Source organism: Rattus norvegicus, chromosome 8 (assembly GCF_036323735.1).
Source record: "Rattus norvegicus strain BN/NHsdMcwi chromosome 8, GRCr8, whole genome shotgun sequence".
Taxonomy (NCBI): domain Eukaryota; kingdom Metazoa; phylum Chordata; class Mammalia; order Rodentia; family Muridae; genus Rattus; species Rattus norvegicus.
Window position 1 is genome coordinate 45,382,200 of NC_086026.1, and position 69,045 is coordinate 45,451,244.

At 45.2% G+C, this 69,045-nt stretch overlaps 4 protein-coding genes and 1 long non-coding RNA gene across 11 annotated transcripts in view; 3 read left to right on the forward strand and 2 right to left on the reverse strand.

Moving 5' to 3' along the window:
* The first annotated feature begins 7,415 nt into the window (after positions 1 to 7,415).
* Positions 7,416 to 41,253, forward strand: Msantd2 (Myb/SANT DNA binding domain containing 2). Of its 5 annotated transcripts, none has more exons than XM_056984514.2 (4): positions 7,454 to 8,287; positions 34,202 to 34,301; positions 35,628 to 35,688; positions 39,766 to 41,252. In XM_056984514.2, the coding sequence occupies exons 1-4, from the start codon at positions 7,514 to 7,516 to the stop codon at positions 40,601 to 40,603; spliced, it is 1,773 nt and encodes a 590-aa protein (XP_056840494.1). In that variant the 5' UTR covers positions 7,454 to 7,513; the 3' UTR covers positions 40,604 to 41,252. The 5 variants fall into 5 exon arrangements, 4 of the variants coding, with proteins under 4 accessions (XP_063122033.1, XP_056840497.1, XP_056840494.1 ...); NM_001427012.1 differs by having other exon boundaries at positions 7,754 to 8,287; positions 34,046 to 34,301; positions 39,766 to 41,253; XR_001839312.3 differs by lacking the exons at positions 34,202 to 34,301; positions 35,628 to 35,688; positions 39,766 to 41,252 and adding exons at positions 9,944 to 10,057; positions 30,445 to 33,057 and having other exon boundaries at positions 7,419 to 8,287.
* Positions 16,161 to 39,772, reverse strand: LOC102549473 (uncharacterized). The gene is made up of 2 exons (XR_593824.3): positions 36,643 to 39,772; positions 16,161 to 36,548 (listed from the first exon to the last, which is right to left on the reverse strand). It is a non-coding gene; the product is annotated as an uncharacterized LOC102549473 (long non-coding RNA).
* Positions 41,254 to 44,785: 3,532 nt separating the features above from the next.
* Esam (endothelial cell adhesion molecule) lies at positions 44,786 to 55,777 on the forward strand. 3 transcript variants are annotated; one of them, NM_001004245.1, is made up of 7 exons: positions 44,848 to 45,004; positions 48,210 to 48,397; positions 50,951 to 51,152; positions 51,531 to 51,686; positions 54,141 to 54,263; positions 54,552 to 54,678; positions 54,924 to 55,777. In NM_001004245.1, exons 1-7 carry the CDS (start codon positions 44,935 to 44,937, stop codon positions 55,240 to 55,242), a joined length of 1,185 nt encoding a protein of 394 aa, NP_001004245.1. In that variant the 5' UTR covers positions 44,848 to 44,934; the 3' UTR covers positions 55,243 to 55,777. The 3 variants fall into 3 exon arrangements, with proteins under 3 accessions (XP_063121145.1, NP_001004245.1, XP_063121144.1); XM_063265074.1 differs by lacking the exon at positions 44,848 to 45,004 and adding an exon at positions 46,409 to 47,841 and having other exon boundaries at positions 54,924 to 55,770; XM_063265075.1 differs by lacking the exon at positions 54,924 to 55,777 and having other exon boundaries at positions 44,786 to 45,004; positions 54,141 to 54,274; positions 54,552 to 54,679.
* An 888-nt stretch (positions 55,778 to 56,665) lies between these two features.
* Vsig2 (V-set and immunoglobulin domain containing 2) lies at positions 56,666 to 61,709 on the forward strand. Its single transcript, NM_001106812.1, has 7 exons — positions 56,666 to 56,855; positions 57,293 to 57,450; positions 57,713 to 57,920; positions 58,814 to 58,972; positions 59,842 to 59,961; positions 60,075 to 60,219; positions 61,515 to 61,709. Exons 1-7 carry the CDS (start codon positions 56,792 to 56,794, stop codon positions 61,645 to 61,647), a joined length of 987 nt encoding a protein of 328 aa, NP_001100282.1. The 5' UTR covers positions 56,666 to 56,791; the 3' UTR covers positions 61,648 to 61,709.
* A 314-nt stretch (positions 61,710 to 62,023) lies between these two features.
* The window catches only part of Nrgn (neurogranin), an 8,195-nt gene continuing 1,173 nt past the window's right edge, over positions 62,024 to 69,045 (reverse strand). The window contains exons 2-4 of the mRNA NM_024140.3: positions 63,484 to 63,710; positions 63,265 to 63,282; positions 62,024 to 62,887 (exon numbers count right to left, since the gene is read on the reverse strand). Of these exons, the coding sequence (NP_077054.1) occupies positions 63,489 to 63,710 (222 nt within the window). The 3' untranslated portion in view covers positions 62,024 to 62,887; positions 63,265 to 63,282; positions 63,484 to 63,488. The remainder of the gene's footprint in view (positions 62,888 to 63,264; positions 63,283 to 63,483; positions 63,711 to 69,045) is intronic.

The window sequence follows — 69,045 nt, forward strand, 5'->3', positions numbered from 1 at the left end:
CTTTGTATATTTTGGATATAAGGCCTCTATCTGTTGTAGGATTGGTAAAGATCTTTTCCCAATCTGTTGGTTGCCGTTTTGTCCTAACCACAGTGTCCTTTGCCTTACAGAAGCTTTGCAGTTTTATGAGATCCCATTTGTCGATTCTTGATCTTAGAGCATAAGCCATTGGTGTTTTGTTCAGGAAATTTTTTCCAGTGCCCATGTGTTCCAGATGCTTCCCTAGTTTTTCTTCTATTAGTTTGAGTGTGTCTGGTTTGATGTGGAGGTCCTTGATCCACTTGGACTTAAGCTTTGTACAGGGTGATAAGCATGGATCGATCTGCATTCTTCTACATGTTGCCCTCCAGTTGAACCAGCACCATTTGCTGAAAATGCTATCTTTTTTCCATTGGATGGTTTTGGCTCCTTTGTCAAAAATCAAGTGACCATAGGTGTGTGGGTTCATTTCTGGGTCTTCAATTCTATTCCATTGGTCTATCTGTCTGTCTCTGTACCAATACCATGCAGTTTTTATCACTATTGCTCTGTAATACTGCTTGAGTTCAGGGATAGTGATTCCCCCTGAAGTCCTTTTATTGTTGAGGATAGCTTTAGCTATCCTGGGTTTTTTGTTATTCCAGATGCATTTGCAAATTGTTCTGTCTAACTCTTTGAAGAATTGGATTGGTATTTTGATGGGGATTGCATTGAATCTGTAGATTGCTTTTGGTAAAATGGCCATTTTTACTATATTAATCCTGCCAATCCATGAGCATGGGAGATCTTTGCATCTTCTGAGGTCTTCTTCAATTTCTTTCCTCAGTGTCTTGAAGTTCTTATTGTACAGATCTTTTACTTGCTTGGTTAAAGTCACACCGAGGTACTTTATATTATTTGGGTCTATTATGAAGGGTGTCGTTTCCCTAATTTCTTTCTCGGCTTGTTTCTCTTTTGTATAGAGGAAGGCAACTGATTTATTTGAGTTAATTTTATACCCAGCCACTTTGCTGAAGTTGTTTATCAGCTTTAGTAGTTCTCTGGTGGAACTTTTGGGATCACTTAAATATACTATCATGTCATCTGCAAATAGTGATATTTTGACCTCTTCTTTTCCGATCTGTATCCCTTTGATCTCCTTTTGTTGTCTGATTGCTCTGGCTAGAACTTCAAGAACTATATTGAATAAGTAGGGAGAGAGTGGGCAGCCTTGTCTAGTCCCTGATTTTAGTGGGATTGCTTCAAGTTTCTCTCCATTTAGTTTAATGTTAGCAACTGGTTTGCTGTATATGGCTTTTACTATGTTTAGGTATGGGCCTTGAATTCCTATTCTTTCCAGGACTTCTATCATGAAGGGGTGTTGAATTTTGTCAAATGCTTTCTCAGCATCTAATGAAATGATCATGTGGTTCTGTTCTTTCAGTTTGTTTATATAATGGATCACGTTGATGGTTTTCCGTATATTAAACCATCCCTGCATGCCTGGGATGAAGCCTACTTGATCATGGTGGATGATTGTTTTGATGTGCTCTTGAATTCGGTTTGCCAGAATTTTATTGAGTATTTTTGCGTCGATATTCATAAGGGAAATTGGTCTGAAGTTCTCTTTCTTTGTTGTGTCTTTGTGTGGTTTAGGTATAAGAGTAATTGTGGCTTCGTAGAAGGAATTCGGTAGGGCTCCATCTGTTTCCATTTTGTGGAATAGTTTGGATAATATTGGTATGAGGTCTTCTATGAAGGTTTGATAGAATTCTGCACTAAACCCGTCTGGACCTGGGCTCTTTTTGGTTGGGAGACCTTTAATGACTGCTTCTATTTCCTTAGGAGTTATGGGGTTGTTTAACTGGTTTATCTGTTCCTGATTTAACTTCGATACCTGGTATCTGTCTAGGAAATTGTCCATTTCCTGAAGATTTTCAAATTTTGTTGAATATAGGTTTTTATAGTAAGATCTGATGATTTTTTGAATTTCCTCTGAATCTGTAGTTATGTCTCCCTTTTCATTTCTGATTTTGTTAATTTGGACGCACTCTCTGTGTCCTCTCGTTAGTCTGGCTAAGGGTTTATCTATCTTGTTGATTTTCTCAAAGAACCAACTTTTGGTTCTGTTGATTCTTTCTATGGTCCTTTTTGTTTCTACTTGGTTGATTTCAGCTCTGAGTTTGATTATTTCCTGCCTTCTACTCCTCCTGGGTGTATTTGCTTCTTTTTGTTCTAGAGCTTTTAGGTGTGCTGTCAAGCTGCTGACATATGCTCTTTCCTGTTTCTTTCTGCAGGCACTCAGCGCTATGAGTTTTCCTCTTAGCACAGCTTTCATTGTGTCCCATAAGTTTGAGTATGTTGTATCTTCATTTTCATTAAATTCTAAAAAGTTTTTAATTTCTTTCTTTATTTCTTCCTTGACCAGGTTATCATTGAGTAGAGCATTGTTCAATTTCCACGTATATGTGGGCATTCTTCCCTTATTGTTATTGAAGACCAGTTTTAGGCCGTGGTGGTCCGATAGCACGCATGGGATTATTTCTATCTTTCTGTACCTGTTGAGGCCCGTTTTTTGACCAATTATATGGTCAATTTTGGAGAAAGTACCATGAGGAGCTGAGAAGAAGGTATATCCTTTTGCTTTAGGATAGAATGTTCTATAAATATCCGTTAAGTCCATTTGGCTCATGACTTCTCTTAGTCTGTCGACATCACTGTTTAATATCTGTTTCCATGATCTGTCCATTGATGAGAGTGGGGTGTTGAAATCTCCCACTATTATTGTGTGAGGTGCAATGTGTGTTTTGAGCTTTAGTAAGGTTTCTTTTACGTATGTAGGTGCCCTTGTATTTGGGGCATAGATATTTAGGATTGAGAGTTCATCTTGGTGGATTTTTCCTTTGATGAATATGAAGTGTCCTTCCTTATCTTTTTTGATGACTTTTAGTTGGAAATTGATTTTATTTGATATTAGAATGGCTACTCCAGCTTGCTTCTTCTGACCATTTGCTTGGAAAGTTGTTTTCCAGCCTTTCACTCTGAGGTAGTGTCTGTCTTTGTCTCTGAGGTGTGTTTCCTGTAGGCAGCAGAATGCAGGGTCCTCGTTGCGTATCCAGTTTGTTAATCTATGTCTTTTTATTGGGGAGTTGAGGCCATTGATATTGAGAGATATTAAGGAATAGTGATTATTGTTTCCCTTTATATTCATATTTGGATGTGAGGTTATGTTTGTGTGCTTTCATTCTCTTTGTTTTGTTGCCAAGACGATTAGTTTCTTGCTTCTTCTAGGGTATAGCTTGCCTCCTTATGTTGGGCTTTACCATTTATTATCCTTTGTAGTGCTGGATTTGTAGAAAGATATTGTGTAAATTTGGTTTTGTCATGGAATATCTTGGTTTCTCCATCAATGTTAATTGAGAGTTTTGCTGGATACAGTAACCTGGGCTGGCATTTGTGTTCTCTTAGGGTCTGTATGACATCAGTCCAGGATCTTCTGGCCTTCATAGTTTCTGGCGAGAAGTCTGGTGTGATTCTGATAGGTCTCCCTTTATATGTTACTTGACCTTTTTCCCTTACTGCTTTTAATAGTCTTTCTTTATTTTGTGCGTTTGGTGTTTTGACAATTATGTGACGGGAGGTGTTTCTTTTCTGGTCCAATCTATTTGGAGTTCTGTAGGCTTCTTGTATGTCTATGGGTATCTCTTTTTTTAGGTTAGGGAAGTTTTCTTCTATGATTTTGTTGAAGATATTTACTGGTCCTTTGAGCTGGGAGTCTTCACTCTCTTCTATACCTATTATCCTTAGGTTTGATCTTCTCATTGAGTCCTGGATTTCCTGTATGTTTTGGACCAGTAGCTTTTTCTGCTTTACATTATCTTTGACAGTTGAGTCAATGATTTCTATGGAATCTTCTGCTCCTGAGATTCTCTCTTCCATCTCTTGTATTCTGTTGGTGAAGCTTGTATCTACAGCTCCTTGTCTCTTCTTTTGGTTTTCTATATCCAGGGTTGTTTCCATGTGTTCTTTCTTGATTGCTTCTATTTCCATTTTTAATTCCTTCAACTGTTTGATTGTGTTTTCCTGGAATTCTTTCAGGGATTTTTGCGATTCCTCTCTGTAGGCTTCTACTTATTTATTAATGTTTTCCTGTGTTTCCTTAAGTGTGTTCATGTCTTTCTTGAAGTCCTCCAGCATCATGATCAAATATGATTTTGAAACTAGATCTTGCTTTTCTGGTGTGTTTGGATATTCCATGTTTGTTTTGGTGGGAGAATTGGGCTCCGATGATGGCATGTAGTCTTGGTTTCTGTTGCTTGGGTTCCTGCGCTTGCCTCTCGCCATCAGATTATCTCTAGTGTTACTTTCTTCTGCTATTTCTGACAGTGGCTAGACTGTCCTATAAGCCTGTGTGTCAGGAGTGCTGTAGACCTGTTTTCCTCTCTTTCAGTCAGTTATGGGGACAGAGTGATCTGCTTTCGGGCGTGTAGTTTTTCCTCTCTACAGGTCTTCAGCTGTTCCTGTGGGCCTGTGTCTTGAGTTCACCAGGCAGCTTTCTTGCAGCAGAAAATTTGGTCTTACCTGTGGTCCCGAGGCTCAAGTTCGCTCGTGGGGTGCTGCCCAGGGGCTCTCTGCAGCGGCAGCAACCAGGAAGACCTGTGCTGCCCCTTCCGGGAGCTTCAGTGCACCAGGGTTCCAGATGGTCTTTGGCTTTTTCCTCTGGCGTCCGAGATGTGTGTGCAGGGAGCAGTCTCTTCTGGTTTCCCAGGCTTGTCTGCCTCTCTGAAGGTTTAGCTCTCCCTCCCACGGGATTTGGGTGCAGAGAACTGTTTATCCGGTCTGTTTCTTTCAGGTTCCGGCGGTGTCTCAGGCAGGTGTCCTGCTGCTCCTGGGCCCTCCCCCACGGGAGCCCAGAGGCCTTATACAGTTTCCTCTTGGGCCAGGGATGTGGGCAGGGGTGAGCAGTGTTGGTGGTCTCTTCCGCTCTGCAGCCTCAGGAGTGCCCACCTGACCAGGCGGTTGGGTCTCTCTCTCACCGGGTCTGGGAGCCGAGAGCTGCTGCGGGCCGGGCGACTCTTCCTTTTTTTAAAAAAATATTTACAGATGGTTGTGAGCCACCATATGGTTGCTGGGATTTGAACTCAGGACCTCTGGAAGGGCAGTCAGTGCTGAGCCATCTCTCCTTTCATGTATGCTCAGTACTTTGTATTAAAAACAAAAACCTGGGTCTCACACAATGTTTTCTGTGATCTGATCACTATTTTAAGGTTCTTCCTACATTTACTCATTTAATTCTTAAATAATGCTGTGAGATCTGCCTCACTTCTTTTTTTTGGTTCTTTTTTTTTTGGTTTTTTTTTTTTTTCGGAGCTGGGGACCGAACCCAGGGCCTTGCGCTTCCTAGGCAAGCGCTCTACCACTGAGCTAAATCCCCAACCCCCTGCCTCACTTCTTAGATGAAGAAATTGTTGCAGGTCACAGAAGTGGAATTTGAAGCCCGGCATTCAGACTTCAGAATCCTTAGCCTTATCCAAGATGGTTGTCTTGCTTTTAGATGAAAGGGAACCACTAGTACAGGAAAGGCGGGGCCAGGCAGATCAGGAATTCAAGGTCATCTTTGGCTATAGTGGAACTTGCCCATTCTGTAACGGTTCTTAGACTTCTTTATACAGCAAACTTAACAAAATACAGTGGTTCTCATTTTGTAGCTCTGGCCTGGAACTATGTAAGACCAGGCTGGTTTTGAACTCACAGAATTTCATCTGCTTTTGCCTCCTGAGCACTGGGATTAGAGACTGCTATGATGGCATTTTTACTACAACAGATGACGATAGTTCTAATTGTATTACTTAAAGCATAATCCTTTGGCTTTTCAACAACCACATCCGTTTTGTAACTGGCTGACTTTATCCTTTTCTTTTCCTTTTAAAACCTCAACATACATTTGTTAGTTAAAAACACCGACAGAGAGAGAGAGAAACTGCATAATTTATTCATAATATCATTCACTGGTCACCTGCCTCAGTTACAAGATTGCTCTAAAAACAAACAAACAAACAAACAAACAAAATCCTTAAACATCTTTTTGTTGTTGTTGTTGTTGTTGTTGGTTTTTTTTTTTTTTTTTGGTTCTTTTTTTCGGAGCTGGGGACCGAACCCAGGGCCTTGTGCTTCCTAGGTAAGCGCTCTACCACTGAGCTAAATCCCCAGCCCCATTGTTGTTGTTTTTTAATTATCTTGTGTAGGGGCTGGAGAGGTTGCCCAAGAGACCCAGAACCGGTAGATGGCTTGCAAGTCTTGTAATCCAGTTCCAAGGGATCTATCTGATGCCCTTTGCTGACTTTTACCAGCACCAGGCAGGCCCCTACACACACACACACACACACACACACACACACACACACAGGCAAACGTTTATACACATAAAACTAAATGAACACATTTTAAAATGAAGTTTAATTTTGTGTGTGTGTAAACGTGGGGACATGGGTCAAGGTCAAAGCACCACATGTGCGAAGGTCAAAGAACAAGTAATGGGAGTTGGCTCTCTTTGGTCATCAGGCTTGGCAGCAAACGCCTGTACCTGTTGAGCCATCCATCTCTCCGGCTTCTATTGAGGTTGTAAAGTTAATGAACCAAGGTAAACAGGTAGGATTTACAGCTTTAAAGAATATGGAAATTGACCAGGTGATGGTGGCAGCACTGGTCTTTAATCCCAACATTCCAGAGGCAGAGGCAGGCGGGAGTTTGAGGCCAGCCTGGTCTATAGATCTAGTTCCAGGACAGCCAGGGCTATACAGAGAAACCTTGTGTCAAAAAAAAAAAAAAAAAAAAAAACAAAATAAAACCTATACAAACAAGGATATATCTTATAGCTATATGCCATTTCAGTGTTCGAGACTTTATGGAATTATTCAGGAGTGACCGAGGAGTGCTAATTTATTACTAGGTCACAAGAGCGGCTTCATTTCTTTGCACTTGACTGGAAGATTTTAAACCACTTCCAAATCGCAGCGGATTGAGATACTGGAGTATTCTGCTGGACTCTGCGGCCCTTTCATGCTCCATTATAAAACTGTATAAAAGCAAGAAAGACATCTATTTACTCTGTCGTTAGCAACACCCACTCGGAATAACAGGAAAACAAACCAAGCAAGAAACAGAGGGCTTGTGGGTGTGGCTCAGTGACAGGGTGTTTGCCTAGCAGAACGCGTGAGTGCAATCAGAGTTGCTATAATGGATGAATTTCTTGAAAAGCTAAAGCGTGCAAACTCTAGCTCATATTTGTTCTTGAAAGCCTTGTCCAGAACTACTGTCTGCAGATTTCGCGCCTTTCTGTCCTCCACATACCCTTTGCAGGGTTTCCTAGTCTCCAACCTGGACACTGGTCTCCGTACCTAAAGGCGGGCTTAGAAGGAGGATAGGCTCAGGGGAGGAGACAGGAAAACAGAAATTGCTAATTCGTCCAAAATTCGATCCCCTCGCCGGCCTCGCCCCTGCTGAGATTGGAGAGGAAGTGGGAAGGCTCCAATCAGTCCCTCACTCCCGCGCCCTCATGCCCCCACCCTTCTCAGCTCGGAGCTCCGGTGCGCCGGGTCCCAGCTCCTCGCCTCCGGAGGGGAGCGGCCAGAGCCAACATGCTGGAGGGGAAAGGCAAAAATTTGCGGGCCGCTTGAGCCAGCCAGACACATCCACCGAGCCCTCAGCTTGCTGCGAGCCACTCAGCCCCGAGCCAGGCCCTAGGGTAGCCCCGGAGACCGTGGTGGCCGGATGCGGGGGTGCGTCACTTCCGGGCGGTGCAGCGGCGGCGGCTTGGAAGATGGCTGCGCCCTGTGGCTCGGAGCTGCCCGCCAACTCGCCGCTAAAAATTCCGAAGATGGAGGTGCTTTCCCCGGCTTCTCCTGGCGATCTGAGCGACGGGAACCCATCACTGTCCGACCCTTCCACGCCTCGGGGAGCCTCACCTCTCGGGCCGGGCAGCGCGGCGGGCTCGGGGGCCGCGGCGTCCGGGGGTCTTGGGCTGGGGCTGGGGGGCCGCAGCGCTGCCTCGTCCTCGGTCTCCTTCTCGCCCGGCGGCGGCAGTGGCGGGGCTGCGGCGGCCGCTGCCGCCGCCTGCCGGGGCATGTCGTGGACGCCGGCAGAGACGAACGCGCTCATCGCTGTGTGGGGCAACGAGCGGCTGGTGGAGGCGCGGTACCAGCAGCTGGAGGGAGCCGGCACGGTATTCGGCAGCAAGGCCCCTGGGCCGGCCATGTACGAGCGCGTGTCCCGGGCCCTGGCCGAGCTGGGCTACGAGCGGACCCCGTCCCAATGCCGGGAGCGCATCAAGGTAACCGGCCGCTCTGCCCGGGGCAGCGAACCAGAGGCAGAGAAGGCGGGGAAGCGGGCCTGGGGGCGGGGGCCGGGCCGAGCACGGGGCTCCCCTCCCGGGCCCCGGGTACCCCTTGTGTCTGCTCCGCCTCTTTCTTCTCTCCCTGGGAAGGGGCGCTTCTTTCCAGATGGCCGCCAGCCCGTAGGTTTCCTGAGTTTGAAGTTGGGCGTGTCTGCCGCCGCCCCTCTTTCTTGCCAATTGAGGATGTCCCTGCGCTCTGAAGTTGGTAGTTTCTCTTTTTGTGCGCGGGGCCGCACTGTCGCGGGTGCTATCGCCCGCACTGCTTTGTTCCCAGATAGAGGGGCTCCCAGGCTGAAGCTTTCCAGCTGGGATGAAATTGAGGAAGGGCAGCAGAGGGCCGGATGAGCGCCCAGTGTAAGATTTTTCTTTTAAGTGCTGGAGTTTTTAAGACAAGAGCATTGGGACGGCTGGCCTTTTGTGCCAGTCGCATTGCTTGTCAGTTGAGGTGGTAAAAGGACTAGCAAGATTTGAGGTGCTTTTGGAGAGTTGTAAAGGCTTAATGACAGAAAGGTCGTGTGTTGTTATCGTGGAGGTAGAAGACAGTAGAGGACACCTTGAACGTTAGTCTGCTTGAGGGTTCTTTTGGAATGTGGACTGGATATCTTTTCAGAGTTAGGTTGCCTTGAGAGTCAGGAGGCTTCTATTTCTGAGGAAGCCCTTTCTTGACACCCAGTTTGTTTTATTTATTTATTTATTTATTTATTTATTTATTTATTTATTTATTTTTTCTGCTTCAAGATGCCGGATGCGGACAAGTACAGCCAAGTGTGCATCTGGCCGTCCTTACGCTTCTGCATGTTTAAATGCGGAGGCTTAATTTTACCATCAGCCTGCATATCAGTTTACGGTTTCTAATGATTTGTCTAGGCGTTCGTATCTGCCTTTGCCGACTAGGTGCTGTACTTTAGTTAAGTTCTGTCCTCTTTCTAGTGTCTGCTCAAAGTTTCTCCCAGTTTTCATTGAAAACTTTACATTGTGTTCACAAGTGTTCATTTCTGATAGTGAAGAGTACTTTTTCTGGGGAGTGGAAAACTGCTAAGGACTAACTGACAATGTCACATTAGCTAACAACCATAAAATTTAGTAAGAACAGTTGTTTAAGTAAGGGTAATCACACTGAGTTGGGGGAGATTGTGACAGAGTTCATGAGGCCTTGGCTCCAAAGATGTTCATTTGGAGACATTGTTACTTAGAAAATTTGGTTCAGAAACGCTTATTACCAACTGTTTGATTAATTTAACACCCATTGGAAAGCTAACTTAGGTTATTTGATTATGTGTATTTGATGATTCTTACTGAATTCCTTTGTTAAACAAGAATGTCACTGAAATAATATGTAACAGTGAAAAACTACTGTTCTTTGGGTTTCATTCATTGTTCTATTCAGGGTCCTTCATATTAAATTTGGGGCAGTTTCTTTTGAGATGTCCTGGATAGCATCCACCCACAGACTTTTCTGGAGTTCTGAGAGTGCCTTAGGCATTTGTAAATTATGCCTGTTTTCTTGATTTTTATTCATAGGATTTTCAAACTGTGCTATCAAAACCTTGCTGAATGTAAATCTCTCCATAAAATTGTTTCTCAAACAACCAGGGAATATCTAGTTGGAATGCTTCATTGTCCAGTTTTGAGAAGGAAATCTAAAGCAAAGAAAGGAGATTGAGCCTCTGAAGAATTTAGAGGATCAGTTTACCTGTTTTCAGACAGGTAAGACCAAGTTGACCTCAAACTTTTAGTCTTTTGAGATTATGAGATGATGGTGGGTTCTCTGATACACCTTAGAAGCTAACAGACAAGGAGGGCTATAAATGTTTGTTTTTGTGAAATGCTTGACTCACAATGATCTGGATCAAGAAACTTGACTCTTGTTAATGCTACTTCCTGCCAGAATTAAAAAGTAAGGACAAGTTCTGGTCTGTCTTGTCCCTAGACAAATCGGCATTCAGTAGGCACTAAATAAATACTTCGTTCATCTAAGAAAGTTTAGAAAGAATTTTGGAAGGTATCCTTTTTTCTTTTTCACTTTTTGTTGCTGTGATAAAACACTGACCAAGGCCAGTGTGGAGAGGAAAGGGTTTGTTTGGCTAACAGCTTATAGCCTATTATTTAGGGAAGCCACATATCTTAGTTTACTACTGCTGGGGAGAGACACCATGACTGAGGCAACTATTAAAGACAGCATTCAATTGCAGGCTTGTTTACAGTTTCAGAGGGTGAGCCTTGGTCCAAGACCATCATGCTGGCCCAAGCCTAGAGGCAGGCATGGTGCTGGAGCAGTAGCAAAGAGTCCTCGAACCTGATTCTCAAGCAGGATGCAGAGAGGAAGAGATTAGGGGGCTGGAGAGATGGCTCAGCAGTTAAGAGCACCCGACTGCTCTTTCAGAGGTCATGAGTTCAATTCCCAGCAACCACATGGTGGCTCACAACCATCTGTAAAGAGATCCGATGCCCTCTTCTGGTGTATCTGAAGACAGCTACAGTGTACTTATATATATATAATAAATAAAAAAAAAAAAAAAAAGAGCTTTTGAAATCTCAAAGTTTAACCCCCGAGGGATACATCTCATTCCTCAAGGCTCTACATACTTTCTAATCCTTTCCCAAACACCAACTAGGGACCAAGCAAGCATTTAAATATATGAGTCTGTGAAGGCCATTTTAATTCAAACAGTCTCACCAGGCGGGAGTTCAAGGAAGGAATCTGTAGGTAGGAACTGAAGCAGAGACCACATAGGAACACCACATACTGGCTTGCTTGCCTTGGCTTGCTCTGCTACCGTTCTTTCATACTCCAGGCATGCTCCCAGGGATGGACCCGGGCCTGCCTATATCGATTAGCAATTAAGAGAATGCCTTACTGTCAAGGCCACAACTAGTCTGATAGAGGCATTTCCTCTACTGAGTTTTCCTCTTCCCAGGTATGTATCTAGGGTTTGTGTCAAGTTGATACAAACTGTGACTGAATGTATAAAAGTTTATAGTAGTGTTATTAAAAATTAAAAAAAATACAGACTTTGGGACCCAAGTTCAAAAATACTGCTTTAAAGCTAAGTCTCAGAAGGCTGTGGAGCTAGCTCTGTGGTAGAGTGCTTGCCTGTTTTCTATAAGGCCTTGGAGTCAATCCCCAGCACTGGGGACAAATAAAAAAAAAACATGTTAATGAAAATTTCCCCAGCTCTGTCCTTTTAGAAAACTGTAAATGTGATCTTTAGCACAGAAGCAAGTGCAGTCACTGAAAACAGAGTCATGAGGTAGCTGCCCAGGGAATAGAGATTATACTCAGGAAAAGTACAACCTTAAGTTGTTACAATCTTTGACCTAAAAGCAAATCTTTAGGTCCCAGGTTTTTTTTTTGTTTTTTTGTTTTTTTTTGTTTTTTTTGTTTTTTTTGTTTTTTTGGTTCTTTTTTTTTCGGAGCTGGGGACCGAACCCAGGGCCTTGCGCTTCCTAGGCAAGCGCTCTACCACTGAGCTAAATCCCCAACCCGCTAGGTCCCAGTTTTTAGAAGTGGCAGCTTAGAACAGTAATTTGGAAGCCTCATGTCACCATTGATGAGAAATGCAAAAAAGAAATTCGGGGGCTGGAGAGCCAACTCAGAGGGCAGTTTACAGCTGCCTGCAATTCTACCTCCAGGGAATCTAATGCCCTTTCTGACTTCTAGGCACCCATAGAAACATGGAAGGCTGGTGTACACATGTATTTCATAGGCCTGCACTCATGCACATGTATAAAGCAATTCTGAAGAAAAAAATCAGTCAGAATGAAGACCAGAAAGTTTTTTTTTTGTTTTTTTTTTTTAATAAAGATTTTTCTATCTTTTTCGGGGGTGGAAGTGGGAGGTTTGGAGACGGGGTTTCTCTGTGTAGCCCTGGCTGTCCTGGAACTTGTTCGATAGACCAGACTAGTTTTGAACTCAGAGATCTGCTTGCCTCTGCTTCCAGAATGCTGGGATGAAAGGATGGGATTAAAGCTGTCGCCACCTGGCTGTTTTGGCTATTTATTTTATCTTAAGTGAGTGTTTTGCCTACAAGTGTGTGAGTACACCATGCGGGTGTCTGGTGCATGCAGAGGTCAGATGAAAGCATTTGATCCCCTGGACCTGGAGTTCTGGATGATTGTGAGCTATCAAGTGGGTGGGTGCTGGGAACTGAACCCTGGGTCCACAGCAAGAGCAGCAAGTGCTTATTGCTGTCATCTTACTACTTACCATCTCTCCAGTCCCCAAGCCAGGACATGCTTGTGTAGAGCAGTGTAGCTTATTTAAATATATGCTCAGGGATAGGATGTCAGTGTTAAGCATGTGGTCAGTATATGGAATTGCCCTGGGTTCAATTCTCAGCATTGCAGAGCAAACCGAACACCTTAACAGGATGTAGGCAGTACTGCATATACTGCCCAATCTATTGCTAATGTGCAGTGTTCATTCATAGTATCCACATGTAGGCTCACAAACTTCTCATTCCAGGAAATCTGGTGTCCTCCTCTGGCTCCCCGGGGCACCAGCTACACAGTGATAATAGGGCATATATGCATGGAGGCAAAATACATGGACATATTAAACAGGGGTGTGGGGTGTAGATAGAGACACATACCAGTACACTTTTCACTTTTTTGAGTTAGGGTTTCATGTAGTATAGGCTGGCTTTGAACTTGATACGCAGTTGAGGCTGGTCATAAACTTCTGACAAGGTACAAGAGGTTGTACCTTGTGAGTACTGGCATTATAGGAAAGTGCCACCATGCTCACCTCTAAAATTAATTTTGTCTTGATTTGAAAAGATGAGTAGTGATGAGTTTTTCCATTTAGATGGTCTCTAAAATGGAGTAAGTGGCCTTCCTCCTAAGGCACTGGAAAGCTGACTCCTGTCAGCCCCTCACCCAACCGCCTGTCTTAAAGCACATCACTTCTCTGGACTGTACTTGTTACTTATAAAACAAAATATTAAGATTAATATTAATAACGCTTGGGTTTTGTTACCGAAGTTCAACTTTTTAATATTGTTCATAACTATGTTTCTAAGCTACAATGTTTTACTTGAAAATCAGACACAAACATTGTTTAGAGTTTCATTTGGTGTCTGCCATGATGCTGGCATTTGTTCTGTCTTTGGGATAAATAGATGTGTTTAAAACTGCTGTACCACACAGATTGTTTATTCTGAAATTTTCTTGTGTTTTTGTTTGCCAGAAGAAAATGTGTTTGCTAACTATTCCAGCTCAACTTTGGAGTCAGATAAACAAAGAAAGAGGGGCTATCCCCCTTTTTCTTTTAGTGTTGTTTTGTGTACATCATATGATTTTTTTCCCTTATGAAACTTTTCTTCACATGTTCACCTACCAAGTGAACCGTGAGTGCTTGTTATTTGTGGGGCTGTCTGCTAGACAGACGATGGTAGAATGCAAACCCCTCTTCAGTGTGGACCCTGTAATGTTGCAAACCCCTGTTCAATCAGGACCCTGTAATGTTGTGAGCACCTTTACTCAGCTGCAGCTCCTACGCACGGGAGAGTTGAGAAGAGCATGAGACAACTCCAGTGATCGTATGCAGCGCAGTACTTGATAAAGTGGCATAGGAGTAAAGCAGATTGTAAGTGATAACTTCAAAGGGGAGCCCTCAGTAGCTGAACGATCTGTCTTGATTTAGGATTCATGAAAGCATTCACTTCTGAGCCAGATGCCACATTCACACTTCAGTCAGTTAATCTGATGCACTGAAAACTTCATTCTCAAGTCACATATTTATGGGTATTTGCCAAAAATTTGCCTCTTGAGAGTTGGCTTTATGTTTCTGAACAGATGTATATGTCTAGCTTTGCCTGAAGTTGAAGGGCAAGGTATTGTGTGTGACCTAACAAACTTGCCTTCACTGTGTCTGTTCCAGACTGGTTAGCTATCAGCATCTGTCTAGCACACAGAGCGATTTTGTTGGGACACTGCTTGCATTTGGTCATCAGGTGTCATTATGTTGGAATTACATTTGTCATTTAGCACCCACATTACAGCACAATGTATTTATTTTAGCTTTCTGTTTGTGAGAACCAATAGATCGGAAATAGTTGGAGCCAAAAGATGCCTTTCTCCTTGTACAAGCCTTTTAATGGACTGCCCATCCCTGAGGATTTTCCTTTGGTGTTTGTAGATAAGACTTTTCTTCTTTGTGTTGAAAGATTTCCGAGAAATGTTGTAAGCCACATAAGTAGACCAGTGAGGTCTTTCTCACTTGTTACATATTCCGGTTCTCTTGTCTTCATCTTACTGTCACTGGAGAGCATGTTTATTACTTGAAAGTTAAGTGCTTGGCGTTGGGAGTGTGATTAACACTTATAGCATTGTAAGGCCTTGGGTTCTATCCACAGCACTGTTAGAAACAAAAACAACCCAGAAAATCTGTGTTCTTTCAGTAGAGTATGGTGGCAAAAACCGATAATCCCAACATTAGGGAGATTGAGCAAAAGGTTAAACGCCACCTGGCTCTATCAGGTCAAGGTTATCCTGGTTATCAGAGCTCGGTCTCACTTGGGCTTTCAGCTTTAAAGATACAAGAAGCTCCCACTAAAACTGTGAGTGAATGAGACTCTCAATTGTTTCTTGGCCTTTTTTTTTTTTTTTTTTGAATTTAAAGTTACTGAAGAATGTATCTGGGTCTGGTGGCTTACATTTGTAATTCCAGCACTCATGAGGCAGAGGCAGGAGGATTGCAAATTCAAGGTTGGCATGTGCTGCATTGAAAAGTGCCAAGCAAATCTGGGATACAAAGAGAGACTCTGTATTACTGTTTCTCTTGCTGTAACAAAATGTTGTACAAATCAGCTTGTGGAAGGAAGGGTATGTGTTGGCCACAGTTTGCAGATGCAGTCCATGTGTCAGGGAAGTCATGGCAGCAGGCGCTGCAGGCAGCTGTGAAGGAAGAAGATACTATCTTCACAGTAAGGGAGCAGAGAGAGGAATGCTGTTGTTCAGCTTACCATCTGGCTTTTATTCAGCCTGAGACCTCATCCCATTGGAGAACAGCATGTAGCATGTAGTTGACCTCAGACCTCTTTGGAAACACTCTTGCAGATACATCTATAGTTGTGTTTCTATCAGTGAGTCTAAATTTGGTCTTAACCATCACAAAATACAAACAAGAAAAGGAAGAGAAAAACATTTAGAAAGTGTAAGGATATAGCTGGGCATATAGCTGTGGAAGAAATACTTGCCTGACATGGGTAAGCATTGGGTTCCTTCCCCAGGACAGCAGAGGGCAGGGTAGAACAGTAGAGTCTCAACAATTGGGAGGTGGGGGCAGGATGATCAGGAGCTCAAGGTCATTTATTCTTGGCCATATAGAGAAGTTGGCTTGGGTTACATCAGTGCCTGTCTAAAAACCCAAAAAAGGAAAAATACGAAACAAGCCATGTAGTATAAACATTGCCATCCAATAAAATTTATGTAATGATGGGAATGTTTGTAACTCTTAGTTCAGTGTGATTGCTACCAGGTACATGTGACTACTAGCCCTCAGAATGTGACTAGTGTGCCCAAGCAACTGCATTTTAAATTATATTTAGTTCCAATTAAGTTACTTCAAACTTTTAAATAGCCACTTTAAAATGGCTACTATGTTGAATGTTGTGGAGTATTAAAGCACTCTTTAAAACGATTCTTTTGGCCAAGCTCAAGACCTCTAAGGGAGGTCAGAATTCTTTTCATTTGTCATACCATTCTATTTCTCTACAGGGACAGCTTTGAAGTGGTTCTCTGGTCGAAGTGGTGGAGAGTTTAGGCCAAGAACTAAAAGTATTCTAAGCTGACTGGGACAAGTATTAAGTTCTTGTTTTTTTTTTTGTTTTTTTTTTTTTTTTGGCACATAAGGTCCAGGAGGCCTTTCTGTGACGTAATAGGCTTTGTATCTGCACAGCCACAGGTGCTGTGAGTAACTGGAATGGTACCAGAGGGACTACAGCTGGGTTTTGTTTTAATTTAACTTAAAGTGGATAGCTGCATGTCTCTGTGCTGTTGTATTGGCCAGAGCAACTCTGAAATTAATGGTCTTCAAGCTTTTCTGCTGTGTAGTCCCCAGAGACTTTGGAATTCATGTACCCTCTAAAACATTTTTAGGTAAGTAGTAAAAATGTAAATTAGGGGCTGGAGAAATGGCTCAGCAGTTAGGAACATTTGTTGTGCTAATAAAGGACCCCGGATTAGTTTCCAACAACCACATAGTGGCTCACAGCTATTCTGTAGCTCCAGTTTCAGGGATTTTGATACCCTCTCTGACTCCATGGGCACGGGTAAGAACGTGGTGCACATACATACATAAATCTAAAAACATTTAAAGTTTTATACGAATTACTAGGATATATAAAATACCCTGGTTTGGGATGAGTAAGACAAAAATGGGTGTAAAATTTATGAATAATGTACTCTGAATCTGAGACTCCTTGTAATATCCTTGTTGGTGTTGGCTGACTTAGGGAGTAGGAGATAATTCTCATTACATTTGAAGGGCGCAATGTCTCAGACCCATCGTTGCTTTGGTCATTCCAAATTCATAGGTTAAACTTGATTCCTAAAAAATAGCATGGATTACCCCAATCTTCAAGGATTTTAGGTCCCTGATCAGTCAGCAGAGGAAATACGTAGCCCTGGTTATCTTTTGGATATCTTTCTTACTAATACACTGGGACTCAATCCTTGAGATCCAGGCTTTCTTTAAGTAATAAGGTCTGAAATAGAGACGTTAAAGCTTCATTACTTACAGTAGTTGAGAGGTACAGTGGTGAGCCTTTACCTGAAGGAGATAGACGCTGAAGAACTAGTTGCTCTGTAGTGAAGTTTGTGTGGTTGTGTTGCTGTTGATACCAAGTTCGTTGGGCACTATGGTTGTGCTTCAGGAGCATGTTACCCTCGGCTCCCAGGCTTTACCTGAGGGTAGCATGAAGTTTAGTTGGGCAGAAGGCAGTAGAGCAGATGAGTTGTTGGTGTGGAGCTCAGGAGCAGTGTAACCCGGATTCTTCTAAATAGTGAAATTGTTCCAAAAATTTTAAGTGATTTAAAAAGCAGTGCCTTTTAATTGAACAATTTGCTGTGTAGTATATGGTGAAGGTGTGGTTTAGAATCGGTGCATGATTGCTTGGTAGTGTCATAGAGAACCATCTGAGCGTAAACTGGTAGTTTCAGGATGGCATTTGAGTGAATGTGCCAGTTCTAGGTTACGTATTTGATTATTAGCATATTTTTGTATTGAACTGTAGTTGTGTAAATATCTATAATGCATTGTATTCTTTAATTTTGATTTTAAGAAAACCCAAAGTTGTACGTTTTTATTTGGCTATCACACACAAGAATATATTTTACTTTGGGGACTAGGACATTACTATAACATGTAATATAGTAGAAATAAATTTTACCAAATAATAACGATAGCTTGCACTAGGTAATGTAGCATTGAGCACATGCCACAGACTGGTCCATGTGCTTTACAGACACTAACTTGCTGACACTGCACTTTACTCCAGTAGGTTCTCCCCTGTTTGAACATGGGCAGGCCAGCTTTGAACCTCTTTAATGCTATGGATGTGGAAACTCCTAACACAGACTTAAACCCTCTTTGTTGTCCCTGGCATCACACCCATTTTCCTTCTTCCCAGTCTTTGCCAGTGTTGCTTCCCCAGTAAGCCCCCCTGAGGCACCCCTTACCCTTCCTGTCTGTAGCTCAGTCCCAGTGGTCTCCAGACATTCTGCACCTAAAACTGGTATAGGGAACTGAGAGGAAGGAGGACACATAACTGAGGGTCACATTGTCCCTACATTGCTATTCTCAGGGGATGGCAGAATAGAAGAGCTATAGGAACAGAGAAAGGGAAGGCAGCTTAAAACTCACTCGAGGAACTCATCCTCGATGTTCCACTCCCCAAGGTTTACATTTGGAGGAGATGCTTGCCCGACTTCCCTGTTTCTGTGAGTGCTTCTCACTAAGGGTTTGTGGCTGTGGTTCTTTGCTCTTTTGCACATTGATAGAGCAGCAATAGGTGGTAATCTTCACCTTGGAAAGTCTTCAGTAGCAGGGAGCCATTACCGGGGTCATGAAGTAGGCCAGAGATACTTGAGGCCCCCTAGATAAGTTTTGCTATAGGGTAGCACTGTAGGGGCCAGGATAGCTCCTGTTACTCAGTGCCCATAGGCTCAGCCCTTCTTCTCAGACTTGGTCTTCTTCATATGTCCCTTACTTGACATCCATCCTTCTGACCTAAGCTAGCTCCTGTTCAATCATCTTACCAGGCACCCTCTTGCATCACTAGGACCCCCTCCCTCCATGTTCCTCTTCTACCCCTACCCCCAGCCCCTTGTTGCTCCTGTTTCAGGCAGGGAGGCAAAGTTTTGCTTTGTAGCTTAGACTGACTTAGAACTAACTATGTGGCTCAGGTTGGTCCTGAACTCATGATCTTCCTGCCTCAGCAACCTGTAATGCTGAGACTACAGCCTGGTACCAGTGATGTCCTTACTAGGGCAGTTTTTGTTTTCCAGTGGGCGATGTCTCTTTAGTTCCTATGTGGGCAGTTGTCACAGGCACTAAAATTGACTTCTGAACCCATCTTTAGTTAGATATAAGATGACTGAGCTGAGCTAATAGAGGTAGGAAGATTACCCTGGCCTACATGACTGAGACCCCATCTCACCTGCCCCTGCCCCTCCCCCAAAGAAGACCTGGATGATACAGAGGTAATATCAGAATTTCTCAATCTGCTCTTTTTGAAAATTTTATTAATTTTTTATTGTGTTACGGTGTCTATGTGTGTATTTTCTTGGGCATTCGAGTGCAAGTCAGTACAACAGCTTTGGGGTATTGGTTTTTTTTTCCTTTTACCAGTTGGACCTCAGAGATTGAACTCAGGTCTGTCAGGTTCGGTGGCAAACACCTTTACTTTACACTCTCAGCTTTGTGCTTGTGTTAAAAGTTTTTATTTTATATTTAAAATTGTTTATTTTGTATGTATGGGCATCTTGCCTGCATTACATCTGTGCAGCATGTGTGTGCCTGGTGGCTGTAGAGGCCAGAAGATGGTGTGTGTCAAGGATCAAACTTAGGTCAGCTGACCCAGAAACGAGAGCCATCGCCTGCCCACTCTACACTCCTGTAGAGTTATTCCAAGATGGCCTGAAGTTCCAGATTCTTCAGTGGAACACCTGGTAGAGCGAAGGGTCAAGGGAAGTAGGTAGAAAGACAAAGGAGACTACTGACAATCAGGAGGGGAGTGGGGCTTTATCCTTAGCCAGCAAAGCATTTTAAGTCACCGAGAGACATGGTTAGTCTTCATTTTATAGCAGTCACTGGCGGTGATGTGGATGACTAGGAAGGGTAAGAGCGGAGGCACGGAGGCCATTTTGAAATCATTTCTTGCAGTGAGTTGGGCAGACAGTGAGAGCAGCTGCAGTGGCAGCTTGGGAGAGGAGAACAGTCCATGCATACCTGGCACAGTTCCTGAGGGACTCATTTGTTGGTCTTAACTTGTTCTGGAATGGCCTATCTACCTTTGACATTTTTTTGCTATGATCACAGATGACCTTTATGGGACTTCATGGCTAAGTGTTAGGCTTCATTATTCACAACCCAGTGAGGTAGACATAGAACACCATGTTAGGACATCCCTGCCCTATGGCCTGGAAGATACATTCTCTTAGTCTCTAGTCTGTCCAGTTTGGACAGATGTGGACAGAAGTGATTATCCTACCTACTTCTCTAGCTCTTTTTCTTTGCCAGAGGATAAGAACTAAAATTCAGATCTAAGATTTCAGTTAAAAAAAAAATTAAAGTATTTTGAGACAAGATAGTCCTGGCAGGTCTAGTCCTCACCAGGTAGATTGGGTTAGCTGTGAAGTTGGATCAGTCCTCCTGTCTCCACCTATGGAAGGCTTAGATTATAAGACTATGCTGCCATGTTGGGCCAGATTTTATATATTATCATACAAATGTGCTTTTATCACTACGCTAAGATATATTAGCACAGTGGTTCTCAACCTGAGGGTCAGGACCCCTTTGGAGGTAGAATGACCATTTCTCACACATCACATATCAGATACTTACATCACAAGTCATAACAGTAACAAAACTAGTTTCGAAGTAGCAACAAAATAATATTATGGTCTGGAGTCATCCTAACACGAGGAGCTATATTAAAGGGTCACAGTATTAGGAAGGTTGTGACCACTGCATTAGCAGTATTTTCCCTTGGTGGGAAAGGACACCCCTCAGCCCCTGCCACTATGGAAAATAATGTTTAGAAAATGAAATAAAATGGGAAAGAGCTCAAAGTTTCAAAAACAGCTAGCAAGTACTATTAATGCAATTCATTCATCTATCCATTCATTCATTTATGAGTGATTCTGAGGCAGTGTCTCACTGTGTAGTCCTGTCTGTCCTGGAACTCACTCTGTAGACCAGGTGGGCCTCAAACTCACAGAGACCCACCTGGCTCTGCTTCCCAAGTGCTGAGGTTAAAGTCATGCACCAACAAACCTGGCAATGTTTTAGATTTTAAGCAATTTTTATGGTCATAGGGATAAGAACGTACTTATTAACTTTTTCATCATGGGGGGGGTTATGTATCATGCTTTTATTCTGCCTACTTTTGGCATTACAGACATTTCTGAATGTATTTAAAATGGATGTTTAATGAACTAGAACCTCTTATGCATATGCCACAGTTATCTGGAATTTATGATCTGTGCTGAGCCTCTCCACTGTTCTGAGTACTGGATGAATGATGTTGGCACTTGGAAAAAGACATGTGTTTAACTCTTTGTAGTTACCATGTGTTTGTGGTTTAGAGTTCCTGAGAGCCTGTGGAACACTTCTGTGTTCCTTGGCGCTAATCACTTAGCTCACTTAGGATGTGCTGTTAAGCCTTACTGAAATAAAGACTTGTGTCTGTTCTCAGGAATTCTAGGACAGCAGTCATCACTTTGGTTTTCTTCTTGTGTTCTCAGCTACGTTAATGAAAATCGTATTTTGAATTAGCAAATATTATTGATTCACTGTATTTGATAGAGTAGATAGGAAGTTGTGTACTTCTGTGTTGCTAGTTGCAGTTCCTCTGTGAGACTGTTTCACTGTAATAGCTCAAACTTTTGAAACTTACAGTACCTTTTCCTTTTAGATGACTTCATTTATTTGAATAAGCCAATTATGTTTGTAAGTTATATTAATTAAAAATAAAAGTTCATATAATCAAATCTGCTTTTATTATTTATTTAATTTATAAATATTATTCTCTACATGGAAAGAAAGATTGGGTTGTAACTTATAAAGAAGAATGTGTTGGGCTGGGGATTTAGCTCAGTGGTAGAGCGCTTACCTAGGAAGCACAAGGCCCTGGATTCGGTCCCCAGCTCCGAAAAAAAAAAAAAAAAAGAAGAATGTGTTAAGTCAACCTTGTATGTGGTATCTGAACTGCCCAGACATAATGTTAAAGAATTTTTAATCACTCACCCATCAAAAATTTGTGAATCCGTTTTCATATGCCAGGCATTGAAGGGGATATATCAATGAAAAGAAACTTTAAGACAGCATCTCCAGCTCAGTTTGTTCTCACTGTGTAACTCACTATGTAACTGACGGCTATGAACTTCTATTGGCCCACCCTTGTCTCTCAGATTCTAGGATTACAGGTCTGCATCATCACACCTGCCTACAAAACTGATTCAAAACAAAGCAAAACCATAGATCCAATATTTTGATAGAAAATAATGATATTTATGTTCGTATAATGTTGAGGATTGAGCCTGGTAGGCACCCTCTCATGTTCTCACTTGAGAAAATAGGTATATTTAAATAGCTAATTCAAACTGTGTTTTACTCCTGTAATTCCAGCACCTGACAGCAGGGGGCAGAAGAGTTTGAGCCCAGCTTGGCTGTATAGTGGTAGCTTGCTTCAAAATAAGAACAGTTAGCTCAGGACAAAAGCACCTCATTTGTGGTATCTCTGATAGAAGCTTATTGGCCTCAGTTTAAAAACCATACTCTGCACCTTTATTTACATAAGGAATGGGGTGATTGGCTTTTGTTTTTGTTGAGAATATTTTTCATGCTTTCTAAAAATTCTTTTACATTGTGCACATCCAAGTGATGCCTTCCTAAGCAGCAACAAAGTGCTGTTACTGTTGTCAGTGCTTAGCTCAGAGCACCCCTCTCCTCCTGATGCAGCGTGAGCAGTCCTGAGCCAAAGTACTTAATTTTCTTCTCTTGCTGAAATTAGGAAACAGCACTTGGGCTCACTGAGGTCAGTGTTGTGCTCATTTCATTTTTCCTTTAAGTAATGTATCCATATTACTACACTTAGAAAATGGAAGAAGTTTTAAGTTCTTTACTCAAGCATAACCACATATCCCCAAAATGTTTCTATTTCAACAAGACTGCTAAACCTGCTTGTAATTTCAGTATATTTCCATGAGGCAAAACTAGGAACTAGATGGCTTTCTTTATTCTACCAAACTCCAAGAAAATGTGTGGGTCATTCATGCACCTAATTTCATTGTTGGTATTAAGTTTTCCCTTGCACTGGCTTCTTGTGAATAGGTTGCCAGTGAGTGGGGCTTAGTTCTCTGGGTAGGAGCGAGACTTTTTCCTTCTTTGTTTATATGTCAGTATGTTAATTACATGTTATAGTCATGCTAAGCCTAAAATTGTTGGACTCAGTTGACAAAGCTAGATGTTTCCAAAATTTGATTCTGGGTAAATGTCACAAACCTTCATCTAGGTATGAAGTCCTATTGTGTGTTGAGCTTATGTTACCAAACAAAATCATCTTAAAATCATAAATACTAAATGGGAGAAAGTCAAGGTAGCCTCTCTGTAACATGTTGAATGATGTGGGTTGGTTGAAACTCTTGATCGTTTTTTCCCTACATGACTTCTTTGTTTGGGGTTTTGGGGTTTTTTTGGGGGGGAGGTTGTTTTGTTTTGTTTGTTGTTGTTGTTTCTTGAGACAGGATTTCTCTGTATAGTCCTGGCTGTCCAGAAATTCATTCTGTAGACCAGACTAGCCTCAATCTCAGCTCTGCCTGGCTCTGCCTCCCTGCCTCCTAGTGCTGGAGTTAAAGGCGTCCACTAGCGCTGCCCATGTTGATTGCTGCAGTAAGGGTCTTTTATAGAGATAGATGGAGGTGTGTTGTAATTGAGTCTTTGATGTAGTCCTGACAGAGAGGTTCATTTGAAGGTGTCATTCACACTTTATGCTCACTGCGTGCCTTTGATATAACACTTTAATTTCCTGCTTTGCTCTACTCCAGCTTACCTTTATCCATGAGCCTTTCAGTGCACACACACACTGTGCTTGTGTCATTTTGTAACGATCATAATAGCTAACATTTACTGAATGAAAGCAGTTAGGTATATCACTTTAAATGTTCTACTTCCCATTTAATACTCACAACAGATCTGTGTTGGGAGCACTGTCCTTAACGCTGCTTTACAGATGGAAAAGTTAAGGCACAGAGAGATTAATTTGGATAATGTCACAAAGCTAGCAGGTGGTGACAATAGAGAAGCATTCTTGTTCCAGATCCTGTGTTTATAACAACTTGGTTTATTTCCTCCTACGGATCACCAGCCCACTTTCTTTAAATTTTGACAACTGCAGTAATGTTTTTGGATCATAAAGCATAAATGTAATACCAAAACCATGTAGTAGGATCCAGATGGACCCACCACTATACATACGTATTTTTTCCTTCTGTTTTTTCATTTCTGTCTGTTCCCCTACCCGCTACATAGGGTCTCACTTAGCCCAGGCTGGCTTCACACTCACTATATGGCTGAGGAGGATGGCTTTGAACTTCTGATCTTTCTGTCTCTTTAGTGTTGGGATTATAGACATTTGCCACCATACCTCATTTACGTAATCCTGGGATCAGACCTAGGACTTACATGCATGCTAGGCAAGCACTCTACCAGCTGAACTCTGTGTTCAGCCCTCGTACTATTCCCCCCACCCCACCCCACTCCACTCCACTCCACTCCACCCCACCCTCTCTGTCTCTCTGTCTCTCTGTCTCTCTCTCTCTCTCTCTCTCTCTCTCTCTCTGTGTGTGTGTGTGTGTGTGTGTGTGTGTGTGTGTGTGATTAAGCTCTGTTCCTTTTATATACTGGACATTTTATATACTGTATATTTTTCTCAGAGTTAATTTTCTTCATTCAATTTATGGGATCTAACAGCTTGCTGTATTCTTATTTTGATGCTAAGTCATCTGTCTCAGTTGAAATTATCTATTGATTGCAAATGTTGTATGCTTGAACAGAGAAATACAGTTACGGTTACCGCTTTAGACTCATTTGGTTTTGAGTTCCTCAAAAACTCTTGTAAAATGAAAACTGGCACCACAGCTTTTTGGAAAGCTGTCACAGTTGGACATTAAAGTCACAAAATGTTTACAACGAAACCTATAAAGATTGAATGTGACAAAACACTGCCTGGTGTATTGAACATCCGTCTATAGAGAGACATCAGCTGCAGATGTGTCAGGACAGATGTGTCCAAGCCTTAACAAAGGGGCACGTTCTATCTACCACATGGAAAGTGGGCTGCTGAGTCATTACATCCCAGGTACTCATCACTCATGCTTTCAAACCATCAACTTAAACATTTTAGTTTATGAATATTTTACTTGCACATATCTTTCTGTGCATCATACGTATGCAGTGCTAGAGGAGACCAGAAGGTGGCATCAGATCCTCTGGAACTTAAGGACTATTGGGAGTTGCCATGTGGATGCTGGGAATTGAATCTGGATCCTCTGGAAGAACAGCCAGTGCTCTTAACAGCTAAGCCATCTTCCCAGACCTCTATAAACTTTTTAGGTCCATCCTTATAATCAATATATTCCTTCTCACAGTGAACATTGAGTTTTGCGTTATAAAAGAGGACTTAACAAAAAACACCAGTTCTGCTTTGGAAAGTTTTAAGGAAGAGTTTAAAACACATGTGAAGATACGGTTAAAGTCTTTATTATACACAATTCATTGGCATTTGTTCACATCTCCAGTAGATGGTGGTGGTTCTTAGGCTGTCAACCCCTCTTAAAGAGGGTGACCTTGAATTAAAGCAGAAGAAACATCTTCGAGGCACAATTATTTTTCGACAGTAAAAACAGGTAAGTATGGGGCTTACTTGCCAAGAGATGTTATAGATTATGGCCATTTCCTCGTGCTTCTATTATTTACTGCATGAGTAAAGGGTCAGGGACTTTGCCACCTTAGAGATAACAGCAGGGATGATGAATACAAGTTGTGTTGCACACGATGGAATTTTTGTGAATAATGAACCTGTACAAAGGCAGTCCTGTCATTCCCTCTTTCTTTAGTACATATGGCCAAAAGCAATCTGAGGAGGAAAGGATTTACTTCATTTTTACAGCTTGCAGTCCATCATGAAGAGAAGTCAGGGCCTGGACTCATTTAGGAACCTGAAGGCAAGGCCTGGACAGAGACCATGGAGGAGGAACACTGCTTACTGGCTTGCTCCCTCTGGCTTGCTCAGCTTGCTTTATTATACCTCAGGACCACCTGTCCAGCTGTGGTGCCAACCATAGTGAGCTGGGCCTTCCCACATCAGTCATTAATCAAGAAGATGCCCCATAGACTTGCCTACAGATCATTTGATACAGACTTTTCCCCCCAATTTAGGTTCCCTCTTGCCAAATGACTTTAGCTTATGGCCAGTTGACAAAAAGTAACAGGGAAGACTGATAAAGGAGGATTTCCATGAGTTTTCAGGATAGCCTGAGGTACAGAGTGAAACTGTCTAACAAAACACGGAGCAGCAATAGGAAAAAGTCACACAGTGGCACATGTAAGTGTGGACGGTGCATGCATAACACTTGAAGGTGACAGCGAGTTGCTGCTGGTAGTTTAGGTGCTTACCTGACTCATTAGTACATAGTGTATCGACTTAAGTCATTACTGTAATCGGAATGCTTTGCTATGGTGGCTGCCCTGCTTACACTGGTTAAGAAGCCACGAATGTGCAATGACACACTCATGCTGATTAAGTTTGGGCCAATGCAGTATAATTTCTGCTTGTGACAAAACTCAATAACACATTTTACCCCTGAGATGGAATCTCATGTACCTCAGGCTGCCTTGAAACTGACTGTGTAACAGGATTATGGTGGATGAATGATGTCCCAGCCTCTGCCCCCCAGTGCTGGGATTATAGGGGTGTACCCACTCTGTCCTATCCTGATCATCTACATTTTCTTCCAACGTCCTAAACAAGTTTAGGTTTCTTTAAGGCCGAGACTTAGAGTAAACTTAAAGTTGCTTACCACTTAAGTTTTCATAAAAACAGTAAGAGAGCCACAGTTGTGGCTTATACTTTATACCATGTAAATGCAAAAAAAAACTACATTTTTAGAACTAGCTAAATCTTTTTTTTTTAAGATGTATTTATTATATATAAGTCGCTGTCTTCAAACACACCAGAAGAGGGCATCAGATCCTATTACAGATGGTTGTGAGCCACCATGTGGTTGCTGGGATTTGAACTCAGGACCTCTGGAAGAGCAGTCGGTGCTCTTAACCACTGAGCCATCTCTCCAGCCCAGAACTAGCTAAATCTCGATTCAGTGTTTGGACCTAGAATTTTTTTTCCTTGAATGAATGTTTTGGCTGTATGTATGTCTGCACCATGTATGTGCTGGTTGTCTTCAGAGGTCAGAAGACCTCAGATCTCGGGGATTAGAATTATAAACAGTAGTAAAGCGCCTTGTGGGTGCTGGGAATTGAACTAGGGTCCTCTACAAGATCACCCAGTGCCCTCACTGCTCATTGCTCATGGAGGGTTTCTAGTAGCTTTAGTTTTCAGATGAGCTATTGTGGATGTCAGGATTGATCTCATAAATGCAAAAGTTAGGAATGAAAACACTCGGTGTGCTCTATGCTAGTTTACAGCAAGAAAGCTAGTACAAACTAAGATAGTCACATGGCCAGCGTATGACAGGGATAAAGTGGCCTGCTATTTAGGTTCCTTTTTAAAAATTATTCTCGGAGGCGTGCCCCACAGTGTGCGTGAGGATGCCAGAGGCCAACTTTGTGCAGTCGTCTCTCTACCCACCACTGTAAGGGTTCTAGGGCCCTCAGGTTGCCAGCCCATTCAGCAAGCTCCTCTACCCGCTGAGCCTTCTCTCTGACCCACTTGTTTCTCTTTTAAACTGTGAATGATTTGGATTTCAGGAGCAAGGTAATGTTATCACTATAAAAGCCTGTCAGGGTTTTCGTTGTTACTTGGGCATTGTTGTTAGGGGAGTGGTCTTAATTTGGGGGCATGATTGATTGTGAAATAATTAGTTCATAGTTTGTATGGGGACTTTTTTTTTTTCCGGAGCTGGGGACCGAACCCAGGGCCTTGCGCTTCCTAGGCAAGCGCTCTACCACTGAGCTAAATCCCCAACCCCTGGGGACTTATTTTTTAAATAACTTGTTATTACTCATGTGTGTCTGTCTGTCTGTCTGTCTGTCTGATGAAGTCAAATGGGTGTCTGATCCCTTGCAGCTGGAGGAGTTACAGCTTTCTGATGTGGGTGCTGAGAATTGAACTCAGGTCCTCTTCAAAAACAACCAACACATGGTCTTAACGTGGAGCCATCTCTTCAGTCCCATGCAGGGACTTTTAAAAGGGGAGGAATGGCCCCCTCTGCCATTGCCAGAAGTATATTTGTGAATGTGCTTTTCCCCTCGTTATCACCTTTTAATAAATTAATGACAATGTTATCTGAATAACACTTGGAGTCAGAGCCCCAAAGAGTGAAGTAGTGAGAAAACAAAAACAAGACCAGACAAAAGCCTGGAAAAGATGCTGACAGACAACTTTAAAGGGGTGCTTTTTCTGCGATACTATCCTGTATGGAAATCACCCTGTTTAACATTTCCGCCCACGTTGGGCTCCATTGTAAGTGTGTCCCCAGCATGCCTAGGGTCCATTTTCAGTTTGTCATTTGTATCACTTGCCAAACATTTCCATGGTACCTGCCACTTTCGTTGGAGTCGTTCTGTTTTGTTTTGAAATGGGGTAGCCCAGAATGAAGTTTTTAAATATTGCTATTGTCACTTCAGAAAAAAACAATTTTTTTATCACATAAAAAAACATGCTCTGTGTGGTAGTGCACATCTTTAATCCCAGCAGTCAGGATATAGAGGCAGGTAGTTCTCTTGAGTTCGAGGCCAGCCTGGTCTACAGGGTGAGTTCCAGGACAGCCAAGGCTACACAGAGAAACCATGTCCATAACAAAATAAACATATAAATAAGCAGTTTATAAGGATTATTTATGGTGCCTTTACCTGCTAAGCCATCTTGCTGGCCCTCATTGGGCCAGGCTTTAGAACCTTGTCTGAAGTCTGTCATACAAATTAAGTCTACCTATCTTAGATTTCCGAATACAGCTTTCATTCTTTCCTGGAGAGAAGCCTCTGCCACAGAGCAGGCTTTAGAACAGATGGCTGCTCAGGGAGATTGAGGAGTTTGTGATGTGTGCCTTTTTCCCAGGAAGGGGTCCATGGTCGTCACAGGCGTGGACTTCTCCTGCATAAGGAGAGGAAAAGCAAAATGTCTAGAATTAGGAGGTTTTTGCTCTTCTCTAACATGCAGAGCCAGGCGAGTGTGAAATAAACTCCTGTATTTTTTCTTTGTCTTTTCTTTTTCTTTCTTTTTTCCTTTTAGTTGGTTTTAGTCTGTTTACCAGAAAACCCAGTATAATAATACTAAGAGTTTTTCCCAAATGGTTTTGTTTTAGGTACTTTCTACTCCAGAGTTACAGTTATATGTCAAAAGATGTGAATTTATGCAGTTTTACTTTTCTTTTTTGAGTCAGACCTCTTTATTTAGCTGTGGCTGTCTTGGAACTCTAGTAGATCAGGCTGACTTGGAGTTCACAGAAATCCTCCTACCTCTGCCGCCCAGTGTTGGGATTACAGACATGCGCCACCTGCTGGTAACGTGTTAGGAAAGCACTCTACTAATTGAGCCATAGCCTCAGGCTCTGTGTTTGGGGGGCTGGGGGGCTGGGGAGGAGGGGGAGGTGTTACTTAAGATTGAACCCAGGGCCTACTACTAGGCAAGCATTGCACTGAGCTGTGTCCTCAGACCTTTTCAGTTTTTTTAAACTTATTTTGTTGCCTCAGGTAATAACTGTAATAGGAGTTTAAAGGAAAAGGATCTATTTTGCAGAGACTACTCATTTGTCTTAGTCAGAGGTATTTGTTTAGTGGGGTTATTTGTTTTCTAGAGACAAGGCCTCAGCAGGCTGGCCTTAAACTTGCAGCAGTCTTTCTGCACTGTGTGCTGGTATTATAGAACTGAACTGCTATGTCCAGCTTGAGGTGTTATTTGGACACTTCTATAAGAAAAATAGTTACTGGAGATTTATATTCTGATTTCCCCACTTTTTTGGTGGAGTATATGATTTTTGAAAACTTGCCTTACTTAGTCATTTGTGTGAGAGGAATTTTGGTTTTGTGGCATTCAGTTGGCTGCTGGGGTAAACATGCATGTTTAGTGTGGCCAGTTTATAACAGCTCCATTTGAAACGCTGTTACTGTTTTTTCTTATAACATTGTTTCCTGCTATTATACCTAAGCTGTCCTCCCCTCAGGGTCACTTCACTTCTCATCTGACATCTTAGACCAGTGAAGCCAGTGTTTTTTTAAGCCACACGTTTACATAGCTGTTACGCCTTATTTCTGCTCCTGCTCATTGTATGCTCTGTCCACTTGTTGCCAATTTTGTTAAAGCCGTGGTTTTGTCATGGTGACTGTTGTATTATGCGGAGTGGGTAAGTTGCCAGTCGCAGTTTTCTTGGCCTATGCCTACATGACATGAGCTATTTAGTTTGCCTCCTCTCTTCCCAAACCAGGGAAGAACTAACTAGCTCTTCCCGCCTCCCAAACGCAAGAGCAGGGATTGGAGGACTATGAAGTGAAAAGCCTAAATCTCAGCCTTAGAGAACTTAATAATGTCAGGAAGGCCTTTGAGATCACTGGCCCTGCTTGTAGACCTTATTTTCCAAGCCTTTCATTATTTTATTTGCCCTTTTCTGAACTCTACAATTTCCCTCTCTTGTAGCTGGTTCGATGCCCAGACCTGAATGCTGTGCTCCAGCTGTGGCCTCACCGGTGCTGAATAGAGAGGAAGAGCCACCTTCATAGCTTACATGTGATTCCTCTGCTTACACAACCCAATACTGGATTTACTTACTTTGGCAAGATAGCTGCATTGTGCACTGTATTTAATGTTACGTGTACTGTAACCCTGGGTCTTTCTCTGCATTGCTGCCGTCAAGCCCTCAATCCTGCCAATCTAAACCTCCTGCCTTTGTTTACCTGCCCTCCTCCCTTAGACTCCCCATGCATTCATGCACAATGAATGTCATCTTTTTATCCTCTGATTCCCTTTTACTTTAATCTTAAACTCTGGCAAGACTTTCACTCTGTCCTATAGATTTTCAGTGGTCAGCCAACCCTCCTCCCCCTGCTTTGGTAAGGGAGCGTCCCTCAAGCCTTTTCTCGGGTTCTTTTCCGTTCGTAGCCCAGAAACCTAAGCACTTGGTGTGGTGGATTGAGTAAGCATTCACCTGGCATTTCTGAAACACCACAACTCTGGTTCGGCCCCTTCAAGTTGTTACCTTGCTCAGCTGAACCTAGTTCAGTTTAGATTTCCTTGACTCTTTATGACCTCTGTCTTGGTGGATAGTTTAGTCCTACAGCCCCTCCTCCAGGGAGGCGAAAATGTACTATCAACATCAGTGTACCGGAGAGATTTCTCACAGTAAGGAGGTTAACTGTTATCTTCAGAAGAGTAGCCGTTAGTACTCGTAGAGTTCTCCAGTTGGAGGTGAGCTCGCTGGATGTTTCTGAGGTGAGTGAGGTGAGTGAAGCAAGCCTTGCTGCTCAAGTGGAGTGCACATCACCAAGCAAGCCAGCTGGTGGGTCTTGTCGGATTCGGTAGCTGACTCAAATGGGAGCTGCAGCCTCTTCTTTCCTGGACTCGGGAGCATCGTGATCTCTGATTTAGAGAGGGTTTTAGTTGGTTTGTTTAGGATTGTTGATACAGCCGCCCAGTCTTTTAATGATATGCTTTGATTAAGCATTCGGAGGCTAATGTATTGTACAATCTTTTCTGTGGGTGGTAAGAATTGGAAGGTCTCCAGTGTCCTTTTTATCTATGTGTAAGCTCTCTAGTGAATCCTAGTGGGTCTAAGAGTAGCAGTTAAGCTGGTGTTTGAGCACCCCGCCCCCCATCTTAGTGGATATATGTGCCCTGTTTAAACAGACTGCCCTTGAATTTGTGGTATTTATTAGACCTACAAAGTACTGCTTACGTGTATTTCTATCTTGAAGGAGAGAAAGTCAGTTTGGAAATCTTTTTAATGCAATTTCAGTATATCAAGTTAGACATTACCAAACACCTGGTAGATGTCAGCACGTTGTGCTAATTTTAAACATGTGTTACAGGTGTATACTTCAAGTAAAAGGTGTTTATAGCTGTCAGAGATGGCTGGTTTCAGTATTCACAGTTACATAACCAAAGAAAATTGTAAGCTCAATTTGGTGGCTTTGAAAAAAATGTCTTTTCTCTGGTTTCTCCCCATGTATATTATAAGAACTTGGTGAACCTATTTTTGATGAGAATAAATGTTTGCAAATATAGGAAGAAAATGGTAGAGTTGCTGTGCCCTGGTCACTTTCCTGTAAGGATGACACCCTTCTTGGAAAGGAATGTTAGTTTGGTTCCTTGGCTTCTGGGGTAACTCTCAGTGACCGAACTGAGTGGACTTTGCTGTTGTAGGAAGCCAATGAGTGGCAAGAAGGGCAATGGTTTCCATCTCCATTTATGGTCTCAGGAGGGGAAATGGTCAGGGCTGGGACTCTGTATTTACAGTCTTGGAGGAGTCAGGAGTGGTTGGGGTGTTCTTGGAGGCAGAAACTAGACATCGTAAGATAAAAATAAATTGTCAGAGGCTGTTTGCAATTCAAATTCCGATCTCTGAGGAGGGGGAAGGGCGCTGGGAGAGGGGAGTTCGAAGTCAAATGATATTTGCAGCGCTTGTCTCTTTCCATTGGGAGATTTGACCGTGACACACATTTCCCAAGTTTTTGTTCCTGATTGTTTAAGAAAAGTTTTGTCCTATGGGGTCAAAATTCTCTGTTACAAAAGAAAGCCGAGATGATTTTTAGAGAGTTTATGTGAAGCCTCAGTTTTCTGTAAGGATTGTTTGAGGTGGTGGGAGAGATTCTTTGACAGGGAAAGTGGGTAGGAGCTCCTGTGGGTGTCCAAGCTGCAGGTGGTGACTGTGTCAGGAGACCTTGTGGCTCATGCTCTTATTATTCTTTTTGCCTATTTGGATTTCAGGCCTCAGGGAACAGATTTTTAAAGAGTCCTTGAGGAAGTGTCTTGTAGTTTGTCAATTGTGATTTAAAGATCCTGCACCTCACGGAGATCCGTAAAGTTCCAGACTTGTTTTAGTTTGGTGAGAATAGGTCATATGTTGGCTGATGGAAGGTAATCTCTCCTTTAGGAAAGTCTTATAGTCTTGACAATGCTTATACATTAGGTTAGAGATGTACTAGTTTTAGCAGCTAAATTAGAAAATATTTAGGAGCCATTAGGGAAAGGGGGTTTTGTCTCAAGCAAATTGTCAGTGAAACCGTGTGATGGGGAAGAGTGATTAGAAGGAAAGGAAAGCAAACAGGCAGACATCGCACAGCCTGAATGTGGCTGGGTTCAAGTTGAGACTGAGTCCTTGGTGTCCTTTTGATGTACCTGGTAAGATAGCATGAGGTGTACTATTAATTTCAGGAACTGGGCCAGTCTGAAATATATAGTAGAAATAAAGACCCTAGAAAATGAGAGAGTGGAACAAGGCAGAAGTTACCCAGGTTTTGTTTAAGCTTGTATAATGCATTTACCTGCTGTGCCGAATGATGAGATGGCTCCCTTCCTCACCCACCTGAGAAGGACGTCAGCCTTGTTGGTTGGTTTGTTGATTTGTTTAGCTGGCAGTGTGAGTTGATAGATTAGTAAAATGTAGGTATTAATGTGCTATTATTGGTCTTTGTGTCTGAGACTAGGGGCTTGTGACAGGCATTTGATTTGATTGCTGCTCCAGTTGTAGACATTTTTGCCATGACAGAGTGAGTTAGGAAGGAACAGACTCTGTAAGTGATCTGTTTTGTTAGCTACTTGGTCTAGACAGCTATTTTCCCCTGTTCTTAACGAAGACTAAGGACGATGTTTTCCACTTGGGGAAATTCTTCTTTCTGTCCTCTTTCCCTCACGTTTTCCAAATTCTGGGCACCATAGCAGCTCTCTCTCCTGTGGCAGGTGTGCATCCTATTGGCTGGCTGGTATTTCTTTTTTTCCTCCCCCTTATCCTTTTTAAATGGGGGAGGGGGCATAAAATATGTGTATTGGGTATATGCAATAATGTTGTAATGTTTCTTGTTGTTTTAATTGATAATTGCAAAATAATTGTTTGAATTATAACATGTTTGAGTAAATGCTAAACTAGTATTTTTCTAATATAATAATGAATTTGAAATAGCATTCCTGTAACAATGTGTCTGTTTGTCTGTCTGTGTCTGTCTGACAGTAATTAATATCTGTGGTCCGTATCTGGAGGAGGAAGTACAGCTTTAAAGGAATAACAAAAGACTTTGTGTCTTAGACCCTTCGCAGGTGTTACAGTCGGGTGAAAGAACATGGTGTTGGGAAAAGAAAGAGCAGTTACACATTTGAACAGTTGGAACAGGTGTTTGGTCAGGGAGGATGGGATGCTCAGCCCTGCCAGCCTGTACTTATTAACAGTAGTGGCTTGTACCAGGAGCTGGAGTCAGATGGCAGCACTATGGAGGACTATTCACAGGAGGACTGGGGAAACCACAGTCAGGATCTCCATGGCTATCCAACAGATCAGGAATTGGGTAAGAAAACAGTGTGTGTGTGTGTGTGTGTGTGTGTGTGTGTGTGTGTGTGTGTGTGTGTGTGTCTGTCTGTCTGTCTGTCTGTCTGTCTACCTGGTAGTGCAATGGTATTTGCCATCTGTAATGACTTCTAGTGCTATCAGCACAAGGCATATTGCCAAACTGTTTGAGTCAACATGAGCATCCTTGGTTTAGCATCAAACCATTAAGTCGTGATTGCTATTGGCTACTTGGTGACTTGGGAACTGTTAATTTCCCCAAAGATAGAAGACTTCCTAACCCAAGTCACAGAAGGAGGTTCACTGTCAGAACTTTACACAATTCAAAATACCCCTGCTCTTTGTAAGCACTAAGACTTCCTGCTAAGAGCACTGACTCTTGGCCCAACTACTTTAAGTCTACATTTATGTGGTCCAGTTAAGAGGCTACATGCAGTTTTTGTTTGCGTGTATCACTGTATGTCAGGTGCTCCCAGTTTGACTTTCGTATTTGGGAACTGATCAGGTTTTAGCTATAGCCTGTGTACATCGGCAGCTAGTTGTGTAATGAGTGTGTTAGTAGGAAATGCCCTTCTGCCAAGGGAAGTGCTCAGGTGACTCTGAGAAAGTGCAGGCAGGGTTGGCAGTATAAATTTGTTTCCCTTGCTTAAGGAAAAAAAAAAAACAACAGAAATCTTGCTGATGATAGAGAAATAAAGGAAAGGAGTGAGCTATTGTGTTTTCTATTGATGCAATTTTAATTTCTCCCAAATGTTGGAAGGGAAAAAGGAAAGAGGCTCCAAATTGTTAAGATTATTAGCCATATGTAAAAGAATGTGAAGATTTGAAGACTATGAATGGATGTTAAATGATCTTGTCTCTTCATCTCACAAGAACAATAAGGCCTGAGCCACCGCAGCATATCATAACCCTGTTTGCTGTGAAGAGTTAAGTCACCAGGCCCCGAGGAATGCAGACTATGCTGATCCTCGTATTGGGGGATAATTACTTACCCTGTAAAACCTACACAGAAAACCTAAATAGAGCAGAGTCATTTCCATTCTTGTTCTTTTAAAATCATGTTGGCAGCAAAATTAAGCTTTAAGCTCCTTGCTTGAAATCCACTGGTGACCTTGAGGAGCTTTATGCATGTGGAGCCTGGTTTCTGATCTTGCATATAAATGTTCGCATCTCATTATATAAAGTTACATTTTTAAATCTGGTATGGGACAGTGTTAGACTCCAGGATAAAGTACAGAACAGGCAGTAAACAGAGCTACTTAACTCACGTAAATGTATACCACTACTCAGGAAAATATAATTTACTTTAAAATTCTTTGTTTTTCAGATGATATGCCAGTTTCAAAGAGAACGTTAAAAATAAAACAAGAGTCTTCTGAAGAGGCACAGTAAGTAGATGCTTCTTTTTTTTTTTTTTTTTTTTTTTTTTTTAACCAATGTGTAAGTTTAGTGACCTGGGAGGATCATGGTACAGACCACGACAACTTCCACTCATTCATTCCTCAGTCTACCACTGGGGACCTGAACTGCCGGATTTTCTGTGCAGGAAGAAGAAACAATTGTCACATGAAGATGCGTTTTTCCGTGTGTGATTGTGCATTTCACATGCTTACTAAGAGCCACAGGGACTTGATTTTAAATGGGGCTGAGTGAAATGGTAGGAGGGCTGAGGGGACATTTAAATTCTCTCATTACAGTTTGAGAATCAGAAAGAAAGCTCTTAGGTGACCTACTTACACATGTAGAAAACAGCTCTTGGAGGACAGACTGAGAAGGTTCAGGATAGAGCGTCAGGATAGAGCCTGTCACTGGCCCAACTGTTCTCCCTCCAAGAGTTAACACCATCTGTTAAATTCACAGTTCTTTTTAGTGTCTTTAAATGAGTTCCTTATCAACAAAAAAATAAAGTTCGGGACTAAATGAAGAGCACCACTCATTTTCTTCCTGGTAACACTGAATTCATAGCAGCCATGCCTTGTGTGAAGCACCCCACATTGTGATCTTGAAATCTGATAGAAATGCGAGTCAGCAGCTCAGCTAGCCCCCACTGTGAGTCTTCTCGTGCAGTGCAGTCGTTAGACTGAAAGGGTCCCCAATGCTCTCTGATTGACTGCGCCTGGGAAGGGGTGAGCGAGCATTCAGGAATATGAGTCTCCCCCAGTCCTCTTCAGGAGCAGGACGCGACACTAATCCGGAAACCCAAGCCATCTCCTACTGAGAAGTGGTTACCTTTCTGAGATCATGACATCTAAGTAGAAAGAGAGAAAACTGTTAGCTTAACTTACTAATGGGTATGGCACATGATGGATATAGTGATTTATGGGAGTCAGAGGCTCTCTCACCTTTACATGGGGCCCGTGGGTTGAACTCGAGAGTCATCTAGTGTACACAGCAAGGGCTTTACCCTCTGAGCTATCTCCCTAGCCCTGGCAAATGAATTTTAAAATGAGTTATTATAAATCCATGCTTTTAAATCCCGCACTCCCCAAAAATGCCACTGCTTTGTAACTGACATGCCGTATGTCTCCCAAATATCCACTTGGGGCCTTCAGGAGATGGTCTTTTGATGTCACTAGGTGTAGGCCCGTCACAGAGCTGCCACCAGCCTCAAACCCTGGAACTTTTTTGGCATTGGATCTTAAGAACCCAGGAAGTGGGCAGTTCTCAGGAACTACTCAAATAAGTGTGGTGCCAAATTGCTCGAACCTTCTGAAACATAAGGACTTCTGGCCCATAAGGACTCGGGTGTGCTCTTTCTCTAGTGCCAACTCACTGAGGAGCGAGAGGGTCTGAAGAGCTTCCAGTCGGCCCATTTGCTTCTCAGGCTGGCACTTCTGAGATTCTCTGCAGTGTCTGACTTGCTCAGAACATGAAGTATTGAATAAAATACAGATGTCTTGATCTGAGTAGTGGGTTGGGTTTCGTTTGTTTTTCTTCTTCCTCCTCTCCCCCTCTCCCTCTCAGCATCTGTGTGGTTAATTAATCCATGCTTCCCACAGATTTTTCTCTAATTTCATTACCTTTTGTTTTCTTTTTTTTTTTTCTTTTTTTTTCTTTTTGGTTCTTTTTTTTCGGAGCTGGGGACCGAACCCAGGGCCTTGCGCTTCCTAGGCAAGCGCTTTACCACTGAGCTAAATCCCCAGCCCCACCTTTTGTTTTCTAAATGTCTGTTGTATGCAAGGCATTAAAGTATGTCAGTGAGCAAAGTGAGCCAAAGTCTGCCTGCACTCTCCTCCATCTCCTCAGTGGGCTTGAGATCAATAAAACATGGAGGGATATCTTAGTGGCTAAGAGCCCCTCCTGTAAAAGCATGGGAATATGAGTTCAGATCCCAGTACCTCTGTAAAAAAGCTGACCGTGGTGCTGTTCACACCTGTAATGCTAGTGCTGAAGGATTGGAACCAGGAGGACCTTTGGGTCAGTGGCTGCCTACCCAGCCAGAAAATGAAAGCCCCAGATTCAGTGAGAGACACTGCCTCAGAAGAACACAGCTGAGGGTAGTGGTGGAGGAGGGTACTTCATCCCTCTTCAGGCTTATGTACATGCATGCACACACAGCTGTGCATATACCAAACACATACACACATACAAAATTTTAAGAGAAGGAAATTTGAAAGAACAATTTGATGGTTATAAAAGACAGTCGTCTTTGAACTCTTGTCCCACTCAAAAACATGTGTGCCTCACAAAGTGTCACAGGCGAATGTTGTGACCGAGTGAGCACCTTCACATTTCCTTAGCTTGAGAGCGCTTCCCTGCAGGTGCTTACTTGAGAAGAGTGTAAGTCAGACTCATGGGGCGCTCTTAGGGTCCTAAGAAGCAGCTGGTAACACAGTGCCAGCTCTTTGCATCTTGTGCGGATAGACCAGGGTAATAAGAGGAAAGACAGTGACTTTGTGAGGCCTCTCCAGAATGTTTTAAAGCTCTTCTCCTGGAGATAGAAGATTTTAAAGCGAAAGTCTGAAGACCAGCGCCTCTTTTCAAGATGCTTTTAGCAGAGGGCCGGAGACAAAGCTCAGTGACTAAGAGCGTGCTCGGTGCTCTTGCAGAGGCCTCGGGTTGAGATTCCAGCGTCGGTCCAGAGGCTCACAACCGTGCCTGCAGCAGCACTTGCATACACTGCCCCCACTCAAATAGTAACTAAAACAAACCAAACACCCCCCCCCCCAGCACTCTAAGCAAATCTGCTTTTCTTGATTGTGAGTAGCAAGTAAGTAAGCGCTTTTGAAGTTAAACTTTTAATTTTTAAAAAATGTAACTTGATTTCCAAGATAATATCTAATAAGCCACTCCCCCTCTCCCCCCTGCATAGCCCTGGTTGTCCTGGAACTCACCATGTAGATCATGCTGGCCTTGAACTCAGAGACCTACCTGCCTCAGCCTTGTAAGTGCTGGAATCAAAGGTGTGCACCATCATCTCCAGCAAGAAACAACTTATAATTGCATTTATGTAAACTACATGAAGGGTCAGTCAGTACATTATTTAAGTCGCCTGTGGAACAGGAATTACATAGCCTGTTCTCTCTTAGTCTGCTAATTATGCAAGTCATAATTGAAACATATTCTGGAATATCACCTTTAATGTTCATTGGAATGGCATAGTGTTCTTGTATTAGGTACAATAATACAAGTCATAAGAATGTACTTATTTTCCTCCAAAACATGTGTGAAAAAATTATCCTGTGTTAAAAATTAAGGTGTTGTTTGAGGCAGCACTGTTGTTTTGTGTTAAAGTATTCTTTGCCTTTTGAAACTTTGTTCTGAAGACCACTGTAAAGGGCTATGCTAGCCACTTAGAAGATCCACGGTCCACTGGCAGTGGGGGCACACACCTTTAATTCCAGCACTCTGGAGGCAAAGGCTGGTGGATCTTTGAGTTCATGGCCAGCCTGACCTACAGAGCAAGTCCCAGGACAGCCAGAGCTACACACAGAGAGACTCTGTCTTGAAAAAACAAACAAGTCATGATCCTGGTGTGGGTCAGTGACATGGCTTACTGGGTACAGTGCTTGTTCAAGCCTGAGAGCCCGAGTTCAGTCCCCAGAATGCATGGGAAACCTGAGGGACAAAAGTAAATCCAGAGTTTTCCTCTGATCTCCATACAGATGACACAGCACATGTATACACACAATAATAATTTTCTAAAAGTTTATGGTCCATGAAATCCCAGGGAGCATAAGTATTTATTAAAATTGATCTGAGACTATGAAAAGCTGTTTGTAATTCTAGGAACTTTTGGAGGTATTTCTGACATTTAATGCAGTCAGTGATCTTCCAGCATGGAAGTCTTTCTGAGGTGTGGGTATTTAAATTTAACCTTTCATTCCCGATGACTGTATTTTAAATTCTAGTGGCTCCTATAATGGGCACTCTAGGTGTTGAACATTTCTAGCATCATAGGAAATTCTGTTAGACGTTGCTGCTCTAGACACTTGATGAATTTGACTGTTAACTTCTCTTTCTAGGAAGCGAGACACCATGCAGAATATTGTACAGATTTTGGAGTCGGTGCAGTTGAAATGGGAACTGTTTCAGAGCTGGACAGACTTTTCAAGGCTCCATCTTTCTAACAAATTGGCCATTTTTGGAATTGGCTATAACACCCGCTGGAAAGAGGATATCCGTTACCATTATGCTGAGATCAGCTCACAGGTGCCCCTTGGCAAGCGTCTTCGGGAGTACTTCAACTCTGAGAAGCCTGAGGGACGGATCATTATGACCCGGGTGCAAAAAATGAACTGGAAAAATGTTTACTACAAATTTTTAGAGATCACCATCAGTGAAGCGAGGTGCCTAGAGCTGCACATGGAGATTGACTGGATACCCATCGCCCACTCCAAGCCGACCGGGGGCAACGTTGTTCAGTATTTACTGCCAGGAGGGATTCCTAAAAGCCCAGGCCTTTATGCCATTGGCTATGAAGAATGTATCGAGAGGCCGCTCTCACCAGATGTGGACCCAGGGAAGGAGGGCCGTGCTGACCTGGAAACCCTCTCCGCACAAGCCTCGTTACAGGTGGAAGTGGAGCCCGCCCGGATCGTCTACTGCTACCTCGGCATTGCTGAAGTCAGGACTCTGCAGCAGTGCTTGTTCTTACACTTCCAAGCAAATACCAAAACCTTCAGTAAGGATTGGGCTGGCATTAATGGGTTTTTGTCTCAGAACTGTATTGTGGATCCTGGAGTTTCCCCTAAATCCATCTATATCAAATTTGTAGAAGTAGAGAGGGATTTTCTTTCTGCCGGCTCATTAGTCGAGTGTCTGGAAAAAGCCATTGGTTACCCCTTAAAATTTAACAACTGAGTGTCATCCTTCATAAGGATTTGGGCTTGTGCATTCTTGTCCCTTCTTCCCCTTACCCAGACTACCCCACACACATCCAGATGCTGCCGTTGGACTCTTCCTGGGAGCTCTTTCCACGATGAGACCAGTACAACCTCTAAGAAATCATAGTAGCCTCTGGGCAGAAAAAGCAGACCTCACCTGAAATGCTCATTTTGAGCAAGCAGGTCTTGCATGGTGGGTCAGTTCTTTTTTACAAAAAGAAAACATCGATTTTTGAAAGCGCTTTTAGAGCCTTGGTGTAAACAAATGTAGGTACATTCCATATTGGACAAAACTTATACTTTGAGTTTCATATGAAATTGAAAATTGTATTTTTTTCACTATGTTTCATTTTTACACATCTCTATAAGTATTATTTACAACCTTGAATAAATAAGCAATAGATAATGGCAAGTAAATGGAGTCACAGTGAATAAAACTGTTTTTTGAAGATTCCCTTTAGCTACTATTGTATATAATTTAGAGTTCATTTTTTCACCAACCAAGTGTTTTACTATTTCCAATCAGTGTTGCCTGCAAAGACTTTTGTTTATGTGATGTACCAACTTTTATGGTTGTGTTGCCATTTAAACTTAAAAAAAAAAAAATTAAAGGAATTCCTAACTTCGTGGGTGTGCTAGTTGAGCCTTTTGTAACGGAGTGTGGCTGCACTGTTTGTGGGTAATGTCTGGCTTTGCTGTAAGAATGAACTGTATGTGGCCAGTGCTGGGTGCTCGTCCAGATGTACACGGCCCTGTACTGGAAAGGAAAGGAAGGACCAGAACCCCCTCCCCAGCCCCACAAATGCACTGGTTTCTCTGTGTATCAACAATGAAGATAGTAATTTCTTGTCAGCTCCAGAGGTCACTAGAAGTCACATTGTATCTAGAAAAATGCCGTGCTGTGCTTCTGACTGCAGCAGTATACATTTGTATGCACTTGAATTTCTCATCCTTTTCACTTACTAACTGGGGTAAGTCTCCTAAGTAGTGGAAGGACAAACTTGATACCATCTTGCTGTGTCTAAAGAAAGGAAAATGAGGATCCAATAGAAATACAACACTAATGCCTTTGAAGAGTGGTCCTTGACAGAAGAAATCGGAAGGTGCAGCCCATTAGGCAATGACTCATGCATAGTCCTTTTTTGAGACTCCAGTGGGTCACAGGTGCCACTCCACTTGGAGGTTAGAACCCTTGGCTGAGAATAGTCCCAGGTAGTCAAGGATCACAGAAACTTGGGTTACTTACCTTCAGAGGTTCCTCAACAACACTCACGTGTTCTTCTTTAAATGGGCAGCAGGTCCAGATGAGAACTATAAGTTCTGATTTTCCGTACTGTTGAAAATCACAAGCCAGGAGGTAGTGGTTGTCTTTTAGTCCCAGCTTTTGAGAGACAGAGGCTGGCAGATCTCTTTGAGTTTGAGGATAGACTGGTCTACAGTTCCAGGACAGGCAGGGATACAGAGAGACCTTGTCTCAAAAAAAACTAAAAATAAAATTGCATGTTCCAAAAAAATCCTTTCCCACAACCCTCAAAATGTATGGCGAATCAGTGAATCCCCTCCCCCTCCTCATTTTGATACCATTTGGATAACTGATGCTTATATGTTTTTTAGTCATTTTAACCACTGGGATGGCCTATTTGAATCTGGGCATAAGGAGTTCCCCTTTTTTCTAACATAAGCTGCTAGAAGTAGGTGCCACTTCAGAGAGTGTAAATACCCTGGGACTGTTGGCGCAGTGCCTGATCTCTGTGTGCAGCATTTGTATGTAGGGGCCGTAGGAGATTCTTGTGGGTTTACACTTTGGCTCTCAGGCAAGGGTGCACTGATGGTCGTACAGCAGTAATCATAGTCACCAGTGCTGAACTGGTGGAACAAACATAACCAGGAACACCCATGGCCCCTCCAGTGTGACCACTGACTAATTGAGAACTATCGATAATAGTTACAGAACTCACCTCTATCCCTCTCCTTGGCTGGTAGTTACTAGATGGGGCAGGGCAGTTTAGGAATAGTTGGTGAGGACTTTCTATCCCTGCTTAACTGGGACCGTGGCATTGTTAGACTCCTGTGACCAAGTTGGAGGACAAAGATAAGATCGAGCCTGATTTCCTGAGTTTCTGTGTGGCTTGAAATGGGTTGAAGGTCAGAGAAGAGGACAAAAAACAGCTTTGGAAAATGGACTCGTGAGGACAGTGGCTTGCTGATAGGAGTATCCTATCCGACCAGAGATGTCTAGAAAGGAAGACAACAGGCTGTCAGGTAACTGAGCATTGCTACAAACAAGGGGACTAATCAAGGCCCTAAGTAAGCCTTTTATCTGGTCCAGGAGGGATAGAGGCCTTTTATATGTGTATGAGTATTTTGCCTCCATGTATGTGTATGTACCTACCACATGTGTGTTTGGAGGTCAGAAGCATCTGATTCCCTGGTGTTGGAGTTATGGATGGTTGTAAACCACCACGTGGACACTGTGGCTTGTACCTTTGTCCCTTGCAAGAGCAACAGCTACTCTTAACTGATGAGACATCTTTCCAGACCAAATTATAAATTCTTCGTAAGATGTTGGGTGAGAAAGCCTATGGGGTTTGATTGCATCTGCTCACGCTGCAGCTCAAAATCGACAGTCAACTCCAGTTCCAGGGGATCTGGTACCCTCTTCTGGCCTCTACAGGCACTGCACGCATGTGGTGCAGACATTTTTTAAAAAATATTTTTAGTATTCTCAAATCTAGAAAAATCAGATAGGCAAGGAAAACCAAGACAGCCCATCCCCCTTTTGACAGTCCAAAGTTTGAAAGTCTCTGCCTCTCGGCTGGCTTGCCAAGAGGCAGATTCCATAGATGTCAGAAGCAGTCCAGTGTTTGTATAGGCATTTCGTAGAGCCACTGCATGACTGGTATTTGAAGAGGAGCCAGGCTGGCTGCACTAGGAAGAAGCCGCAGGGGCTCTACAGGTAGGAAAAGCCATGGCACGATGCTGGAGCTGATGGGGTGTGTACAGATGGGAAGGCCCGGCTGGCTGCCTCTACTACCTGACAGTTCTGCTTCCTCCGAGCAGGCTCCGCCAGACATCCGTGGCTAGCCTTCTACCCTGCGCAGCGAAGCAGCCCTGCCCGAGTACTTGAGCATGTTTTTATTTATTAGCTGTTAGGCTAGAACCGGTGCGTTCCCTATTAAAGCAGCATTGGCCATTAGGGGGCGCAGAGGTGCCCCACCATTGAATAACTCGGGAGGGGCGTGGGGTTGATTAAATTCACGGCGGAAAGATCTAGACCTGGGAATTAAAGGATCAGAGCTGGCCTAAGCCGTTCACTACAAGGATGGGTGACTGCGAAGGCACCAGTGGCTGTACAGAAGGAAAGGAAATTTATATCCCGTCCTCCTGCAGCTGCTCCCTGCTCCCTGCTCAGCATTAAGCCTGTGAACGGTTCACGGATGAGGAGCGGAGGACCGTTGCCTCAGTTTCCTGCTCATCTACCTTGTATCAAGTCTTCCGTGGTGTTCGCAGCAGTGAGGCAAAGGTCCGAGACTCCCCCTTGGGCCTCGGGTTCTGGAATTCTGGAGAGCCGGCCCTTTTCTCTCCTTAGGAGAAGAAAGGCCTGTGGCGTCGGGGCCAGATGTCTTCTTCCCCTGAAGCCTTGGGCCTGAGCCGGGCGGAGTCTGGGATAGTGTTTGAATCCACTTCTCAGAGGCTGCGGCTGACCCACCGTGAACCCACACCACACAACCGGGACTCCCCTCTTCCTTCGAGAAAGCCGCCCTGCTTTGACTCTACATGCGGCATGCCAAGCTTGGAGCGGGCCATTCTGGCCGCAGAAACAGGGCTTTTATTGTCGGGTGAGGGTGGCTTCTTAGATTTAGGTTAGTCCCCCATTCCTCCCTTTTCACCCCCAATGAACGACACCTGTGCGGGAGGTATGACTCGGGATAGTGGTTCCTTCTTACTCCCAGGGCTGGTTCACGAAGGACCAGGACTTCTCCGACCCCAATCTGAAGAGTAACCGGGTAGAGGCCGCCGGATCCGGCTGTTCGAGCCCGGGGAGAGCTCTCCTCCCTCCCCCTGCTGCGGGTCACTAGCGCGCCGCGCCCGGCAGGACGGTGACCTCTCCACCCCTTTGAATGCCCCGCCCCCTGTCCAGTCGGTCTCCACCCCACCTCCCCATCCGCACACCCGCTGACTTGGGTTGGAGCCACCCTTGTCAGTAGCCTGGTTCCTGTGCACATTCGGGTTGCCGCTGCTCACCCATAGCACCTGTAGACTGTAGTGTGCCCAACTGTCCCTGAGTGCTTCGGGCCACGGAGGGCCATGATTCTTCCGGCCAGAACCCCCGAGACCAGCTTACTGCGGGTTTTGTTCCTGGGACTGAGTACCCTTGGTGAGTCAAACACCGGGTCTGGAGGGGCTTTGATCAGGTAAATCCGATCCTAGGAGGACTTTAGGGAGTGGGTCTGAAGGGACTTTTGCTCGACATTCTTGTCTTTCCTCATTACTCTCCACTTCTGGGCATCACTGTTTGGTGCTACACTTTCTCCCTTCTATGGCTAGAACAGCTTTTAGCTTTGGTGTGGTGTGTGGTGTTGGGGAGGGGGGACAAAGGCATCTCCAGGCAAGACCTTTGGGGTGAGTTAAGTTATTCCTGTCTACTCTCCACCCCCACTCATCACAGCTGGATAAGCTGAGGCACTGGATGAGACAGTGACTAAAGAGCTTAAAGACTTAGTTCCAGTCCCCCCACCCCACCCCACATTCAAGCTGATGTGAAAGATCCCTGGGGGAAATGCCTGGTCCTCAGCCTTGACGCAAGTGCTTCAAGCAGTACTTCACGTCCCAGCGTTTCCCGCACCAAGTTCCTTTCTTTCCCTCCTGCTTCCTGCCCTGGAAATCAAAGGGAATGCCCCCAAAGCCTGACCATGAGGTCATTTGGACACAGGAAATTCGGGAAGAGGTCAGTTGCTCAGAGTAGTCATACAGTGCATTTTCAGGTCTGCCACGATCCGGTACCTTTTCTTAGATCCAAAGGAACAAGGAAAGCAGGGAGAGGGTACCAAAGGGTCCAAGAGGAAGGAACCCTCTGGAAGCAAGTGCTTGGGTGAGCTGCCCAGGACAACTAGCTTGAGCAGGAGCTGAAGGTGGTCCAGTACCGTACCTGGAGGGAAATAACTCAGTAGGAACTTAGTCCATTATAAGCTGTTCCCCCGGGGCTGTTTTACTGTCTGGGTTGGGAAGCTTCTGCTTTAATTCCTTCCTTGGGCTAGAGGATGTCAGAGCAAGTAAGACCTGGAAGAATGTAGAGGAAATTCAGTGGCATTGATGGGGCTTTCCTTGCTCCCGTGCATGCATGGGTCGCTTTCAGCTTGGTCTGTGTCGGAGTGGTTTGAAGGGCATGAAACCTTAAGGTTCCCAGATATGAGTCTCATGAGCTTCCGCCCTTTGCTCCAACGCCTGGAGTATTTCCTGCTCCTTCAGTTTCTTCAACCTCAGCTTCTGTTTCTTTTCTGCATTCTTCCTCAATTTGACCCTTACTGGGTTGGAAAGGGCAGTGTCAGCCTCCAAGCAAGGGAGGAAAACCCTATATTGGCTGCCTGAGCATCACGGGTGTCCTCTGCACCTCACCTCTGGCCCCTTCCTTTTTCTCTTCCAGTTTTGAGTTTGATTTTGTCATATCAAAGATCCAGAGCCTGAGAGGCTACCGATGCCATGGAGGTTGCCCTTCTTGGCCTCTGGAGGGTTAAATGCGTTCTCTTGCTGCTCTAGAGGAAGGCACAACGCAGTAAGGCCCTACTGCTCCACGTGCTCTTTCGTGGCTCAGAACTGCCCCTGGAGCGTGAGAAGCCCACAAGGGGAGTTTCTCAGAGAAAGAGGGAGACTAAAAATAGTAGCCCTGGGGAGCAGGGCCCATTCGCTCTGCTTAGGCCCTTGGCCTGCTCTCTCCCTTTGGTCTCAGATTGGGCCAAATGATGCTATTCTTGAGCAGATCCCGAGTCCTTCATTGGAACCCAGCAACTCCCCATTTTTCTTCTTGCAGCACCCAATCACAAAAAGATCTGATCAGTTAGGGGGTTCTTCTGTTCTGAGTGACGCCAGAGCAGAGGGCTAGGAAATCTCAGGAGCCCCTTGCCCACCTCGAAGCAAGTGTGTCCATCACTGCATCTCACTTCCCACTTCCAGCCCCTGCCCCTCACTTTGCAAACTGCGAGTGCAAAACCTGCAAGAGGCAGCTAGGGCGCCCTTGGGGAGCGAAGCTTGAGTCTGGCTGATGATAGACACGTTCTCCTCCTTACCGGCCTTTCAACGAGAAGGCTGGGGAGCGCGGCAGCTGCCTGGAGGCTCCAGACGCGCCTGGCGGTAGCGGAACAACCTGCGGGAGGAGTCCCTGGTGGGAGGAGGACCTTCTCAAGGCGGGGTTATTTTTGCCAGCAGAGCCTCCGGTCTAGCTGCCCTGGCTTCATTGTCTTCTGCCTTATCGGCGGGCGCAAGTTTCCTGCTCCGACTGCAGGGACCTACCAGGAAATATCAGGGGTGGAGGATGCCACGAAGGACAAGAAAAAGGGGTGGGGGCCTTGGTTAAGACGTGGCCGGGAAACGAAAGGGGAGTCGTGCATCCTGGCTCAATAGAGTTCTAAGTCTCCCCGCCTTCCTCCTGGCTTTGCGGGCGCAGATAGTCTGGGGCCTCCGAACCTCGGCTGCTCGCTCGCCTTCCTCAAGGTGGCAGCTTGTCCTGAGTGCAGAGTGCTATAATACGGGAAGAGCAAGACTCAGGAAGAGAGCTACCGGTGTTCCCAGGCTCGGCTCTGTACTAACCCAAAGTTATTTTCCCAAAAGGCTTTCACTGCATGACCTCTCGCTTCTCCGAAGGGCAGAAAGCGTGTTCTGGGCACTGTAGTGTCATCACTGTCCCACTTCCTCCTCCTCAACGCGCGTTGGGGAAGTTTTGTACTTGTGGGAAGATTACCTCTCATCCTGAAACGTCCTGCAACCCAGAGGCATTTCACTATAATAGCCAGGACCCCCCCCCCCCCAAAAGGGTTCTTGAGGGTTAGATTGGGACTCAGGCAAGTGTTTTCCTAGGGGAGCTGACTCAGTGGGACTACGATTCCTCAGGTCACCAGCAGGAGCGGGAGTCGGCTCTCTCGGAGTTCTGAACGAGCAGCGAAGTTAATGAGTAACTGCGTCTCGCTCTGCCATCCGGTTGCGAGCTCGGGCGTCATATGGGTTGGCATCTTCATTCTTCCTTGCCTTTCACCAAGGAGACTGGAGGAGCAAGTGTGTGCCGTGAGGGTGTGGGTCAGAAGCAGGTCTGCTTTCCTTCTGGAGTTGTCCTTTTCTGGAGGTGAACTTGCTCAGACTCTGTACCTCAGGATTAGAATGAATACATAGAAATGTGGTCCCATCCCTACTCTAGACACAAGACGTCGGAGTGAGCAGAAGCAGGACCCTGGGAAAGAGGTCTCCCGGCACGTCCCAGGCTTTGTCCTCGTGAGACATGTTTTCTCCTCGAGCGACGGAAGTTAGGGCGGCTCCATCGGCTGACCAGGGAGCCCACCCTAGGAGCTAACAGTCTTCTATGCTCTGTGTTTCAGCTGCCTTCTCACTGGCTCAGATGGAGCTGCACGTGCCCCCTGGCCTCAACAAATTGGAGGCGGTAGAGGGGGAAGAAGTGGTGCTCCCCGCCTGGTACACGATGGCACGGGAGGAGTCTTCATCCCACCCCTGGGAGGCGCCCTTCCTGATTTGGTTCTTGGAACAAGAAGGGAAGGAACCAAAGCAGGTGAGGGGAAAATCTTAGCCAATGACAACCTAAGGGTATAGGGATGAGCTGGCAGAGAATGTGGATGGAGGACAATGTTATAGGGAAGAGAAGACGGGCTCACAGTATCCATGTTGGCTCTCATTGTGAAACCCAGGATACAAAACTGGTAAAAGTGTCTGTGGGAAAAGCACAGAGGCACAAGGCTTGGGGGTGGGGTGGGGTTCCGGGGGTGGGGCTGAGGATAGAAGAGACACGTTGTGAATAAAACACAACCTTTTCCTTGTTGGTCTCATCCTGTATACCCGGCTGGCCTCAAAACTCAGAGATCTGTCTGCCTCTGCTTCCTGAGTGCTGAGATTAAAGGCAGGGGACGCCATGCCCGACTCACCAATTTCAAAAGCTCCACATGCTGTGTGCTGACATTTTCTGGGCTTGAGGTTATCAAATACAGGCCACATCTCTTCCTGGATCCATCTGCCTTCCAGGCAATACTCCTTTGCTTTTAAACAGAATTTCTCATCTGTCACCACCCTCATCGTTATCAATCTCCAGCACCATCCCATGGTGTTTGTGTAGAGTGGGTTTGTACAGGCCGTGGTGCTAGTGCAGAGGTCAGGCTTAAACTTTCAGGAGTCAGTTCTTCCCTTCTATCTCTATGTGACTTTCAGGGATTGAACTCAGATCATTAGCCTTGGTCCTTGATGGTATGCTTCCCCCCAGCCCCCACAGAGAGCCATCTTGCCAACCCCAAACCCCTAAATTTTTTTATGTCTGTAAAAGACAGTATGGCCTCCTTCCATCCCTTGGTGTCTCCGTTCCTCCACTACGCAGGACTGGCACTCAGTGGTGTTTTATCCGGAAGCTAATGAAACCATTTTCAGATTCTTTCACTGTACAGATTCCTTGCATGATCTTGGAAAATGTATTCAGGGAAGTCATTTAATCTAATTATCTTGGGTTTTAGGTTTGATTTTCTCCTTCCTTCCTTCCTTCCTTTCTTCCTTCCTTTCTTTCTTTTTCTATCTTTCTCCCTCCCTTTTCCTCCCTCCCTCCCTCCCTCCCTCCCTCCTTTCTTTCTTTCTTTCTTTCTTTCTTTCTTTCTTTCTTTCTTTTTCTTTCTTTCTTGTCAGCATCTCTCTCTATAGTCCTGGCTGACCTGGAATTCATTACATAGACCAGGCCGGCCTCGAACTCCCAGAGTCTGCCTACCTGCCTCTGCTTCTGCCTCCCAAGTGCTGGGATTGCTGGAAATGGAACCTAGAAATTCCTCAATACACCAGGGCAAAGCAGGCACTCTTGATCAATCCCCCATTTAAATTTGTGTGTGTGTGTGTACGTGCATGTTTGGATGTGTATGCATGTTGATGTATTTGTGTGTGTGTGTGTGTGTGTGTGTGTGCGCGCGCACGTGCACGTTCATTCTCAGGACAGAAGTCAACCTTTGTGGGTGTCATTCTTCAGGCGCTATCTATCTTGGTTTTGAGACAGGGTCTCACATTAACAGCCCCGAAGCTCACCCACTGGGCTATGCTGGCTCACCAGCAAGTCCCAGAGTTCACCTGTTTGTGGCTTTTCCAGCTTCAGAGTTATATGTGTCCCACCTCTATGATCCCATATCAGCTTCTAGAATATTTGTCAGGAAGGAAAAAGTAAAACAACACTGGCCAGTACAGACTTTGGAGATTTAGGAAGGGGTTGAGGAGAAAGTCAGTTCTTAGAGAAAAATAGTCAGCCTTGAAGGGGAGATGCTTTACCGGCTCAATAGGGGAGAAACTGGAAGTGTTTTAGTCTTTTTCGAATGTAGCTGTTTTTCTCATTCTGCCTTTTCCATCTCAACACGCTCGGTGTGCTAGGTACTGTATTGACCCCGTGGAAGACGTTTGTGAGGAGTGTGTGGGACGTTTGGGAGGAGTGTGTGGTGTTCCTTCCAACCTGTCAGATGCTGAATATGACTTTGCTGTTCCAATCCTGTCCCAACCGTATCAGACACTAGTATACTTGAATGGTGAAGAAACTGCACGGTGCTGTGAAAAAAAAAATGTTCCACGATGTTGAGATTTTTGTTTGTTTTGATTTTTAAACATGAGTTCTGAGGTCTGAACTCAGATCTTCATGTGTGCAGTACAAGTATGTCAGAGACCGAGCTATCTTCCCAGCTATACCTTATTCTATTACGGGGTTGAGGGGGGGGGGTCTGGTTTGTTTGTTTGTTTGTTTTTTTAATGTGACTTTGAAAGGTAGAAGAACCTTTAGGTTCTTTTTTTTTTTTTCTGGGGCTGGGGACCGAACCCAGGACCTTATGCTTCCTAGGTAAGCGCTCTACCACTGAGCCAAATCCCCAACCCCAACCTTTAGGTTCTTAAGAGACGCTCCACGTGGGAACTGCTTGGAGGTGTGCATGGATGGGTGAGAAGACAGGTTAATGAAAGGTGGTTCAGGTCAGAAGGCTGTGTTCAAGTGAGGAAGCAGTGAAGGAGTCCATTCTGGAGGGGGAAGACACACCTGGCAACAGATGCTGACAATAATGACAGCTGCATTGGAGGCTACTAACCGATCTCTTGTCCCCACTAGGTCTTGTCTTATTTCAAGGGTTCCCTGTCAAATAAACCTGGAGTAACCCTGGTCCACTCCATCTCCACACGGAATGTGTCCCTGCGCCTGGATGCCCTCCAGGAGGGAGACTCTGGGACCTACCGCTGTTCTGTCAATGCGTACGACAGTGACGGCAAAAATATAGGCCACAGCATCAAAACGATAGAGCTCAAAGTGCTGGGTGAGTAAGAAGGGCACATCTCGGGATCCTTTTCCTTGCCAGGACAGGGAGGTGAAGCAGGGCTCCCTCTCAAGTGACTGAGCCTAAGACTTGGGGATGAAATGTGGAATGTTGAGCTGGAGAGACGGCTCAGTGGTTAAGAGCACTGACTGCTCTTCCAGAGGTCCTGAGTTCAATTCCCAGCAACCACATGGTGACTCATAACTATCTGTAGCCCTCTGGTGTGTCTGAAGACAGCGACAGTATACTCACATACATGAAATATATAAATCTTAAAAAAAAGAAGAAGAAATGTGGAATATTTAAAGAGATTAGGGGAGTGGAGTGGAACCTGTGGGTCCTTAGAGTATGGATTTTAACCTGCCTTCCCTTCTCTAGTTCCTCCAGCTCCTCCATCCTGTAGTTTTCAGGGTGTACCCTATGTGGGGACCAATGTGACTCTGAACTGCAAGTCCCCAAGGAGTAAACCTACTGCTCAATACCAGTGGGAGAGGCTGGCGCCATCCTCCCAGGTCTTCTTTGGACCAGCCTTAGGTAAGGAAGTTCCTGGAGGTCTCTGAAATGGTGGCTGAAGAAGAGGAAGGATGAGAGGTACCTCACAGACTGGAGTGATGGGAACAGGCTCTACAGAAAGGGACACGGAGAGGTGACATGTTAGCAGGTGCTACGCTCCATGCTTCAAGAACTGTGTATATATGCTCTTACTGAGGTCTGGGACTGAACGTCCTGATTCAAGTTCCTGTCCTGCAGCTCAGTAGCTTGGTGACTCTTTTCCCCCACTCTCTTGCTTGTAAAATGAGATTTATACACTCCAGCTATAAAAAATAAATTGGGAAGGATTGTGTGTGTGTGAGTGTGTGTGTGTGTGTGTGTGTGTGTGTGTGTGTGTGTGTGGTGTGAGATACTGGCAAATTTAACTCAGGATCTTGGACATGAAAGGGAGGCACTCGGGGCTGGAGAGATGGCTCAGTGGTTAAGAGCACTGATTGCTCTTCCAAAGGTCCTGAGTTCAAATCCCAGCAACCACATGGTGGCTCACAACCATCTGTAATGGGATCTGATGCTCTCTTCTGGTGTGTTTAAAGACAGCTACAATGTACTCATATGTAATAAATAAATAAATCTTTAAAAAGAAAAAGAAAGGGAGGCACTCTACCACTGAGTCACACCCCAAGATTCCTTGGTTTTTTGAGACAGAGTCTCTCTCTCTCTCTCTCTCTCTCTCTCTCTCTATATATATATATATATATATCTCCTCTCTCTATATATATCCTCTCTCACTCTCCATATATATATATATATATATATATATGTATATATATATATATATATATCACTGGCCTCAAACTAATGATCCTTCTGCCTCAGCTTCCTGAGTTCTAGGAATATAGACTGTGTTCAGCTACTGGAATATTTGAAATATGAGTCATTAGATGACTTTAAGGAGGTCATTATTAATTGCTGAGGCTTTGCCTTTGCAATGGTGTTTTGACTGTATAAAATAACAAGTAATTTTTTGTTGCTGTTGTTTTTTTTTTTTTTGTTTCGTTTTTGAGACAGGGTCTCGTGTCTCTTCTATGGCTGTTCTAGAACTTAAAATGTAGACCAGACTTACTTTAAACTCACCGAAATTTGACTGCCTCTGTCTCCCAAGTGCTGGATTAAATGTGCACAACACTACACTCAGCTTCATGGATAGTGTTTTTGAAGATACATTTTGAAGTATCATTTTAAATACTTTAAGCAAGTTGTTTATTATTATTGTTGTTGTTTTTGTTGTTGTTATTGTGTATGCACATGGCAGGTGTGTATGTGTGCCATGCTTGAGGACAACTTTGTGGAGCTTGTCTTCTCCTCTCACTTTTGTGTGGGTTTCAGGGGATTATAAACACATGTGGCCAGGCGCAGGTGGCAAGTAACTTCCTCACTGAAGCATCTCACTGGCCCCAGAGTATTATTTTAAAACGTCAGTGGGGGGAAGAGGGGTAACTAAAAGAAGTACAGCAAAATGGTAACCACTACTGGGTGTCGGTGGTGGGTATAAATATTTTTATTTTTCCCCTTTCTACTTTCCACTGGACCATTTTATTTTATTGGTGCTGTAGATAGAATGCAGGGTCTTGCACTAAACTTCAATTTTACTACTGAACTAAACCCCTGGGACCCATTTGACTCCTTCCCTCCGATGTAAGCCGAGTGTAGATGCTTGAGGTGTGTGGAGGCCAGCTGTCACCCTTGGGACAGGAGCTGTCTACCTTGACTTGTGAGAAAGGGTCTCTCCCTGGGATCTATGCTTATTGATTTAGCTATGGTGGCTGGCCAGCATTTACTGAACTATTTCCCTAGCCCCTAATCCGAGCACTTTAATAATTATATAACAATTTTAAAAGGGGCTCAATGAATAGGTTTCTTGTGGAGGAAAAGCAGGTACAGAGCTTAGGTCAGGCTCAGCAAAGAGTCAACAGCCAAACGGTCAGCATGCATAGTCTGTTCATACTTCTCAACCCCAGTGGCTGAAGAGTATTATCCCCAATTTGTAGGTGAAGGAGTGGGGACCCACAAGGGTCACATGGGCATTTGGGATAACAGCTCTTCCAGTTTCTAGTCAAATGTTCTTTCTGTCTGATCATCCTCCTACATGGCCTTCCAGAAACAAATGTCAGAATGATGATTTGGTTTTTCTACATAGCAACTTTTGTTCAGAGATCAGTTGGGACCGTTGAGGAATAGAAACAGAGCAGGCATTGAGCTAGTCTGTCTGCAGAGTCCAGAGTGCTGCCAGATTCTTCCTGCCCATAAAGCCAGAGATGAGAGTGAGTCTCAGAGACTCAAAGAGAGGCCATTCCAGAACTGGGGCATATATATATATATATATATATATATATATATATATATATATATATATATATATATATGTTTGGGTTTTGTTGGTTTGTTTGTTTAATGGAAAAGGTAACCCTTGGACTGACAGCTAAATTGGTTCCATAGATACCGTCCGTGGATCTTTGAAGCTCACCAACATTTCCACTGCCATGTCTGGAGTCTATGTCTGCAAGGCCCAAAACAGAGTGGGCTTTGCCCAGTGCAATGTGACCTTGGACGTGATGACAGGTCAGTAAGGGGTAAGTGTGGTGAGGCAGTATGGTCAGTGGGTGGCTTTGCAGGGAAGAAGAGGTCTGTCTGCTGTGGCTTCTCATTGATTCACGACTGGGAATTGGACTTGGTCAAAGGCAGGTACAGCTGTTCGGACAGTGTCTAGCCATTTTCTACTTGGCAGCCAGCCCTCTACCCCATCTTAACAGACAGAAGGGTAGAATGTCATGGTGATAGCTGAGTAGTGGAACTTGAGCGAATAGGGAACAGGTAAATGTCCCCTTTCTGACACTAATGCTTTTTCAGGGTCCAAGGCTGCTGTGGTCGCTGGAGCAGTGGTGGGCACTTTTGTTGGGTTGGTGCTGATAGCTGGTCTGGTCCTGTTGTACCAACGCCGCAGCAAGACCCTGGAAGAGCTGGCCAACGATATCAAGTAGGTGTCCCTGACCCTTGAGGAGGTGACAACTCTTCAGACTTTTCTCTGGCATCTGGGAATTCAAACCACTCCCATTTTTGATAGAGAGATGGGCAGTGGGCGTAACAATATTCTTACGGGAAGATTTAAAGGGAGGGGGAGAGAGGGGAGGAGTTGTGAGGAGGAACAGTAAGGCAGGCGTGTAGAAACTCTTCTCCCTTTTCTCCTTTTGGCTTCTCATGTGTTACTTATTTGATGACCAGGGAAGATGCCATTGCTCCCCGGACCTTGCCTTGGACCAAAGGCTCAGACACAATCTCCAAGAATGGGACACTTTCCTCAGTCACCTCAGCACGAGCTCTGCGGCCACCCAAAGCTGCTCCTCCAAGACCTGGCACGTTTACTCCTACACCCAGTGTCTCTAGCCAGGCCCTGTCCTCACCCAGACTGCCTAGGACGGATGGGCCGCCACCTCAGGCAGTGTCCCTGACCCCAGGTGGGGTTTCTTCTTCTACTCTGAACCGCATGGGTGCCGTGCCCGTGATGGTACCTGCACAGAGTCAGGCCGGGTCTCTCGTGTGATAGCCCAGGCACTCATTAGCTACATCTGGTATCTCACCTCTCTGGAAAGGTCTCCCGTGGCACAGAGGACTGAATCTTGGGAAGATACCCACGCTCTAGACCTCCAGTCCTTTGCCCCTACCTCCTTCTATTGTTGGAACACTGGGCCTCAGTAAGACCAAAATCTGGGTCAAAGGACACAAGGAGGAAACGGAACTGAGGTTGGGGGTGGGGGTTGAGGAGGCTTCACTTCCTCCCTGCTTCTCTCTATGAAGCCAGATGAATGCTGCTGAGATTGGCTACCCTCCAAGGGCTCTGGAGGAGACTGCCAGTCAGTGATGCCCCTGGCTCTGTGATCTCTACAGCACCCTTATCTAACTCGTCCTTCGCCATTCACTTCATCTCCCTGTATTAATGTAACCTGTCCTGCTGGCTTGGCTGGGTTTTGTTGGAGCAGGGGATAGGGAAGACATTTTAAACCTGACTTGAAATTGATGTTTTTGTTTTCGTTTTGCAAGTTTCAATAAAGATACATCGAATTTACATGGACAAGTAATCAAATCCTCTTTTTTTTTTTTTTTTTTTTTTTTTTTTGACAACTAGGACCTCTCTGAGTTGAGTTACAGGAGGCTATGAAGTAGATCCTACCTATTCAGGTTGTGCATCCAGGAGGCTTTACACAGCCACAGGACTTACTAGCTTATAGCTCTTCTGGAGTCTGTAGAAGGGCCATTCATTGTCATATGGAAAGAGAAGGCAAGAGAGCCTGAGGCTAAGGAGCCCCTAACCTATTCTGAGCAACAAGGAGGTGGTGCTGAATGGGGTGGTGGGGGGTGCTTGCTGCTGGAACTCTGGGACCCTGGGCTTGGGCCTCCGCACACTTCATGGTGTCTTCCTCTCCAGGATGGAGGAGAGGGACCTCCCCCATGTTTCCTAACTTGAGCCACTGGATCCTTAATTAGCATACCTTCCCACCCTTTGGGTAGCAGGCCCCTTTTTCATTTGAAGAAAGACATCAGATGCTGTGTGGGTTGATGTACTAACCTGTTCTTTCCTACCAAGGGTGGGGTCTTCAGATCTCAGTTTCTCTGTCCCTAGTGCCTCTGGGAATGGAGAAGTGGGTATAGTTTTCCTGGAGAGACTCATACCCCAGGCAAGTGGTGGGAAGAGGATCTCTGAGAAGTCTAGGACAACTCCTGGGGCACATGCTAACTGCCTCTGGACATCATTATCGGCCAGTCAGCATCAGAATGCCTTCTCTTCTGCTGAAGACAATTTCCTTGCAAAGTGCCGGTTCTGAATCCTTGTTTTTAGGGTGCCCACCCCAAGCCCAGCACCTTCCCTAGGGTCTGATAGCTTTAGAAGTTGGGTGTGGGGGAGGAAAAAATTATCCTAGAATCAGGCCCGGAGGAGGGAGGAGCATTTTTCTTACCGCCTCTGCCCTTGTTTGCTCTGAGATAGCCAGTCTCTCTCCAGCCCAATAAGAGGCGGTTGCCCTTCGGGCTTTTCTAGACCCAACCCCTTACATCCTTCAGACAATAGAGGACAGGACCCTGAGACAGCTGTGGCTATGGCCTGGCCCCTGGTGGGGGCTTTCCTTTGTGGTCACTTGCTGGGCTTCCTGTGCTTGAGCGGTGAGGAGAGGCTGGGTGGGCAGGATCAAGGAGAGAGCTGGGAGCAGGGCAGGACTTCCCAGGTTTGCTCAGTTCCTGCAGCCCGGAACTACTGTGCCAGGCTGGGAAGGAGGCATTGAAGGCTGGGAGGGGACGACGGAGGCAAACTAATGAGTTTGGCCCCTCTCAACATCTGAGGATTTACCATTGCAGGAACTTTTCTTGTTTCCTTTTCTGCCAATACATCCTCATACCTGGCCTAATCTTGGACCTTTTACCCACAAAAAACCGGGTTGGTCTGTGGGCTCCTCCCTCCCGGAAACCTCAAGTTTCAGGAGTGAAGGGATTGAATTGAAGAGGGGGGTTGTGCTGTGGCAAAGGAGGCCCCAGCCTCCAAAAAGCCACAGTAGCGTGGGACAGACCCTCCAGATCTGTGTCGTTGGGGTCCTCGGTGCCAGGGCTAGCTGTGGAGGTGACTGTACCCGCTGAGCCAGTGAGCATGCCAATGGGCAAGACGGCCGAGCTGAGCTGCAGTTACAGCACGTCGGTGGGCGATAACTTTGCCTTGGAGTGGAGCTTTGTGCAACCTGGGAAGCCCATCTCTGCATCTGCGCCTGTAAGTTGAGGGCAGGGTGCCTTCTGGGGTTGGCCAGGGACAGAGGGTTCACCCAATCTGAAGGAAGGGGAGGACTTCAGCCATTTTGGCCTTACATTTTCTCTTCCTCTTCTACATAGCTCATGAGTCCCAACTCTTCTAGGCAAATGTAGCCTGGTTTAGCCACTAACTTGACTGAACACGATGGTGTGGTTGATAGTATACTGTTGTCTTTTGCTGCTTGGCAGAAAAGGGGTCTTATATACCTTGGGCCTCTTCTTAGATTCTGTACTTCACCAACGGCCACCTGTATCCCACTGGCTCTAAAGCAGATCGGGCCAGCCTTCTCCACAACCCGCCCACAGGAGGACTGGCTACCCTGAAACTGACTGACCTCCGCCCCTCAGACACTGGAACCTACCTCTGCAATGTTAACAACCCACCAGACTTCTACACCAACGGTTTGGGGTTAATCAACCTTACCGTGCTGGGTAAGGCATACTGTGGATGCACTAGCCACTATCCTACCCTGACCCTGCTACCCAGCCCCACCCCCACCTCTAGTCTTGATATGCAGGCCAAGCACACAGAGTTGCCCTGGGAGCTTCAAGGAAAAAAAAATCACTTTACTCTAGATGGTCACACTGTAACACTACAACTCCACCCCACAGTATCTCCCTTAGGGCTTAGTATCTGTGTGTGTGTGTGTGTGTGTGTGTGTGTGGAGAGAGAGAGAGAGAGAGAGAGAGAGAGAGAGAGAGAGAGAGAGAGAGATATTAACCATATATGGGGATGTTGAATCATAACATAGTTCACTAGCTCCATCATTCAAGAACCTCCCACTGGTAGCTCAGATTTGGATTCTGTCCCACCTAATGTCAATGACAGAGAAGAAAAGTGGCCATCAGAGGAACAAAGCCTGGAGAACTGAGTACCCGGTTATGCTCAGAGCTCCTACCTCACCGTAAATCAGAGCCTGTTCCAAGCTGAGCAAGATGTTTGAAGAGTGGACAGGGATGTTTATACGAAAAACAAAAGGCCCAAGATGCAGTACATGACCTATGCGTCCAAATATCTGAAGGGCCTTCGTGTGGAGGAGAAATTATAATTTCTCCTTATGGGCCCAGATGCCAAGAAGTGGAACCAATCTGTTGACATTATAGTTACAATGTGCTTGGGCTCAGCATGAGGAAGACCTTTCTAGGACTCAGAATTCCCAGTAGTGGGAAATCACTGAGTGGTAGAGACCACTATTTGACAGAGGTAATGAAAAAGGAAATGTTGAACTCAATAGGTCTGGGGTTAGAGGATTACTGAGGTTCTCTCTCTCTCTCTCTCTCTCTCTCTCTCTCTCTCTCTCTCTCTGTGTGTTTCTTTTTTGCAGTGCCCCCCAGTCACCCCTTATGCAGCCAGAGTGGGCAAACCTCTGTGGGAGGTTCTGCTGCACTGAGATGCAGCTCTTCTGAGGGAGCACCGAAGCCAGTGTACAACTGGGTACGTCTTGGATCTTCTCCTACACCTCCTCCGGGTAGCATGGTTCAAGGTAAGAGTACAGGGCATTGGGAAGACGAGATTGGAGACTTAAGATCTGGTCTCTATATCCCATTCCCCATATGTGTTATGACTAAGGCTCGTTTCTCCCTCCTTTCTTGTATTGATGTCTTCTTGTCTTCCTGCTGGTGCTTAGGAAACGTTTCTCAAGCTAAATGTCTTCCTAGATCGTATGGAAGAAGGTGGGGGCAGGGCAATCTTACACTTCCTTCTTGTTTACTTATTATAGATTTGTTCAGGATCACAAGTTTCTTCCAAACTTCCTAGAGAGGCAACTACAGTAGCTTGGACTGGTTCAAATATCTGGTGGGGTTCTTTGGAGACATAGATCTAGAAGGCTTAGCTTCCTTTTGTTGGTCGCAGATGCCACGTTTCCTTGTATAGTTACAGTCCCAGTGAACCGCTCTATTCAGCAAATCTCCTCGCCCAGATCATTTCCTGATGTGTTCTCTGCCTTCCGAGGCAGAGGAGTTGAGAAAAGCAGTTGCCTCAGCTTAGATCTATTCTAGAGGATGAATGTTTAGTCATTAAGACTTTCACTGCCACTCAGGATTTGAGCTCATTCGGTAAGTGAATGCTCCACTATCCATTATCACCTCCCAGGACATGCAGCCCCTCCTCCTCTGAGAAGGCAGAAGTGTTGAGTGGCAAGGACGCACAAGTGGCAGGGACTTTGGAGTTCCTCTCTGGGTCTTCTCAAATTACTTCCTTTCTGAGCCAGGATTCTGACCAATGAGGTTAAACCTTTCTTGGTAGATTGTTTTAAGGACTAAATGCATTGAGCTTTTGTGGTGTTAGGATGGACTCATGGACTCATTGTGAGTTGAATACATTGTAGCACGCGTCCTTCTCACTCTCTAGATGAAGTGTCTGGCCGGCTCATTCTCACCAATCTCTCCCTGACCTCCTCTGGTACCTACCGATGTGTAGCCAGCAACCAGATGGGCAGTGCCTCCTGTGAGCTGAACCTCTCTGTGACTGGTAGGGGAGGTTGGGCAGAAGCCTGACCAAGGGCTTGGCCTGGGGGGAGATTATATGAGGCTATCTGAAGGTGGACAAAAACTTCTACAACTCTGAGGGTCCTTTCTCCCTAGACTCATCTGAAGGCCGAGTGGCTGGGACTCTGATTGGGGTGCTCCTGGGTGTGCTGTTGCTGTCGGTTGCTGCATTCTGCCTGATCAGGTTCCAGAAAGACAGAAAAAAGGAGCCCAAGGAGACATATGGGGGTAGTGACCTTCGGTGAGCAGGAGATCTGGGGGTGGTGCAGAGAAGGAAATGAAAAAGATGGAGCTCCAAGTGGATGTCTTCAGACTTTGATGTTGTTAAAAGCTTCCAAGGGGAGGGAGTTCCTGCTTAGCCCTGGCACAGGAAGGAGGGATTGATTCATAAGCTGGGATAGGGATGGCTCAGTTTGTTAGACTCTGTGTGTGTGTGTGTGTGTGTGTGTGTGTGTGTGTGTGTGTGTATGTGTTGGGATATCTCACTTAAAGCATTTAAATACATATCACCTAATGCATTTAACTATAGACCACTTACCTAATACATTTAGGTATATACGTCTCACACAGAGGCAATGGGGGAGGTGTATGGGGGATGCCAGGGGTTTCATTTGTCTTGAGATTATTCAGGATGGGGCAAACACAAAAGGCCAAAGCTCTCTTTGTTATAGATTTGACACATTAGCTGCAAGGCAGGGCATAGCTCAGTGTAGGGATTGGTGTGATATTTCTCTTTCTTTCCTTAGATAGGGTCTCATTAGGTAGCCTTGGCTGGCCTGGAACTCCCTGTGTAGACTAGGCTGGCCTATAAGGATTAAAGGTATGCACCACCATACCTGATCATTTCTGTGTGTGTGTGTGTGTGTGTGTGTGTGTGTGTGTGTGTATGCATGTACACATATGTACATGCACATATATGCTTGTGCAGGTTGAGTGTTCAAGTATCTGGTCAGAGTATAACCTTTTTAGGAAGGCTGTCTCTCTTATTTTTACTTATTATCATTTATTACTATTGAGTGTTTATACTGGACGTGTGTGAAAGGGTGTGTGTGCTCTGTCACCCATGTGGAAATAAGAGGGCAACCTTCTGAAGTCATTTTTCACTGATCTGGAGCTGGCCAAGCCAAACCCGGAGATCCACCAGTTTCTACCTCTCCAGCTCTGAGATTACAGGCTTCGGTCTGATTTATTTTATGATAATTCTTGGGGTTGGATTTAAGGTCTTCCTGCTTAAAAATGAAGCACTTTACCCACTGTCTTAAAATGTGGTCTTCCACATTTTAACCCACCAGGAACTTGTTTAAATAATCTGATTTAGGCCATTTTCTATGCTTCACAAAGTGTGTGTGTGTGTGTGTGTGTGTGTGTGTGTGTGTGTGTGTGTGTGTGTAGATGGGGGCCTGGATTCCCTTCACTTAAAACAAAGTTCAACAGATGAGTCTTAGGTCAGCAAAATTTAAATGTCCCCGAGTTAGAGGATGACAGTTGCCTGAGGGATGTTTCTAGCCTCTGTATGACTTTGCTTGTATCCTTCAGGGAGGATGCCACCGCTCCTGGGGTTTCTGAGCAAGCTTCTGTGAGAGCAGACTGTAGCAAAGGGCTCCTGGAGAAGTCTCCAGCTGCCAGCACTGTGACCACCACCAAATCCAAACTCTCTATGGTTGTCTGATTTCTGATCGCTGACGGTGGTGAGGGGGAATGTTAATAATTAAAGCCTTTAGGTACCGTGCTACCTCGTTCTCCTTTCTAGTGGTGAATTCCTCTTCGGGGGCCCAAAGAGTACTATCAGTACAGGGAGGAAGGAAGGAATTTGAAATCCCAGAGATGGTGCTGCAAATAGGAAGTTCCGGCTGGGTCAAAGGGAGAGGCTTCAACCTAGATGTCTTTGTATAGCTCCCACCCTTTTAACCCTCGCCCGCCCCCACCCTGTCTCTGAGTTTTGGCTTGATTAAATGAGATTTGTTCTGGTTTCTGCTAGTGCCTTATGCAAACCGCTGCTCCTCTCACTTCCCACTCCCTCCCGCCCCCCACCCTGCACCCTCTGAACACTTAGACATTCCTCTTTATTGTTCACATTCCAACCCAGTATGGTAACATGCACACGCAGAGATTAAAAACCTTCCAGCCACAACCCCAGGAGCCCAACGGGGTAGAGGCTATAGGGTCAGGGCTGCGGAAGACTCCTCCTGCGGGAGCCAGCCTCCCAGCGCTCCGGAGGCTTTTGCATAAACAAAGGAGAGCGGGAGGGGCTGCTCTCAGGGCGCGTTCTCAAGAGAAAAGGGGTGACAGGCAGGTGTGGGATAGGACTTCACTTCCCATTAGAGCAAGGGACGTCGTCAGGTAACCATGAAAAACACTTCCCCTCTTTCCTAGCCCCAGGTTTAGGAGGTTGAGGTTAGGTTAGGGTGGAAAGACGCGGGGCGCCCCCTTTCGTTGCCCACAGAACGAAAGGACTTGGTGGTTGCTTTTCTTTTTCTTTCTTTCTTTCTTTTTTTTCTTTTCTTTTCTTTTTTTTTTTTTTTTTTTTTTTTTTGAGAGTACTTGGGCGACGCATTGGGCGCCCTCTGCAGTACGCGCAGCGAAGCGCACCGAGGCTGCGGAGGCAGAGCTGCATGCTGGGCGCGTGGACAGGTGGGCGTGAAGCAAAAGGACATTTTTGGGAGTATGGGGTTTGGGACGAGGGTGGAGAGAAAAGGCGAAAGGAGACCACGTTAGACTGAGGAGCTAAAAAGGGCACGGACTTGGCTACGCCACGACGAAGCCAGCCTGGGAGAGGGAATCTCTGGGACGCGGCGGGGAGAGGGGAGGGCTCCTGAAGCTGGCTGGTTGGTGGGAAGGAGGGGCTCACAAACACAGTAGGGAAGTCTTGTCACTGCGAAGGGGACGCGGCATCCGACTCTCCTCTGGAACTGAGGAAAGAGAAGGTCTGAGAATCTGCTTTCTGCTGGCACCAATTTCCCCCTCCCTTTCGGGGAGTTTCACCCAGACCCCCGCCCCGCCCTGGCTCACTGAGCTGAAGTGAGCCTTAGGGGCAGCTATTTGAGTGAGCCTCCCTGTGCTTATGGCCGTCGGCCGCGCTTGTGCAGTCAAATGAGGGTGACTGATTGTGAGTACGTGTTGGTCCAGGTGTGTCACTGCCGCAGCCTCAGGCGTCTGGACATACCAGAGGCCTTCGCAGTTTTGTTCCTTGGCACGGAGGGGTTCAGGGTAGCAGAGAGAAGGACTAGGGGACTGGGTCATTTCTCCCACCCAGCATACTCCCCTGCAAACTCTGCCCTTTGGTTACCTTCTAAAACGTTCAGTTCTTCGGTCCAAGGTGAGGCAGACGAGAGGGAGGGAGAAACAGGTTAGCTCTTGGCATATCACCATCCTTGGCTTCCTACCCACCTGTCTTGGTGTTCTAGGTCCCCTTCACCATCTTCTCCACTCCCAGCCCAACCTTAGACTTCCCAGCTCTTTCCTGCTTGGAAGCCTCCCGCCTCTGAAGCACTCCAGCCAGCCTCACCTGGCTTAATCTCCGCTGGGGCCGCCGCCCGCGCCTCCCCGGGCGCCCCCAGCTCCGCCTGGTCCCCCGGGGCCGGGTCCCTTCCGGCCACACTCTCCACTCTTTATCTTCTTCCTCGCCATGTGGCCCCGAAAACTCGCCTGGATTTTGGCTGCAGCGGCGTTGGCTCCGGGATCATCCAACGGGATGTCTAGAATATCGTCGTCTGGCTTGGAGCAGGCGCTCTCCTGAGGATGGGGCAGGTTTTTTTTGTTTTTAAAAATGGTGATAAAGCCCAGACACCAAGGGGATGGGGATGATAAAAACCAGACTCCCAGGAAATGGGGTAGGCCTAGGGCCCTGTTGGATTGGGGAGGACTTGGAGGGTGGCGGTGGGAGTTGTAGAGAGGGAAGCCTCTGAGGGCTAGCACACCGCCGAGGGCTAGCAGCCACCAAGAAGGTTCTAGGCTAGTCGGACACAGGAAGAAGTGCATGGGAGGATGGAGAAAAGAAAGCCAGCTAGCCCCATTCCAAAGTAGCCTTTAGGTTCAGGGGTCAGCCCGAGTTGAGTAAAAGTTGAGTCAGGAAGAGCAGAGAAAAAGCAGCAGGCACTCCTGGAAGTGACCACCCTTTGCTCTTAGATGATGCCGGACAGCTCAGAAGGACCTCTTTTTGTACAGGATTCCTCAGGGAATGCACACACATATCTGCTACAGAGCAGTTTCCTCCAGAGCAGAACTGCACCAGAGCTCAATTCAGGAGAAGATGGGGCCACAGCTCCTGGAGTCAGCCAGAGGCCCAGATGTGGTGTTTCCATTGGGCCTGCTATTTCCTACTGTCTCCCAGGTTGGACTCAAACACCCCAAAGAGGTAAAACAAAGGTAACTGAAAAGGAAGCAGAAGTCAAGAAGTTCTTTCCTCATGTCCTCATGAGAAGAAAAGAAGAAGGCCGATGGCTACCGTTTAAGCTTTTCCCTTGCCCCAGGTGCAAGAGCTCTGTTTTCCAAGCATTTTAATTCTCCCTCAACAATAAAGATGGGGCACCCTTTCATTCTTTCTTCAGTTTACCATGATAAAACTGATAATTAGGAATGTAAAAAAAAAAAAAAAAAAAACCCTAGCTGGGGTCCCAGACAATTATCGATAGCTGATAGATTTGAACCTTGTTATGCCAAGTTCTAGATTTTATTTTAATGCCTAAGAAAGGAAACGCAACCAGCTAACCAGCTCAGCTGTACTCTTGGGGGGACTGTGTGGTCTTGGGAGCTTATCTGAGCTTTTCCAGTCTTAGATCTTCCATCTGAAAAAAAAAATCACGATGATAGTATTTGCCTCTATGGGTTCTGGAGAAGAATAAATGGAATGGCTCCATGAAAGTTTCTAGCATACTCTAGTTGATTAGCAAACAGTAGCTAAGCTTCAATTGCCTTGTAAAACAATGAGGCCATGTAAAATGGTTGAGTCTGTAAGCCAAAAGTGGTCCTATAACAACGATCTCACACAGATCATCCTAATAACATGTCACGTGCCACAATATGTTTAACCAATGACACAACACATACGTGATGGCAGTCCCCAATTATATTGATGATTGCCACTGTAGCTGTTTTAGATTACATACATACCCTGTAATATTGGAACCATTAGGAAGTCGGCTAATGACAGACACATCCCTCAAAACATACTTCTGTCACTAAGGAACGTGTGATATCATCAAAGCCACCTCTATGGCCCAGGGTTCCTTCCTTTCCCTTCCTTTCATTTACTCTTACTCCTGCTGTTTCTGAGTGCTGGGGATTAAATCTACGGCCTTGTGCATGATGAGCAAATGATCTACCGTTGAGCTGCATCCCTAGACAGAAGGCTACCTGTACTCCAGCAAGCCGTAAGCTCATGAGAAGAAAAGAAGAAGGCTGATGGCTACCGTTCTTATTCCCTCTACCTACAGGACGCTGCGGGCATATTTTCATGTCCAGCTTCTGTTCCTCTGTCACCCTGCTCTAGGTGAGAGTAGAAAAGATTGGGGCCAGGTACAGTGGTAGATTTCTATATGCTCATTCCTATGGAATATTGGAGTTTGAGGAAGGGAGATCAGGTGTTTGAGGCCACCCTGGGCTACATGAGATCTTTTCTCAAACACACCACCACCACCAGCACCAGCACCACCACCACCACTACCACCACCACCACCATCACCAGCACCAGCACCAGCACCACCCCACTACAAACAAAAATAAAGAAAGGATTTGGAAGCTGATGGTATCAATTTCAGAGGCTTCAGATTGTGGAGGTGATATTGTTGCTATGAGGCCAGAGGGCCTAGAAGAAACCTCCTATGGTTTCTGGAATTTCTGTCTTTATTTTTTGACCATGAAAAGTTCACTGCGTTCACTGTCTTTCTCTTCTTTCCTGAGGTGGCCAGGATCTCACATTATCAGTTAGCTTTTCTTCTGCCTCACTCTGGCTGTCAGCTACCTACTTGTCAGAAACGAGCAGGATGTGAGTGAGGATTCAGTCATCTGTCTCTGACAGGGTCACCCCAGGGGCACAGTTTTTTGTTTTTTGTTTTTTTTTTAATGAGTATGCCTGTCTTTTTAAAGATTTAGTTTATTTATTATATATAAGTACACTGTAGCTGTCTTTAGACACACCAGAAGAGGGCATCAGATCCCATTACAGATGGTTGTGAGCCACCATGTGGTTGCTGGGATTTGAACTCAGGACCTCTGGAAGAGCAATCGGTGCTCTTAACCACTGAGTCATCTCTCCAGCCAGGGGGTTGGGGGGGCATAGTTTTTAAGTGTAATCTTTTTTTTTTTTTTTTTGAGTCAGGGACTCATCATGAAGCCATGGGTGGCAGTCAATTTGCTGTGTAGACCAGGGTGGGCTTGAATTTCCCACAGTTCTCTTGCTTCTACCTCCGGAGTGTTGGGAATACAGGTGTGGCCGACCGTGCCCAGCCTGTAAGCATAGCTTTCTATTCCAGAAGCCCAAGGCAAAGTTTACAAAAGACTCCCCCTCATCGTGTTTCCCCAGCTGCTCTCATTTCCTGGGCCTCAGAGTTCCTTAATTTGTGCTCAAGATGCTTCTCGATTGATTTAAACGCCATCTCAGGGAGTGTAGATGGATAGGCCTAAAACACCCTCTGTCTTCTTGTCCTTCTTCGTTAGCTCCATGGCTCTTTCTGACATACTTCACGTAAGATTCAGATCAACCCCTTTGGGTTTTCTGATTCTCCGAGTGCAATTTTCTCTTTGGGATGATACCCTCAGGAAGTAGGTTTTTTAGAAAGAGGACAGCAGGTACAAAAACCCATTACAGATCCCGGATGCCCTCTCCCTGGTCTTGCTGCTGTTAGAGGATGCGGTGGTTTGGGTGGTTGGTATTTTTCTCCAACCACCCTAAGACCTGACCTCATCACCACCCACCACAGATGATGCAGAGATACAAAGCCTGGCGAGACAAACAGGGCCACCCCCAACACGGCCTAGCATAGGGCCATGCTCTTCTCTTGAGTCTGTCTATTCCATGTCCCTCTGGCTGATACCTTAGGTCAGGCTGCTCATGGCTGCCCATAGGCAGAACTGGAGGCAAAAGCAATCGGAATCTGGGAGAAGTCCTTTGGTTTTGGGGCTTGGGCAGCTGCCTCTTAAAGCCAAGACTGATAGTCCTTTGTGCTGAGTGGCTCTGAATGAACTGGGGATGTCTGGGAGTAGGAGGATGTACTTGTCCAAAAAGGAGGAGCCATGGATGGCTACCCTTTGCCTCTGAGATTCTCATCTTCTTCAGGGCCAAGCAGAACTTAGCTCAGGTGAACAGTATCCTCCAGCTGCCCAAATCCTAATCGCTTTAAGAACTGTGCCTGTCAGCTGCCTGCGCTAAGCGCTTGGGACATTTTATGCTATGAAATCCCCATTTTAGACGTCAAGAAACAACCCCAGAGACATTTTGTAACTCCCTCAGGTTGCGTAGCAAACAAACAGTGAGATGGCCTGCTTCAGAATTTGTACTCTAACCCTCCCCCTCAGGGCAAGTGGCTACTTCTACCCTGATAACTGGTGTGCAGTCACTAGACCACAAAGAAGAAAGGAGTGGGCTATCCAAACAGTTTCCTTTCCCTTTCCCTGTTATACAAAGGCAGGAAAGTCATGTATGTTTGCTACGTCAATCAGCCACTGGAACAGCAAATAACAGCTCCTTTAAAAACATCCCCTGATCTGCTTTCTTCTTCCTCGTTTCTCTCTAAGCTTGCTTACTGAGGGGGGAAGAAGCACACAAGGCAAGACTAGATTCTCCCCAAACACCAGGTAGGTTGGTCAGGGACAAGAATCCCAGAGTACCAGACGAGGAGGCATACTGTTCCTTCCACAGCACAGGGTTGCCTGGTAGCAGCCCTGCCCTATCCCAGTCCTCCACCCTTGTTGCCCCCCTTTGCCTTCTTTCTGCCTCCCTCCAACTGCACAGACCGAGACTGATGCTGACTATCGACTGGCCCTTTTGTCCAGTGGACTTGGGACATGAAAACAGAGGACTGTGTCAGGGCCCAGGGGAGGAGGTGCCCCCTGGACATTCAATACCTCTGCTAGCCCTATTGGGTGGGTAGTCCCTCTTCCTCTAGGGGACACTGATTCCAAACACATCAACCACACCCTCAGCTACCATCTATCAGCATCAGTTATGTGTGTGTCACCACGCACCCCCAATGGCTTCCTGGGTACTCATAAGCACGAGTCAGGAGAGACAAGACTGGGACCCCATATCTCCCCCTCTTCATCCTTCCCCTGCTTCCTAGAGTCTTCGCCCATTCCTGTCTTCCCCACTGGCCACTTCTCCAGATTCCTTTCCCCATCCTTCTTGGCTTCTCACCCTTTTCTTTCCTGCCTAACAGTTACCCTCCTCCCCTGTTGACTCATATCTCATAATCTGCCATCTATTTATCTACTTATTTTTTTTTTTTTACTTAATGCAACACTGCTGGGGATAAGGGGCTCTTCCTCAGTTGAGACTGAAGACCTGCACCTCCCCTTCCTAGCCAAAAAGTGATTCTTGGGCTCAGCCTGTAGCTCAGAAGCAAAGTACATATTTAGCAGGCATAAAGTCCAGATTCAATCCGCAGCACCCAAAATAAGTAAGTAAACAAGCAAATAAGCAAACAGACGGTTCCCTGGAGAATAACAAACAGCTTCCTTGGACCAAGCCCACGTCAGTGTTCTTCAAAGGGCGGGGACTGTATGTGATTGGCATGCTTCTTTTTACATATTTTCCCCCTGGTTTGTACATTTACTGCTATGTGCATTTACGGTAATGAAAACCAGTGTGCTTCAAAGAGGGATTGGAGGGCAGTCTTTTGAGAGAACAGGGCTCCACACTTATCAAAGGTGCCTATTGGGGGGGGGATCACATCTCTAAACCCCATTTGTACAACTGTAAAAGACCTACCTACCTGGGGTGATCGGGCACACTGACAGCTATTATTGATTTAATAAGAGTTAAAATGTCAACAATGGCTTGCCACTAAGTTCTTACTGCCTCCTGGCACTCAGACATCAGGAAGTGTCACCTCTTAAGAGAAATGGGTTACTC

Bases quoted from the DNA above. Each gene is read 5' to 3' on its own strand.
- Msantd2 (XM_056984514.2), top strand. From the start codon at position 7,514: ATGCCCCCACCCTTCTCAGCTCGGAGCTCCGGTGCGCCGGGTCCCAGC. The intron at 8,288-34,201 runs GTAACCGGCCGC...GGCTTGTACCAG, and splicing joins AATGCCGGGAGCGCATCAAG to GAGCTGGAGTCAGATGGCAG. The intron at 35,689-39,765 runs GTAAGTAGATGC...TTCTCTTTCTAG, and splicing joins GAGTCTTCTGAAGAGGCACA to GAAGCGAGACACCATGCAGA.
- Vsig2 (NM_001106812.1), top strand. From the start codon at position 56,792: ATGGCCTGGCCCCTGGTGGGGGCTTTCCTTTGTGGTCACTTGCTGGGC. The intron at 56,856-57,292 runs GTGAGGAGAGGC...CCTCGGTGCCAG, and splicing joins GGGCTTCCTGTGCTTGAGCG to GGCTAGCTGTGGAGGTGACT. The intron at 57,921-58,813 runs GTAAGGCATACT...TCTTTTTTGCAG, and splicing joins AATCAACCTTACCGTGCTGG to TGCCCCCCAGTCACCCCTTA.
- Esam (NM_001004245.1), top strand. From the start codon at position 44,935: ATGATTCTTCCGGCCAGAACCCCCGAGACCAGCTTACTGCGGGTTTTG. The intron at 51,153-51,530 runs GTGAGTAAGAAG...TCCCTTCTCTAG, and splicing joins GATAGAGCTCAAAGTGCTGG to TTCCTCCAGCTCCTCCATCC. The intron at 51,687-54,140 runs GTAAGGAAGTTC...TTGGTTCCATAG, and splicing joins CTTCTTTGGACCAGCCTTAG to ATACCGTCCGTGGATCTTTG.